General features: G+C 39.7%; 1 protein-coding gene and 1 long non-coding RNA gene across 4 annotated transcripts in view; one reads left to right on the forward strand and one right to left on the reverse strand.

The window, feature by feature from the left end:
- Positions 1–5,188: 5,188 nt before the first annotated feature.
- LOC116585194 (growth-regulated protein homolog gamma-like) lies at positions 5,189–30,655 on the forward strand. Of its 3 annotated transcripts, none has more exons than XM_032334572.1 (5): positions 5,189–5,584; positions 5,682–5,805; positions 5,902–5,985; positions 22,390–22,473; positions 30,502–30,655. In XM_032334572.1, the coding sequence occupies exons 1-5, from the start codon at positions 5,491–5,493 to the stop codon at positions 30,587–30,589; spliced, it is 474 nt and encodes a 157-aa protein (XP_032190463.1). In that variant the 5' UTR covers positions 5,189–5,490; the 3' UTR covers positions 30,590–30,655. The 3 variants fall into 3 exon arrangements, with proteins under 3 accessions (XP_032190463.1, XP_032190464.1, XP_032190465.1); XM_032334573.1 differs by lacking the exon at positions 30,502–30,655 and adding an exon at positions 23,814–23,959 and having other exon boundaries at positions 5,196–5,584; XM_032334574.1 differs by lacking the exons at positions 22,390–22,473; positions 30,502–30,655 and adding an exon at positions 6,779–7,550 and having other exon boundaries at positions 5,208–5,584.
- Positions 30,656–52,950: 22,295 nt separating this feature from the next.
- The window catches only part of LOC116585196, a 21,266-nt gene continuing 2,127 nt past the window's right edge, over positions 52,951–72,089 (reverse strand). Inside the window, exons 2-5 of the long non-coding RNA XR_004283497.1 lie at positions 71,777–71,857; positions 64,151–64,217; positions 61,810–61,914; positions 52,951–53,290 (exon numbers count right to left, since the gene is read on the reverse strand). This is a non-coding gene — a long non-coding RNA (uncharacterized LOC116585196). The remainder of the gene's footprint in view (positions 53,291–61,809; positions 61,915–64,150; positions 64,218–71,776; positions 71,858–72,089) is intronic.

The following is a 72,089-nucleotide window of genomic DNA, read 5'->3' on the forward strand; positions in this document are numbered from 1 at the left end:
CTTCTGCCCATTCCTGCTTGCCAACAGCATGGGTGGTTCTCAGGATGGAGCAGTGTCTCAGCTTCTGTGCCCCCCAAAAAGGCAGAACCTGAGTCATCAGCCTGCCATACAGGCAGATTTATTTGGGGAAACGTTCCCAAGTTTGGGGCTGGAGAACTGGGAAGAGTGAAACCGAGTGTAGGCACCTTTGGGGTTTAGTCCTCCTGGGGATCTTGTGAGAATATCTGCCTAAACCGTGACATAGGAGGAAATAGTTACCATTGCCTCCTCTTCCTTATTGGCAAGAGATTTTCCATGTCAGTGACAGAGAAACTTTGGGGCAGAAAGTTACCTGGTGTGGCCAAGATAAGAGGTGTAAGTTTATAATGGTTTGCTTTGGGCTGCTGCAGCCATGACCAGGGCAAAGCAGTGAGCCCAGAGGGTGTGAACATTCTGGATTTTATTAACTGTCAATCCCAAAAGATTTGTAATAATTACAGGGGGCAAATGGAACTTAACCACCAGAGCATGTCTCTTAAAGACTCTTCCATTCCTTAAGAGTTGTTGCTTGTCCTGGCTTAAAGAGTGTTCATTAAAAACTTGGTGTTTAGGGGCATCTGGGTGGCTCAGTTGGTTGAGCCTTTGGTTCAGGTCATGATCCCAGAGTCCCAGGATCAAGTCCTGCATCAGGCTCCTTGCAACGTGGAGTCTTCTTCTCTCCCTGACCCTCTCCCCTCTCAAGTTCTCTCTCCCTCAAATAAACAAATAAAATCTAAAAAAGCAAACCAAAAAAACCCCCAAAAAACAAAAAACAAAACAAACAAAAATCCCAACACACAACTTGGTATTTAACTCTAGCAGAAGTAATTGGCTTAGAGAGGCACATATTCAAATAAGAGAATGGACTTGTTTGTTGTAGTAGGTTACAGCAGTCCTGTGCTTATAAGCATATCTGCATTTCAGATGAGAAAGATTCATGGATTTAAGTGGCATATTAAAGAACATATAACAAACAACCCTTTCCTTTTTACCTCATTTCCAAAAACAGGTGATGCGAGATTATTCCTGGAAGTTAAACTCCACAAAATCTTCAAGTGTTACTGCTTCTTGATATGCTTCATTTACTCCCATTTTTTGGCAGCTTCTGTAGATAAATAAGAGTTCTGATCTCCCTGAACACCCTCATTGACGTCAGTCTTGGGTTGGGTCTGGAGATCATGTCTGTTTTTCTTTAGTTACATGAAATTGAGAGATTCATGCAGCATGATTAGTGCTGAAGTCAAACTCTTTAAGCCTCTAACACATGACGAAGTGTCCGATCTGGAGCAGTGGGTATTTCAGCTTTTCATAGCTGAGCAAATATGAACTCAACAAATCTGAGCAAATATGAACTCAACAAAAATTCTTTTTTCCCCCAGGAAGCTAGCAGTAAAGCACGCATATCCACTGATTTCATTTGGGTGATACTCTAAATAGATTTTAAAAGAGGAAGTTAAAAAAAAAAAACACCTTTTTTTGTGTGTTTTGAAATAATTTTAAATTGACAAAATTGGTTAAAATAGTAGTTTTCTGTACTCTTTACTCAGTTTCTCCTTTTGCAAACCTTAGTAAGGTGACATTGCCAAAGCTACGAAACCAACATTGGTACATTTTTACTAATGAAAACTCCATACTCTCCTGGACTTCGCCAGGTTCTCCCCTCACTGTCCTCTTTCTTGTCCAGACCCAACCCAGGAGACCACATTGAAGTTCACTGTCACCTCTCATACTTCCCTCTGAACTGTGACTCTTTCTGAGTCTTTCCTTATTTTTCATGACCTTGACATTTTTGAAGAGCTCTAGTCAGCCATTTGATATTCCTCAATTTGGGTTGGAAAGACTTTTTTTCCTGGTGAGACTGGAGTTATGAACTTTTGAGGAAAATACCAAAGAGTTGAAGTGCCCCTTTCATCATATTGTATCAGAAGGCACATGATATCCACTTCACACTGCATTACACCATTAACCTTCTTCCTTTAGTTAAGGGGATGTTTGCCAGATTTCTGCATGGTCGAGTGACTAGTTTCTCAAAATTGGACAATTTAAGAAAATAAAACAAGCTATGTGAAAGAGTTGTAACAGGAGAGTTATGTAGAGTGAAACAAAATGATGCAGGTGCATGATCATTCTGTTATGTCTGTTTTGTAGAAAAAGTAAATTTGAACTATTCAGCTAAGGGAATAACAGTTTTTTTATTTTTTAAAATTTTTATTATTTTTGTTTATTATTATTTTTAAGATCTTATTTATTTATTTATTTGACAGAGGGAGAAATAGAGCACAAGCGAGTGGCAGGCAGAGGGAGAGGGAGAAGCAGGCTCGCCACAGAGCAGGGGGAGGACAATGTGGGACTCCATCCCAGGACCCTGGAATCATGACATCAGCCAAAGGCAGTTGCTTAACCAACCGGGCTGCCCAGGTGCCCTTTTTTTTTTAATTTTTGTTTTCAGAGAGAGTAAATACATGGGACAGAGAAAGGGCAGAGGGAAGGGGAGGAAAGAATCAAGCTCAATGAACCACATAGAGCCCGATGAGGGCCTTGATCTTACCACCCTGAAATCCTGACCTGAGCAGAAACCAAGAGTCCTATGCTTAAACGACTGAGTCACTCAGGGGTCCAAAAGCAGCTCTTTTTTTTTAAATCACTCCTCTCTAGAAATTCTTAACCACTATCAGAGAGCATCTTAATCATAGCATAATGGTTCAAGGCCATTCTCTCGGAGTTTGAGTCCCGGGCTCAACATCCTGGGATGTAGGGAAAGTTACTTCATCTCTCTTCACCTTAGTTTCTCTATTTGTAAACTTAAAGCCCCATAAAGATAACTTTAAAGTCTCATATCTACTTCACAGCGTTGTTTGGAAGATTGAATGAGTCAATATTTGTAAAACTCTTAGAAAAGCTCCTGCAGTTTGCACAAAACAAACATGCTATGCTTTGGGGTGGGTGCAGGGGCTTAGTAATTTGTTCATGGTATGTGGCAACTAAATAAAGGAAGTGGCCTCTTTCATATTTACTCAAAATCCTGTAAACGCTTCTTTGTTCGCCACTATGTTCATTGACGGAAAAAGCAATTTTTTGGTGATTTTCTTAAAGTTTGTTCTGTAGAACAAAAGAGATTATAGGGAAAAAGAAACTCTTCATGTCTCTCTGATTCTATAAACTTCATAAAATGAAACTGTTTTACAAGTACAAGTAAAAAATACATTTTTCAACTTTTAAAAAATATTTTTGGGATTCTGAGCCAGTTTCCCATCAAATCCCAAAAAACAATTTATAACAAGAGAAGAACCACAGCTTTAATTATTCATAAGCTAGTAACATATTGACAACTTTTTTCTCACTTCTTACTGCTTAAGACAAATTTTAATCTTTTAATATTCTAATTTCCCTCATTTTCCCTCTCAGAAGCATACTGATCAAGGCTAGAATGTCTTTGAAGGTGGGCATTCATTTTATGAATCTTTTCCAACCAATGACATGGAGAGTAAGTCAAACTCCTTTTATAGATGAAGTGATTGAAAACAGTGTTGCCTTTGGCTCAGGTCCTGGGATAGAGACCTGCATGGGCTCCCAGATCAGCAGGGAGTCATCTTCTCCCTCTCTCTCTCTGCTTCTCCCTCTGGTAGTACTCCCTCTCTGTCAAATAAATAAATAAAATCTTAATTAAAAAAAAAAAAGAAAAGAAAAAGGAAATAGGACTACAAAATAAATCAGTCATAGATCTCAACAGTAAATTTTTTTTTTTTTTAATCCTGTGTATCGCTTATAGAGTACAGATGTGCCTTCTTTTCAGGAATCCTAGTACAGAAAATTTTAAATGTGAAGAGAAAAATTAGGGAGTGAACCTTTCCATTACTTTTTTTTTTTTTTTTTTCCTTTATGGAAGGATTTACAACAGGTTGAGTTTCTGTTTAGGCAATGCTGGGAAACACTATCTCACTTAACGAACATTTATAAAGTGCTTAATCTGTGCTGGCTCCCACAAATGTTGACTCATTTCTCATAATTACCTTGGGGTAGACAAAGAAATGTTTAATAACTCCAAGTGATAGGTGGCAACCGGAGGTAAGCAGTTTCGCTGCGCGCCCAGTGGCGGGCTACTTTGTGCAGGCGTGTTCCCTACACGGGGCTGCCTGGAGCCTGGTTCTTAGAGACCCACACCCCGGCCAGATGCCATTCCTGTCTGCTCCCGGCGCCCCCCACCCACCCCAAACCCCCGCCACGCTTCCCATCGGATTCCACGCCTCCAAGAATTCTGAGTGTACCCTGGAGAATTATTACACTCCAGACCTCTATACCTCATATTGAATTAGTAAGAGTTCTCTAACACTTCTGGTGCAAAAGTAGTCAAGGTGTCAGGTTCAAAGACTGAAATCCCTAGTCAGAAGAGAGAGACACGTCATCCCTGCTAGAGAAAGGGGGACCAACACCGAAGGTCCCCTAGTACAAGGAAAGGGATTCTGAGCGTGATCTGGCGGTTCGCGCCTGATCCGCACGCAGCGGGACCAAGGGAGCTACACAGCAGGCGCCCACTCCCTGGGAACTGGGTGCCGTCTTGTCCAGAGATGGACCAGAGGGGGCGAATCCCGCCAGCCTGCCCGACTAGCCCCTCTCCAGCTTTGCCGGCCAGTCCCCTATTTCGTAGATCAAATCTGAGCCCTTCTTGCGTTTGGAAAAGGAGATGTCCCCGGAACCTGGGGAGCGCCCGCCTCTCCCAGGGAAGAGGGACGCTCAGCAGGGTACAGAAAAGAGGTCACGTCAGCCCTCACCTCTGAAAAAAATCAACACTGGAATCAAGTTTAGACCCTGATCCCTCTTCCCACCAAGTGGAAAACGTGAGCAACATGATCTGTGCGTGGTTTGAAAATACACCAGAGCCGGCTCGGACGCCCCCTCCGGGATCCGAGACCGCGGTCGCTTCGGGCGCGCGGAATTCGCAGAACGAAATCGAGAGACAGTACGTAGAGATAAAGGATCGTTAAGCAAATTTGCCCCTCACTGTCCTTAATTCCCCCGAAACTGATAACTAAAGAGGGAGAACCCTCGCTCTAACGCAGTGGTGCAGCCCTTGTCCGGGGCGCTGAGATCCTCTCCGGCCCGGCGCCCCGGGACCGCTGGGCGCCCACGGTGCCCCCTGCGGGCGGCAGCCGCACGCGACGGCCACTCACGACCCCTCTGGGGATTCCGGAGGGAGGAGAAGGTCTCCGACTCGCGGGGACACGCGGGAGGCCCGGCAGGCGGGTGGCCGGGCGGGTCCCCCTCCACCGCGGGGCGGGGCCGCCACGGCCTTTCCGACCCCGGAGCGACCTGCGCTGCCGGGAATTTCCCTGGCCCCGGGCTCGCTCACCTCCCCGCGCCGACCGGGCATAAAAGCGGTTCTCCCGGCTCCGGGAGCCACAGAGCCCGCTCGGCCCGCGCCCGCTCCCGCTCCGCAGCGCCCGCACCGCCGCCCCGACTCTCCGAGCTGAGCCCATGGCCCGCGCCGCCGCCGCCCCCCGCGCCCTCCGGCTCCTCGGCGCTGCGCTGCTGCTGCTGCTGCTGCTCCCCGCCGGCCGCCGCGCCGCAGGTGACACTCGGGGCCGCAGCCCCCGGGCGGGGCGGGGGGCGGGGGCGGGGGGCGCCCACCCGGGACGCCGCGCTCACCCCGTGCGCTCTCCCCGCAGGGGCGCCCGTGGCCGCCGAGCTGCGCTGCCAGTGCCTGCAGACCGTGCAGGGGATTCACCTCAAGAATATCCAGAACGTCGTGGTAACGCCCTCGGGACCCCACTGCGAGCAGACGGAAGTCATGTAAGTGACCCCCCGCCCCGCTGAGCCCCGGCCGCCGCCCCCGCCCGGCCGCCCGGCCGCACCCCCGCCGACGCGGACTCTGCCTTCTCTCCGCAGAGCCACTCTCAAGAATGGGCAGGAGGTTTGTCTCAACCCCGAAGCCCCCCTGGTCAAGAGACTCATCAACAAGATGCTGAACAAGTGAGTTGTGCCTTTTACTCACACGTGGGACGAGAGCCATAGGTCACCACGCCTGCAAGTGCCCCAGGGAGTTTTTATCAAGGATTTAGCTGAAGGACTGAAAATTGTTATTATTTCACAGTGGAATTTGCTAGTAAGATCATTCATTTGCTCTAGTGCCAGAAGGATATTTCTAGTGCCTTCAGTCCCCATGCAAATGAGTGTGGGTATACCTGCTTTCAGTAAATTCTGATTGGTGTTAGTTATATTAAAAAGTTTCCACCTGTTGAAAAACCCAGGCCTATTCCTCTCCCCACCCCTCCACACCTCCCCCCCCCCCACACCAATTCCTTCTAGGCTTCACATCTGAAAAGCAGAACTCTTTTGTCTTTTCTGCACCTTAGGCCCTAAAGCTTAGAGGTGAAGAGCAGACACTTTGTAGTGACCCTGCACTGGGAACAAATCTGGATTCTACCATCTATTAGCCACGTGACTCAAGAACAATTACTATTGTCCTTTCTGTCCATTCTGAGCCACGTGACTCAAGGACAATTGCTATTATTACGATGATGATGATGATGATGATCTAAAGCTTCAGTTAGGCCCCACAGGTCCCCACCTGCGTTCCTAAATAAAAGCATCCAAGAACTTAGAGGCCTCTGCTGCACAGCGGAATAGCCTTTGGATGCTAGGCTGGGGAGACTAGATTTAGAAAACTCTGGAACCTCAGGGTCAGGACAGGAGAAGAGGGCTGCGCTGGTGATATCTTTCCTTAGCAGCTACAAAGGATGACATTTCTCTCGTTATTGGGCAGCTCCAACCCACCAGAGGAAGGAGGAAGCTGATTGGTGGCTAGACCCGGATCAGGCCCGCCCTAACAGGAATCCAAGAAGGAAGGTGGAATCCTCAGCTCCCAGTTCCCAGTTCCCAGTTCCAGCTCCACCTGGACTCGGCTTAATATGTTTGAGCATCTCCTAGGAGAGTTCTCCTATTTATTTATTTATTGGTTGGTTGGTTTAAAAGATTTCCATGTTAATATTTTACACATAAAATAATTAGGATGTAATTGAATCTATTTGTGTACTGTACCGCTATTTTTATCTATTTTATGTTAAACCCAATTTAGCTCGACCTGGATTCTTATTTAATTTGAAGGTAAAAGGCTTGCAAATATTCTCCAATCATTAAATTAATACTTCTGGTGGGCCCACGGAATGCCAGCCACTGTGAGGGAGGCTGGGGAGAGAGGGGGATCCCAGCAAATAGACGGCGAGTTCATTGTCAATTTGGGGAATATATGTGTATATCTACTTTTGTAATGGTTTAAAAGAATGTCAGCTATTATTTATTGAAATAATTTCACAGTATGTGGTCAACATTTCTCATGTTGAAGCTTTAGGAACTACAATGTTCTAAATATCCTTTGGACATTTTATGTCTTTCTTGTAAGGCATAATGCCTTGTTTAGTCTTAATTATACATTGTTTTTCTATGTCTTCTAACAGAGAAGTTCAAATATTTATTGCTGTTTTTGCAAAAGAACTTGAAAATAAAGTATCTCAAAGTAAAAAAAAAAAAATGCTTGTTTCATTTAGTGGAAAAAGGCTATCTTTACTGGATAAGCTAATGATTTACACCAATATTTCTCAACCTTCTAAAAAAATTTTTCCTCCTGGACATTCAATATGCTACATAGAGAAAAGGAAATAATTTAAGCTTAACTTTATCTGATGGTAGATATCACTCACCTTGAGTTTCCCATACCCAAGAATGTGCTTTTTCAAAATGCGGGTTTCCCTTTGACCCTCAGTGTGAGAGTTACTGGTATATATTACCGGTTTTTGTTGTTGTTGTTGTCGTTATTTAGAGAGACAGTGAGACAGCAAGAGAGCAAACACAAGCAGGGGGAGAGGGAGAGGGAGAAGCAGGCTTCCTGCTAAGAAGCAAGCCTGAGGCCATGGTCTCAAAGCTTTATTTGAAGACACTGGGATCATGACCTGAGCTAAAGGTAGATGCTTATCCACTGAGCCACCCAGGTGCCCCTATTGCTGTTTAGTTTTGTTTTTTAATAAGGAGCTCCTTTCTACTCTACTACCTAATCTTCTCTCCTCAAAAACATTTACATTCTTGTAGCACTCTTAATAAGGACCCTTATTTCATTGCTTTTGCTAAATGATTTTTCAATTATTGACAAGTTAGTGAAACTGGCTGTGAAATGGTGATAAAGTGCATTTTTTCCTTCAAAATTCAAATAATTTGTGTCACCCATAGAAGCACAAAGAGTGAATGGTTGAGTACTTCACCTATGAAAAGATCTAACTTACTTTGGGGTTCAATTTTCTAACTTTCATTTATAAGTAACACCACTGAGTTTAATGTTATTCCAATTCTTTATACCAATTTGTCAACTAGAACAATTTTGAGATTTGAGTCCCTTGGATCCCATCCGTCTTAGTGCAATTTTTATGGAACTTATTAGATTGTCTAACCTGAGAAAGTTTTCTGGTCTTGGTATTCAAAACTGTCCCCTGGAAGATACCAACACTCCAGTATTCCAAGACAAAAAGGAAATTTATATGTAAAGAGAAGAATGATCCCTATAATCTGAAACCACACTCCAGACCTGAAAAGGAAGAATATTTGTGGATGTGCAGAGTGTGCTTGTCCCTGAGTAGAGACTTATTCAGGAAATGGTGAGCCTTACTTCAGCAGAGGCAAGAAGACAGGGCTTGGTCCCCTCAACATCTGAGATCAGGTTCTAGTTTGCCAAGCAGCTGGGTAAATAAGGATTTTAAGTAGCAAGAAACAACCTCTGTGAGCTTTTTCTCTTTGAGGTTAAAAATGGCAACCTCTTTATAACTCCAATGTTATTAGTTATCAATGAGATCAGAAGGAAGAAAATTTGTGAATGGTGCAGAAGTAAATAAATGTCAACCATTCTAGGGGGCTCTACCAATGCTAGCCTTCCCTAACCCCAAGTGAAGGGACATTGGAAATTATTTATAAGGGGAACCCCCGAAGGCTTCAATAAAGCCCTCACTCCTAGGACTAGCCCTTATATTCAAACATTGGCTTGAGCTTGTCGTACTGGCCACTGAGCTCTTTCTTGTCAATAAGGAACATGCAGCATGGAAAAGAGAAAAGAGATATTCTCTTCCTATGGTGGTTAAGGACATAGTTTTCAAAGAATCAGATAGACTTTGGATAAATCCCAGCTGTATCGGTTGACCATGTGCTCTTGGGTACATTTCTTGACTTTACCCAGCCTTGTTTCCCCTATGATAGAATGGAGATAATAACATAATACAATTTCCGAAGTTATTTTAGGGACTAAACATGATCGGTGGCTCCAGAAATCTGCCATTGGTCTTCAGGCCAGTTCCATGAACATCATCTTAATGTCTGTCCTGGGTCAAGAGGATATGCGCTATGCTTTTCACACCATACTGCCCTGAGACTTTGCAGGTAGGTACAAGGCAGTCTCCCATTGAGGGTGTTACGGCAGGAAATGGGACACAAGGGTGTGTGAGGTGGTGGTCATGAAGTGAAGTAGGGAAAGGATATGGGGTGATACAGCATAGTTTCCAAAGGTCATCAGCAGAAAACAGCAGTGACAACATTGACTCAAGTTTCTTGAACAATGTTGCCTAAGGAGGTAAACCCAGAAAGAAGGAAATATGGCTGATCCTACTATGTCATTATGAGTCCTTCTTTTGAATGCTATTGAGATATCCTCTCAGGACTTCCAGACATGACTGGAAAGACAGTGGGGGATGGTGAGGTAGCACACCTCAGTAGTACAATGGCCAATCCAGAATAACAGGTGATCTGTTTCTCTTTCTTTTTCTGACTACCCCCACAAATAATGAGAGGAAGATCTTATCCTACCTTCACCGTTGATGCCCCACTCCATATTTCCTTCACTTACCAATGACTTCCACAGTTGCAATGGGCAGCATCTGTTCTTGCTGACAGCTTCCCAACTCAAGCTCCCCTATCCTTCTGTTCCACTTGTTGAGGGTTCTCTCCATTTGGGTTTGGGGAGGCGGGAATGAGGGAGAGAGTTTGCTTAGCTCAGAGACAAAATGGCCTCTGATGTATGTTTGTTTATTTATTTATTTATTTATTTTTAAGATGGCCTCTGCTTTACTGCCTTCAGAGGCCAGTCTCATTGAGGTGCAGGAGTTAGTGGATGAATATTCTATTCTCCAGTCCCTTGACTGGACAATTCCAGAAGTTACAGTGTAAGTGTGTGTGTATGCATGCATGTGTGTTTGTGTGTATGTGTATGTTTTATGAGGATTTCTTTCTATCTTGCTACTCAAATTTATCTCCTCAAAAACATTTACATTCTTATAGCTACCTTGACAAGGACTCTTCATTTCATTGCTTTGCTAAATGATTTATTTATAAATATATTTATTTTATATATGCTTTCCACCTCTCTCTTCATTATGTTCACATTTTCTCTTAAGTCCTTCTTTCTCTTAAATCCTTAAATCCTTCTCTTAAATCCTTGAGCATATTGGGTGCCAGGGTGACTCAGTTGGTTAAGCATCCAACTCTTGATTTCAATCTCAAGGTCATGGGATTCAGTCCCTGTTGGGCTCTGCACTCAGTGAAGAGTCAGTTTGAGATTCTCTCTCCCTTTCCTGACCCCCCACCAAACGCTCTTTCTCTCTTTCTGTAAAATAAATAAATAAATCTTAAAAAAAAAAATCCTTGAGCATGTTTATAATGGCTAGTTTAAAATCCTTGTCTACTAATTCTATCATTCTGTCATTTTTATTTCTATTGACTGAACTCCATCCCCCCCCCCATCCCATTACAGATCATGGTTTTCAACCTGGCATGTGTAGCATTTTTTATTGGATGCAGGAAATTTTGAATCTTATGTTGTTGCATGTCAAGATTTTTTTTTTTTCCTTTAGAATCTTGGCTTCTGTTTTGGCAGGCTGTTAAGTTACCTGAGAATCAGCTTGATCTTTTGTAGGCTTGTTTGGAAGCTTGATGAGGATGATCTAGAGAGAGTTCTCTACAAAATCATGCCCCTTCTGTGTCTCTGCTGAATGCCCTGAGTACTTACAACATCCCTCCACTCTAACAAGTCCAACCTCAAATATCTCCCCACTCCATGTGGTCAAAGAGTGGCTCAGCTCACAGATTTCTGGCCACTCTCTGCCTGACCATATACATGAGACTTAGTGTTGATCAGAGAGACCCAGTGGAACCTCAGTGCAGATTTCCAGAGCTCTAGTTTCCTCCATGGATCTCTCCTTTCTACAACCCTACTCCATAACTTGTAGTCATCTCAGTTCCCCTGAATTCAAATCTCTGTCTCCTCAACTCAGCAAAGGATTGCTGAGTTCTGCTTGGGATCTCCCTCCCTGTGCAATTTGCTCCAGCAAAAAAACCAGGGGGATCATGAACCTGATCTCCTTTGTTTCCCTTTCTCAGGGATCCTAGTCTTCTGCTGCTTGTTATTCCAATGTCTAAAAGCCGTTGTTCAGTTTTCTAGTTGTTTATGGCAGGAGGTGAGGACTGTTCCCTTTGATTTTAATATGGCTGGAAATAAAAGTCTCAGTGAGACAATTCTGAGGAACATTTTACAAGATCTCTCAGAGTTCCATAGCAATAAGTGACTCTTAATCTCACAAAACAAACTGAGGGTTGCCGGGGGGAGGGGGTTTGGGAGAAGGGGGTGGGATTATGGACATTGGGGAGGGTATGTGCTTTGGTGAGTGCTGTGAAGTGTGTAAACCTGGTGATTCACAGACCTGTACCCCTGGGGATAAAAATATATGTTTATAAAAAATAAAAAAAAATTTAAAAAAAAAAGATTAATCTCTAGTTACTTATAGTGGTAACACATTTATTACATGGATTTTATTAGTGTTTTTCCCTTCCCTACCCCACATTCCCCCATTCCCTCACTTGCTCTTCTATGATTCTTCCCAAGCTAAACTGCGACACACAAGTCTCAGTATCAGTATCTGCTTTCAGGGGAACTTGGTCACTTGGATTCCCCGGAAGTTCGATCTCAGTGCTAGGACTTGTGTACAACTATTTTATTAGGGAGTATGATACCAGAGGACCAGGAAAGAGGAAAATGTGAAGTGGGACAAGGAAAATGTCAAAACCGGAAAGTTGGATCCATAAGGTCCTAAAATGGATCCGTGGAGAAAACAGTCTACCAAACCCACATTCAGAACCTTATTTTCCCCTGTGAAGAGGACGGTGCGCATATTAACATTCTGTCCTCAAAATTAAAATTGATAATTGTTTTCTTTTTAAAGTGAGAATTAGTTGGGATTGTTTCTTTGGCTTTCAGTAGTTCCCTGGGGGGAGGACGAACACATAATTTGGAAAGGAATAGACAAGTCACGTACTAAAACTGGAAACTTTTTTTTTTTTTTTTAAGCAACCAAGCAGGAGATTAATTCAAAACCTGAGAGATCACACAAAAAAACAATTCTCTCATTTTACAGATGGCACTGCAGAAGCTCAGAGACCACCAAGAAATTACCAAATGTCACAGAACTGTCTTATTTCAAAATGGACTAGGAATTAGCTTTCTGATATTCAGTACAGGACTGAATTTAATCAAATTTCATTAATTAAATTAAATTTAATGAATTTTTATTAATTAGATCATTATCAAATTAAATTTCTTTACTTTTGGTTCTAGGGTTGGCTTTCTAAAATTTGTAGAACCAGTCTCAGATTACTAATTAATAAGTAGTAGTCCATCCATACCACAGCTTCTGTGGGGTGTTCTAAAGGAAATACGATGAATATTGTAGCCAAACAATCTGAAGTAAAAGCCACATTGTGTGATCTGCAAAGTTACTCTCTGTTATCTATCACCTCCCTGAAATGTAGTGGCTTAAAGCGACAACCATTTTATCCTGGTTCATGATCCTGTAGGTCATCAGTCTGGCCTAAATGGTTCTTCTGATTGTCTCTGCAGTCATCTGTGCCTTGAGCAGCACTGCTTGCTCGCTTCTCTGGTCCTTGGTGCTGGCTGTTGGCAGGGCTTCATGTCTCTAGTAGATGAGCTCTGTCTTCTTATAATGGCAGCAGCTTTCCAGGAGGGCAGGATTAGAAGCTCCTAAGTGTCTCATGTTTTCTTTCCATTTTATTTTTTTATTCAAATATAATTAACATAGGGTGTTACATTAGTTTTGGATATACAATAAAGTCATAAAGTGATTCAAAAATTCTATACATTCCTTAATGCTCATCGAAAGTGTACTTTTTTTTTTTTAAAGTAGGCTCCACATCTAGCATGGAGCCCAACACGAGGCTTGAACTTTATCCTGAGATCAAGAACCAAGCTGAGATCAAGAGTCGAATGCTTAACTGACTGAGCCATCCCAGTGTGCCATGATAAGTGTACTCTTAATCTCCATTATCTATTTTGCCCTTCCCCCCACCCACAATCCCTCAAGTGTACTGGCATTTTTGCTTCGAAATATTCATATCACTTCTACTACATCCTACTGCCCAAAGCAGTATCAGCGTAGGGTCAAGAGGTTTGGGAAATGAATTCCACATTTGAAGTGAGGAGCTGTTAAAAATTTGTAGCTCTTTTTAATTTTTCATAATTATTTAATCTCTCTGGGGTATTCGATTTTCTCATCTGTAAGATAGAAACGTCTCTGGTAAAGTTTCCAGATAATGTCATAGAGTTATGCTGACACAAAGCAGAACTCGATAAATGGTTGTTACTACCATTACATTATGTTGTTGTATTTCTGTTAGGCTGGGTAAATATTTTGAAGAAAGAAACATAAGATTATGGTTAAAAATGGGATTTTTTTCTTGGTGACTTGCATGTATATATAAGTGTCAGGTTTGTGGGAAAATTTAACTAATGAAATAGATGTCTATAAAACTTAAGCTGACAATCTGAATATTTTAAACAATCTAGGTCCAACTGTACATTAATTCTGCTCCATATCTGGCAGAGATTTTAGTAGGTCTAGAATGAGAGACCCACATTTGATAAGGAAGTTCTCCGGATCTTTTATCACTCTCTTTAACAAACTTCTTAACAGCCATGATGTCTTAAGCCTGTTTTTGAAATTTTGGAAAGCTAAATTATTTTGAATCTTTCAATAGTTTATTATCTTTGTATTATCTTATCTTGTTCTCATCATAATATCTAGGTATAGCATTTCACTTGGTGATAGAAAATGAAACTCAAAGAAATTAAGATTGCATCTCAATGGTTTTTCTAACTGATGTGCAGTTTTTTGGTTTCTATAAAAGCCAATATCTGATCAGTCCATTGAATGCTGTCAAGATAGTAAAACTTAGCTGATTTTGAGATTGGAATCACTTTTTTCTCTTCCTTAACTGTGCCAAGATCCTTGTCTTGGTGTGTCCAGGCTGTTGTTACAAAATACCATGGACTTGTGGCTTATAAACAACAGAAATTTATTTCTCACAATTCTGGAAACTGGAAATCTGAGTTCAAGGTGCCAACATGGGTTAAGCAAGGGCCTCTTTTGGGTCCCAGACTCGTCTTGTCTCACCTGGCAGAAGGGACAGGGGGAGTTTGGGTCCCTTTCACAAGGTCACTCATCTCATTCATGAGGATTTCATCCTCGTGCCTTAATTACCACACCTTCGAACACCACCACCTTGGGGCTTAGGATTCAAACACACAAATTTTGAGGAGAAGCCAACATTCAGACATAGCAAACCTTTGTGAACCTGTGCTCTGGTGCACTTCTCTGTCTAGAATATTTGCCAGTCTTTTGCTGTGATGAACTTTCTTTCATCTGGAACAACTCCAGTGTGACTTCTCCAGTGAATTCTCCCAGCTGCCCCACCCTCCCCTCCAAGTCCCCCTTCTGCCTGAGAGGGCCTCAGGTTTACATCAGACTAATAGTAGTTTCCTCTACTTACATGTTTGTCTCCAAACAGGCTGTGAATTCCTCAAGAACAGAAACTCAGTTTTTATTCTTTGAATGTTTAATGGCCAGCAAAGGTCTTGGCAGGTAACAGATGTTCAATTATAACTGCCAAAAGAAAAGACCTTTTTATTTAAGTTTGCTTTACCTTCAGACTATATCAGCCTTTAAAGAAGTACTGATTCTTCAGTTAAATGCTATTATGAGTTGAACTGTGTGCCCCACAGCTACTCCTCAAATTCGTAGGTTAAAGTCCGAACCCCCAGTACCTTGTTGTGAGGTAAGGTCTTTATAGAGGTCACCAAACTAAAGTGAGATCATTAGATCCTCACTCAACATGACTGGTGTCCTTACAATAAGGGGAAATTTGGAGGCAGACGAGCACACAGGGAGAACACTGTGTGAAGATGAAAACAACCATCTATAAGCCAAAGAGGAAGGCTTGGAGCAGCTCCTTCTTTCCCTGCTCCCAGTAAGAACCAACTCTACCAACACCATGACTGTGGGCTTCTAGTCTCCAGAATCTTCAGAACTCCAAGACAATTTTTTGTTGTTGTTTAAGCCACCCAGTCTGTGGTTCATTGTTATAACAGCATGAGGAGAGCAATGCCAATGCCTTGATATTTGATTTGTTAATGCAAATAAAAAAAAAAATGTGGCCACTATGAAATAATAATTAAGGTCATTTATAAAATTGTTTAAGGAAAAAGTTCATGGTTCACTGTTGCTTATTATAGCTTCAAGCCCATTAAAACTGCTGCCTTCAAACCACAAGTAAACTGTAATTTGCTCTTTTTGAAAGGATAAGGGTTATCGTAGTCCGAACTTCGGTTTCTTTGTAGGTTACTTAGAGGTGTAGTTGGAGCTTGGCATTCTATTAACACCTTGAGTGGGATTATGCAAAGAGGAACAAACGCTAAAAGCAAATACTTGCGGGGGAAAACACATTTTAATTACTTACTTTGTACAAACATGACCTTTAGAAAGTGTATAGACATTCCTGACTCCATTCTGTAAGTTACTATTAACTAACTGGCACTGAACTCTTCAGGATTATGCAGTTTCCCTCCCCAGGAAATAATAGGTTCATTTCTCCTTTCAATAAATTCATATCCTGACCCTAACCCTCAGCGCTCCTCCAACTAAAACAACACTTGAAAAACAAACCCCATTTCCTTATCAGCTTGTGACAAGCACACTACTTTAGAAGCTGCTCCTTTCATTCTTTAGTGGGAAGAGAGTGCATGAACAACAAATAATTTTCAGAGATACAGAAGACACATAAAAGAGGGCTGCTGTGTTGATTCCACCATTCAGACCAAGGTCAAGACTGACCACAGACCTGGCTGCCAAGAGCCCACAGACACTCCTCCTGCTGTCTGTCCGTGGCCTGAGCATCTTTGGTAAAGCAGCTATAGCTTTTATAGTCTCCTTTGCAAAATTTAGAAAAGATTCCAGATCTAATGTAGCAAATGTAGAAGCTGTAAGATTAAAACCTAAACAGAACGTATGTTTACAGTGTGGAGTGTCAAAGAATTTCTTGTTAAATTAATTTAAAAAATTTTAACTTCCTAGAAAATGTTTAACTGTAAGGGTCTGTGCTTGTCTTTCTAAAGACAACAGCAGGAGCATTACTGCAAATAGGTGTAGGGTATTTATTCTAATGATGGTAGGCAGATGGGAATGACCGCTTTCAATAGAAAGATAGAATTCTCCTAAAATATTTATGTTCCCAACTTTTCATAGGAGGAAATAAAGTTGATTTTGCCACAAAATAAGTTATTTTATTGACCAGGCATAATTTGAAACAATGAATTATTGGTCTAGTGTACTTAACCATTCCTCAAACATAGTAGATGCTCCTTAAATGTGTACTGATCTTAAATAGAGCAGATGATTAGATTTGTATGATTATCTCTCTAAATAACCCAATTGGTACTTATTTTGTGAATTGAGGCTCCTGCTGCATGGATAAATAAAGGATAAGCATTGGGGGATAAGGCAGGATAAGTTGTGGGGGAGAATGGAAGCCACTAGTACTGGGCTTCTCAAAGCTGATGACATTTGCATTAAAAGTGTGCTAGATGGGGGATGCCTGGGTGGCTCAGTTGGTTAAGCAGCTGCCTTCAGCTCAGGTCATGATCCCGGTGTCCTGGGATCGAGTCCCACATCGGGCTCCTTGCTCCGCAGGGAGCCTGCTTCTCTCTCTGACTCTGCCTGCCTCTCTGTCTGCCTGTGCTCGCTCTCGCTCTCTCTCTCTGACAAATAAATAAATAAAATCTTAAAAAAAAAAAAAAAAGTGTGCTAGATGGAGAGTAGAGGAGACCAGGGCTCTGAAGATTATTCATGTGCAGCAGGGGAAGATCATTGTCCAGTGTTTGTGTTCTCCTTTCTGAAAACATCATGTACCCTTTCCAGAAAGAAAAGGCACTCGAATGGGAACATGATTAGGATATGAAGACTTTTGAGTGGCCTTTGATGTCAATGAACATGTACAACAAGCAAAGATACATGGTCTTCAGTAAGAATACATGGGTGAACCTTGATTGCCTAGAGAGCTCTCTATTAGGTCCTTGGGTAACACCATAAATCCAGTATGGCCTAATGGGTTTCCAAGCTAACTTGACAGCTTTTCTGAACCATCAGCCTACAAATATAGCACTTAGTGGCTGTGGGGAACACTTCTGCATTTTACGGAAACTTTTTAAAATTTGGAACTGTATGATGCATACTGTTTCGGTTCATTGCTAAGTAACAAGTCAACCGCAACTTAGTTGCATAAAATAAACCCATTTGTCATCTCAACAATACTACTGTAAGTCTGTAGTCCAATGGCTTGACTAAGGTTCTTTGCTTAGAGTTTCATAAGACTTAAATTAGGGTTGTCAGCGGGGTTGAAGTCTCCTCTGGAGGCTCTAGGGGGAAACCACTTCTAAGATTATTTGTGTTGATGGCTGAATTCAGTTCTTTGCAGTTGTAGCATTGAGGTACTCATATTCTTTCTGGCCATTGGTTGATGGTCACCTGCAGCTCCTAGAGGCTACTCTCAGTTCCTTCCACATAGCTCCTTCTGTATCAGCAGCTGAGAATCTGCCCCACACTGAACCAGTCTCAGGCTTCAAATCTCTCTTTCTCTATTGCTACCAGCCAGAGATAACTCTCTGCTTTTAGGACCCATGTGATTACATTGGGCCCACCTGAATCACCTTTATTTGGATTAATGTATGCAACTCATCAGTAACCTTAACTGTATCTGCAAATCCCTTTGCCTCGTCCTGTGACATAATCATCATGGAGTATCTCATCATATTCCTAGAGACCAAGGAGGAAAACTTGGTGGTTCTTCTTAGTATTCTGCCTAACAAGTATACAAAAGAGTATATGAATATATACACAGTTTAAAGATCAGTAATAAAACAAACACCCATTCTCTTGGCACGCAGGCCAAAATCTGGAACGTAATTAGTACCTCAGAGGCCTGCACATGCAAAACACCTATTATGGGCTGAATCGTATCCTCTCTAAATATTTATGTTGAAGTTCTAACACCCAAAAGCTTGGAGGGTGATCATAATTGGAGACAGGACCTTTAAAGAAGTACTTAAAGTTATATGAGGTCACAAGCCTGGGCCCTAATCCAATGTGACTGGTGTCCTTAAAGAGGAAAAGACACCAGAAAAGCATACACATAAGGACACAGCAGGGAGATGGCCATCTGCAAGCTGAGGTGAGAGGTCTTAGAAGAAACCAAACAATACCTTGACCTTGAACTTCTAGCCTTTATAGGGAGGTAGTAGGTTTCTGTTTTTAGGCTACCCTGTCTGTGGTATATGTTATGGCAGACCTAGCAAACTAATCAAACTAATACATTCCCCCATCATATACCCGTCCCAAACTAAGAAATAACTACTATTTGAGCTGTGGTTTCTTGCTTTTTAAAAATAGTTTTACCATCTATGTTTGAAATCTAAAACAATTACAATTGTGCCTGTGTTGTGAATTGAATGTGTGTCCCTGCTCCCCAATTCATATGTTGAAATCCTAAGCCCCAATGTTACCACATTAGGAGATGGGGCTTATGGGAGGTGGTTAGATCATGAGGGTGGGGCCCTTATCACTCATCAATGGGATTATTTTCCTTGAGAAAGAGACCATAGAGGGGCGCCTGGGTGGCTCAGTGGGTTAAGCCTCTGCCTTCGGCTCAAGTCACAATCCCAGGGTCCTGGGATCAAGCCCTGCATCAGGCTCTCTGCTCAGCAGGGAGCCTGCTTCCCCCCTCTCACTGCCTGCCTCTCTGCCTACTTGTGATCTCTCTCTCTCAAATAAAAACTAAATAAAAATTTTTAAAAAAAGAGTAGTTAAAAAGAAAAGAAAAGAAAGAGACCATGGAGAGCTCCCTAACCTTCCAACATGTGACCACAGAGTTAGAAAGTGGCCTTCAATGAGCCAGGAAGTAGGTTGTCCCCAGACACCAGATCTGTGGCACTTTGATCATGGACTTCCCAATCTCCAGAAATAATGTTTGTTGTTTAAACCACCCAGTCGATGGGGGTTTCTGTTGTGTTTTTTTGCTTGTTTGTTTGTTTGTTTATAGCAGCCCAAATGAACTAAGACAGCCTGCTTTTTTAAAATTTAAATTCAAGTTAGTTAATATATAGTTTATTATTAGTTTCTGAGTAGAGCTCAATGATTCATCAGTTGCATATAACACCCAGTGCTCAGCACATCAAGGGCCTTCCTTAATGTCCATCACCCAATTTTTCCATCCCCCCATCCCCTTCCTCTCCATCAACCTTCAATTTGTTCCCTAGAGTTAAGAGCCTCTAATGGTTTACTGCTCTCTATAAGACAGCCTGCTTTTGAACTTCAGGATGCCATGCTGAATATATTCTTCTGTGACTTGCTTCTTTTATCCAACATTTTATTCTGCAGTACATGCACTCTGATATCTGTGGCTGTAGTTTATTCAATTCAAATGACTTTTAACATCCCATCATAGGAATACTAAATCAATATATATCAAATTTGTTGATCCATATCTCTATTGGTGCACATCTGGGTTCTTTCCAGATTTGTGCTATTATCAACATTCTCTATATAAGATTCCATGTATATGAGAGTTTCTCTAGGAATTACTTGCCAGGTTTAAGGTTTGCATACCTTTGACCTTACGAGATTATGCCACACTGTATTAATGTATTAAGATACCATAGAACATTCCATCCTACATAAAACCATCTGCTGCTCCACATATTGGCCAATATCTGGTGGTGGTAACATGATGGGTTTAAAATGGTATCTTTTAATTGTTCTTTTCATTTTCATTTTTCCATATTAATGAGGTTGAATATTTTTTCACATGTTTATAAGCATCTGTGTTCTTCCTTTAGTGAAATTTCTGTTCCTTTCTTTGGTTCTTTTCCTACTTGGATACTATCTTTTCCCTATTGGTTCATAGGTATTCTTTATATATTCTGGATATTGATCTCTCATTTTATATATATATATATATATAAAATATGCACATGTTATATAATATATATTATATATAAATATAAATTTACAGATAGCAAAGCCCATTTTACAATTTGTGGCTCAGATTTTCCTTCTTTCTAGTGTGTCAATTAGCATAAATTTGCGAATTTAATATATTGAGTTAGGCGATATGCTTTTTTCGTCTTCTGATTAGCACATTCGGTGTCTTGTTTCAAAACACTTTCTTCCACAGACTTCACAGAAATATTTTATATTGGCTTTTATATGGTCTTCTAAAGTTTTTACAGTTTTTTCTTTTGTATTTAAGACCTTAACCCAAGTAGAGCTGATTTTGTATGCAATGTGATGGAATTATACAATTTTATTTTATTTTTCTATACAGTTCATCAATTATTCCAGCACTGCTACTTGTATCATAAACTGAGTTCCCATCGATGTGCAAGGATACTTCTGACTTCTCTATTCTATCCCATAAATCAAATTGTCTATACTTGTACACCATCTTCATTAACATTTTATTCTAATTTCTTGACATCAAGAAAGGAAAATTCTCCCATTGTCTTCAGATTTTCTTGGATTTCTGCTTGCTCTTCTATATAAATATTAGAAGCAGCTTGCAAATTTGCACTAATTTAACTATAATTTTGAGTGAATTTCTTTGATATTTTAGATTGGTTTGTGAATTATTAACATCTTTATAGTTCTGAGTTATTTCAAGACTATAAAATAGCTCTCAATTTATCAAGGGCTTCTCTAATTTTATTTTAAAAGATTTTATTTATTTATTTGACAGAGATCACAGGTAGGCAGAGAGGCAGGCAGAGAGAGAGGGGGAAGCAGGCTCTCAGCTGAGCAGAGAGCCCGATACGGGGCTCGATTCCAGGACCCTGGGATCATGACCTGAGCCGAAGGCAGAGGCTTTAATCCGCTCAGCACCCAGGCGCCCTTTCTTTAATGTTTTTAAACAAAGTTTCATAATTTCCCCAAAAATTCCATGTCTTTTTATTACTTTAAAAAAACCACATTTCCAGTCACTTTATATTTTTTTATGTTTCCCTTCCATGTCCTTTTTATTAGTAAAAAAAAAAAAAAGCACATTTCAAGTCACTTTATATTTTTGGATGTTATTATAAAGAATAGCTTTATAAAATTTTATGTTCCACTCATTATTAGGATTTAAACATAAAATTTTGCATTGGCTTTGTGACTGTCAGTTCCTTACTTGGGTGGTCCCGTCGTCTGACAATAATGTCCATTTAGAATCCTTTGGAATTTTATGCCTTTTATCTCTCTAGCTTTGTGGAGATGGCAGGCCCTCTAATCTTCTTTCTGCACACAGAGGAAACACTTTCAAGTTTCCACTATAATGCTTGCTGTTTTGTGGCTATCTTTGTATTGGTAATTTGTTCAAGGGTTATTATTACATATTATCATTATCATTTTTATTATGATCTGGTCTTCATGTAATGAACTTCAAAGAGGTAGAGATTTGTGGTTCTGTGAAGTACAGTTGAAAACTAAAGAAACAATTTAAACTACAGAATTACTTTAAATAAGCAATTTATGTTCTCCTTCCCTCTCCCTATAATAAATGAGGTTTCACTGAGGTCCTAAAAGCTAACACAATTAGCACAGGTATGATGATAAAGAATGTATAGGAAGTGGTTGATAACTCTCAGATTGGAAGATATGACTTTTATGTAGATTTTCCAGAGTCTACCACCTGTGTAGCATAAGCCCCCAAAATGCTAACACCTGTGTAATAGAAGTCCAAATAAGAAAAAAATTATTTTAGTTGATTTTTAAAATTCCATTATGTACACTGGTATGACTGATAGTCATATTCCAATAATATGATTAATGTACTTTGAGAAATAAATCCATATGTTCATTTTAAGCATAAAATTTCATGTTGCTGAAATTTTAATCAACAAACTTAAAGCATTATCGAATTACATACCATTATCATTTAAGCAAATGCTCCTTTTTTTTTTTTTTTTTTTTTCAGAGTCCCATTGAAAGATGGGGCATTAATTTGTTTGGATCCTGAGGCTGAATGGGTGATGATTGTTATCATAAAGATTATCAACAGGTAAAATTAATGCCATGGATTCTTGTATTCATACTCTCTTTTTTCTTTTAATTAAAGATATTTTTGAATGTATAAAAACTCTGCTATATGTTAGAATAAAATTACAATAAGATCCGAATGAGTCTACACCAGAAAATCCAAAAGTGTTGTTCCCAAGACCAGCTAGGAACTTGTTAGAAATCTAAATTCTTAGGCCTTAGCCCAGAGTTACTGGATCAGAAATTCTGGGGATGGAGCCCAACAGTCTGTGTTTTAACAAGCATCCCAGATGATTCTGATGCATGACCAAGTCTGAGAACAATTGGTCCATGCATTGTATTTAACATACTATCCGACTGACCTGTGTTATAAACATCCCCAATAAATACAAAAATGATCTAAAAGTCCTAGAAACTGCCTTATGCAGACCAGCTAGCCAGGCATTTGATGAGAGAAATTTTCAGAAAAAATAATTCCCCTTTGAAAAAAATTTATCTCCAGCACAACATTTCTAGAAACTAGACTCCAAATAGAATTTGCAAATTGGGGCGCCTGGGTGGCTCAGTGGGTTAAGCCGCTGCCTTCGGCTCAGGTCATGATCTCAGGGTCCTGGGATCGAGTCCCGCATCGGGCTCTCTGCTCGGCAGGGAGCCTGCTTCCTCCTCTCTCTCTCTCTCTGCCTGCCTCTGCCTACTTGTGATCTCTGTCTGTCAAATAAATAAATAAAATCTTTAAAAAAAAAAAAAAGAATTTGCAAATTGATGAATGGAGAAGATACACTAAGTATAGGCAGGTGATAATGGGAGTATATCTGGATTAACTTCTGGAAAAAAAAAATCAAAGTAGGATTTTGTGGAGGATATTTTTAAGACATAGCAGTATATAAGAAGAGAGTGGTGACCAGTCATATGGAAAAATTAAATTTTCTGGGTATTTTAGTTAAAAAATCAACAGGAAAACAAATTAAGGGTATGTGGAGCTATGACTCACCAGAGAATCACCTTGGCAGTTGAGTGGTATAATGTGGTGGGAAGAACCTGGGTTTGCGAATCCTATAGCTATGGCTTAGGGTTCCAGATCCACAGCTAAAAGTTATGCCATTTTGGTTAATTCACTTAACATTGGGATTTACATGATTTCATTTGTTCTTACTTTGCTCTGTCATGGAAGAATTAGAGATAAAGTAGTTAGTTATGGCTGTTATTAATTTTCAGCTGACCAAATACATAGGCTTTGTCTTTATTTGTCAAGGTCTTTTCTTTTTTCTTGCAAGGCACCACACATGGGTAATCCTGCATATCTGTATAGTTACATGTGGCTCTGATTGTATTGTGGTACTTTTTTTTTTTTTTTTTTTGTAGTGCTCCTAACTGATGGCCACACAGGGTAAGTCACATCCTATGGGTGTCGAGAGCCCTTGGTATCATGGTGAGCTTGGACATCCTCCAGAATTTTCTTTGAGACTAGCACCAGTTGGGGCACCTGGGTGACTCAGATGGTTAAACATCTGTCTTCGGCTCAGGTCATGATCCCAGGATCCTGGGATCTAGCCCCACATTGGGCTCTCGGCTCAGCAGGGAGTCTGCTTCTCCCTCTCCCTCTACTACTCCCACTGTTTGTGCTCTCTCGCTCTCTCTGTCAAATAATCTTTTTTTTTTAATAAAATAACACCAACTTATGTTAATTTATGACTACAATGAACTTCCTCCTTTGCTCATTCTAACAACCTAAATATTGTTTTCAGGCAGGTGATTGACTACTTGTGTGGGAATAATGGAAGGAGAAGTAATGCAATTTCTATTATGTTGGGAGAATAAGCTCCCAAATCCATATAGTGGGTGAGATGTTTCCTTCTTATGCTCAATATACCATAACAGAGTCTACCTGTTCCATGTTGTACCCAACCACTTAACTTCCCTTGGTTCCCCTTGCCCTGCCTCCTTCCCCTGCACCTGACCTAACATACAAAGGAACTAAGATTTGAGGAATGGTCTTTGTATATCACCTCCTTCAGGAGGCCTTCCCATACATACCTCTCCAGTCTGGGTTATTGGCTCCACATCTATATAAACTGTCAAAACTACATTTACTTCTCATTTTATCTCATTTCACAGGGGAAGCTTTTAAATCAACATAAACAACTAACTTGCCAAAGATTATAAAACCAGATAGTGGCAGAGAAAAGGTGGGATGCCAGGAATCGTGATTTTTATCCTCCATTACTCTTATCTCCATTACTTTTGCTTTAGTTAGCAGAACCGGCTCCACCCTGGTTACACCCAGACTACAGGATGCTGAGACATAAAACCTCTAGAAAGAGACCCTCTGTGGGTTTCTGGGTGAGGTGCATTTCTTCCCCATGACACAGTAACTCATCAAGGTGCTTAAGACATCCTCTTGGCTACTCCCTCCAGCAATACCAGCCTTTCCCCACTGGATCGTCAAATGCTATCATCTTGGTCGGGACTGATGATACCTGCTTCCGCATTTTCTTCTTGGTGCCAACAAAAATATATTGTTTTAATTTAGCCAAACCTCCTTCCAGAACTTCAAGCTTTCCACAGTTTCCCTGAAATAGCCTTCTAACTAGTATCCATGACTATTCCTATTCCAATCAGTCTGATTCACCACAAAGTGACTGTTCTAAAACACGAATATCAGCATTTAAGAAGAATCCCTCATCTATGAGGCAGGCCAATCATTCAGAACAACCATTAATCAGATCCTTCCTGAAAATTATCCATCATTCTTAAGATTTGCCTCAAAATGCATTTGATGGACCCAATTCTGACCCATTTTTCCTGGAGTCATTCAAATTTTGATAACCCTGGGTCAAATATGGGTCAAAAAGGACCCATATTTCTACTGTCACTTCATTTTATTTAATTTTCTATTTTTTACCCATGGGCCGAAGTTTACATCAGCAAATAGGTAAAAGTGTTAGAGCTATTGAAAGAAAACATGGATGGTAAAAATGTAAATGGTGTAAGGGATTATATCCTTTTTTTTAAAGGAAAAAATAAATTTTCCCCCCACCCTAAATCCTGAGTTGTCTGGTTTCCATCCCTAGGAGTGATAATAATTTTTTTTAATTTTATTGCATGTAAATTACGCTAATAACTTTATTTTATTTTATTTTTTATAAATTTATTTATTTATTTTCAGAAAAACAGTATTCATTATTTTTTCACCACACCCAGTGCTCCATGCAATCTGTGCCCTCCATAATACCCACCACCCGGTACCCCGACCTCCCACCCCCCCGCCACTTCAAACCCCTCAGATTGTTTTTCGGAGTCCATAGTCTCTCATGGTTCACCTAGTGATAATAATTTTTACCAACTCTGGTGGGTATATATTCCCAGAAATGTTCTCTAGATGAACCAGTATATTTGATGACATGAATGAGAGCATTGTCTCATTCCAGTACATTTATTTACTTATTTACTTGCTCAGGATGGGGAGTGGTGATAGAATATTTTATTGCAGGTATGTACCATTGTTCAGTTTACCTGTCGATTCTGATGGACACTTAGATCTTTTTTTTTTTTAAGATTTTATTTATTTATGAGACAGAGAGTGCACCAGAGAAAGAGAGCATGAGCAGAGGTAGGAGCAGATGGAGAGGCAGAAGCAGGCTCCCCACCGAGCACAAAGCCCAGTGGCGAGGGGTGCTCCGGAATCATGGACTTGAGCCTAACGCACTTAACCGACTGAGCCACCTAGATGCCCCCATTTAGGTCTTCCCAGACTCTCTTTTATGTGAGAAATAATCCCTTAGTGAATATTTATATATTCATTTTTTGTGTATTCAAGTTATGCAAGTACACTTGTAGTATAAATTTATAGAATAGGAACATCTGAATCAAAGGGCCCATGCATTTTACATTTTACTAACATTGCCCAAACAGTTCCAAACAATTTGCACTCATTTAAACTCCCTCTATTAGACTATGAAAACAAAAGGCACTGGTGATGGTGCTTTGTCCTACTTTTTGATCTTTGCCAAACTGATTGGTAAAAACTACCATCCCATTGTTTGAGTCTGTATTTCTCTAATAATGAGTAATGTTGGGCTTCCTTTCTTTTCTTTTTTGCAGCCATTTATATTTTGCTCTCTAGGAAATTTTTCTCCTTATTATTGGTCTTATCATTTATTTGTAAGCTACATGTACACATTAAGAAAATAAATATTTTTCTGGAAATAAACCCCAAAATGTTTATTTTTTATTTTCCATTTGTGTTTTCATTTTATTTTGGCTTTTCCTCATGGAAAAACGTATTACTTTAGTGTAGTTAATTCACTAAATTTGTTTTTAATGGCTTGTGTTTTGCCACTGCAGCACTTCTCTGTCTTGAAACTCAGTTTGTTCAAATTGAGAGGTTTGAACCAACCACTCTCCAAGATAAATATTCTAAATTAGGAAAATAGGCTTCTTAATGAGTGGGTCACATACATCATATAAGAATAATAACTTTTATTTAAAAAATCTTTTCAATCTAGAATACTTAAAAGTAGGTCATGTCTTAAATTGAATTGCTACATTACAGCAATGTCATCTTTTGGAAAGAACAAAGGTAAGTTTAAGCTTTAAACATAGAAATGTGTGTGTGTGTGTGTTGATGGACACACACAGCACAGAAATATATGTGCATGTACATGTATAAATATTCAATAAAACTATATATGTAGTATTTTTATATTGAATGTATGTACATAAACATTTTGTATATTATACAAAAATACTATACATACTTATATACAAAATATACTAATATTTACTTGCATACAAAAATTATATATACATATATTGTTTTTTTACTGAAAAAGAAATTTAACCACATTACAACATATTTTGGATAATAGATGAGAAAGTTATTACCCAAGTCCCCCTATATCAATGTAATCACTGCCATTATTTTAATACATCTCCTTTCAGTCTGTTTTCTCATGTGTGTATAGTTATAAATATAATGACTAAGTCATCTTTAAGAGACTCTATAAAGGACAGTTCTGTTAGATCTAAGAAACACCAGCAGAAAGAAACTAGAGGTATAGTGCCTTAGAAGCAGAAGTTAAGGGGAGGTGTTCATAAGAAGTTGGGTGAACCGGCATCCCATCCTTGCCCACACCCCGAATCAGGGAGCAGAAAGATGCAGGATACCTCATGTAAGAACAGCTGGAGAACTAAGCCACATGTCCATAAAAAGGCAGCATGTGTAGCCTGCTATAAAATAGTGCATAGCCAGCCAGTCACCCAAGGAAGAACCACAAACAGTACCAATTAAATTAGAAAAAAAATCACCCTGTATCCTTCAACACTTGTTCTGTCCTTGGAAAATGCAGAAGCAGTACAAAATGAGTAGGGAAGGAGAGAAAGAATTTCAAAGTAGAGAAGTAGAAAAGAACAGACCCTGGTGATCTCATCCAGTCTTATGACTACACATCATCTCTGTGTCAATGATTCCCAGGCTTCAGGCTCGACACTTGAACCCTCCCTGAACTCCAGACTTGTGCATCTTCCTACGGAACATGACCACTTCAGACTCCAACAGCCATTTCACAGTTACTAGACCCAAAATGGAACTCTTTCTTGGCCATCCCCAACAATCTGGTCTACCCGCAAGTCTCTGTTATAGTGGATGGCAACTTTACCTTCCCAATGGTCCAGACCAAAAAACTTGGGGTTTTCTTGATTTGTTTTAACTTACATGTTAGATATTATTTTGGTCAGAAAATCCTATTGAATCCACCTGAAAAGTATATCTAGACCTTGACCATTTTTTACCACCTCGGCTACTACCACCTTAGTTTGAGCCAGCCTTCTGTCTCACCCGGGGATGCTGTCATGTCCAAATTGACTTTTGTTCTATACTTGCCACCCTCACATTCCCCGTCTGTTTCAAAACAGTAGCCACAGCAGCGTTTTTAAAACATGAATCGGGAGGGAGACAAACCACAAGAGACTCTAAGTCTCAGGAAACAAACTGAGGCCTGCTGGGGAGTGGACGGGTAGGGTTAGAGTTGCTGGGTTATGGACACTGGGGAGGGTATGTGATATGGTGAGTGTTGTGAGTTGTGTAAGACTGATGATTCACAGACCTGTACCCCTGGGGCTAATATTACATTACATATTAATAAAACAAAACTTAGATCAGATAGTGTCATTCTTTTATTCAAAACTTTCATTTCGATCACTTCCCATCTCACTCACAGAAAAGCCCTAGTTCTTGGAATAGCCAACAAAGCCTTATGTCTGCCAAACCACCCCTCCACCTCACCCCCTGGTTCATTCTGCTTGAGCTTCTATAACAAAACATAGACTAGGCGGCTTAAACAATAAGCATGTCTTCTCACCCTTCAGGAGGCTGGAGCATAGGCCAGCATGGTCAGCTTCTGGTGAGAACTCTTTCTGGCTTATAGACAAACATCTTCACACTGTGTGCTCACATGGCAGAGAGAGAAAGAGAGAGAGAAAATGAGCTGTCTGATGTCTCTTCTTATAAAGACCCTAATCCTTTTGGATCAGGGTGCCACCGTTATGTCTTCATTTAACCCTAATTACTTCCATAAAGATCTTATTTCCAAATACACATTGAAGGTTACGAGGTTACATCTTCAGCATTCGAGCATCGAGAAGATACATTCCAAATATACATTGAAGGTTACGTCTTCAACATTTGAGCATTGAAAAGATACATTCAGTCCATAATACCATCACTCGCAATAGGACCTCACTTCCTACCAGGTCTCCTTGCTCCTCTCTTCCTGCACGTTGACCTGCTTAATGAGCCTTGAACAACTCATACATATGCCTGCCTTAGCATGCATATATATATTATGCATGCATATATAATATATATAATGCTAATATTAATTACATATATGTTATGCTAATTTCTCTGCTTGGAATATGTTATTTCCAGATACCCCTGTGGATAACTTTCTCACTTCTTCAAATCTTTGTTCAAGTATCAGCTTCTCAATTAAGCCCACCCCAATCAACTTACTTATAATTGCTGCCTACCCTCCCCACCTCCCTTGGGCCTCCTTATCCTGCTGTCTCTTTTGCTGTTGCATCAAACCTTCTAAGACCCATTACAAGACGCTGGTCATATCATGGCAACTCAGACAGGTGGAGCAGGGCAGTGAGAGCCTGGTTGGCTTTCTCTTCTGGTCAGAGTGGCTGCTATTGCCCTGGGGACGGGGTAGGGAGTGGGTTTTAGAGAACAGGCCATACAGAAGCTAACACTAAAGGCAACTGGGAGCTTGATAAAGTAGGTGTTTAGTAGTGAATGGGAAAAAACTAAATAAACCTTAGCTCACCCGGAAATGAATGCAATAGTAGAAACTCGAGCATTATGATAGAGCAATGAGGCAGAAAATTTAGGGGCAGGTGGAGAATTAAGCAGAAGAAATGAAGGAAAATTTGGCCTTACTCTATATTTGGGCAGAGAATTCTGGCTGACTGGAGGATTATATTTCATGAAGGTAAGTCCCCAGCCTGTTAGTTTAAAGAATGGAATGTCACCTCATCCGACTTTGCTATTGCTAAGTTCTCTCTTTTATGTGGGCATTGTTTTAAGAAATATATCCTAAATATCTACCCTTTAACAACTATGAACAGACCTGTTTCTAATCTTGCTGATGGATAAATGAAGGGGTGCTCTATTGAATCCAACGGGGATCTAGAAAATGACCAGCTTTCTCCACATTTAAGAGGTAAGCACTATTCAAACCATGGTCATCCCAAGGCAAGTCACGTTTGCTCTCTGACTCCATTTCTTCTCCAACCCTTATCTTATACTCAAAATGGGTGACTGTCAACACTCTACACCACTATTTCTTACATTTAGGGATTCTGTTTTCAGGTGAGTATGTGCAATGTTGTCATGTTTCTGGGAAAAACTCGTCTTCCATCCATTAGGTAGCTAGTCAAGTCAAGGCCAAGCTGGAATTTAAAGTCTGGGAGGCTATTTGTATGGTCATTAAGCTGACAATTTTCACCTTGCATTAATTGATTATGGATATCTTTTTCTAGGTGGTAGAAGGGGATGGCCGAGAAGGAGAGAAGATAGAAAACAAAGCCAGCAGAGAAGATTAATGTCCTCTGTCTCTTGCTTGAGATGTTGTTGAGGACCCCAGTGGAGAGAGGTGAGGGAGCCAGAAAACAGCCTGAGAGACCTGGGAAGACTCAGTACAAACAATACCTAATGAGCTCATCTCTCTGTTATTAAAGAAAAAAAAAAAAAGACTATATTTACCTCTATTGACATGATTAACTTAGACAATTTTGTTGTATGGCAGAATTTTTTGTAACAAATCTAAAAAAAATGGCACAGAAAAATAGTTATGTTCAAAGATTAAGAATGAAGACTTGATTCAGGATTGGCCAATTATGAAAGATCACCTTTCTGGGATTTTCTTTTATTCTTCATCCTTTAGGATAATTTCCAAGAAAATTATATAAACCAGTTTTCAACAAAAAACTAATCTCAGGAAGTGGTCGGTGAGGACAGTGAATGTAACAAAGAAGTATATTTGTATGCAAAATGGTAAAAAGCTGATATTCTTAATTTTTTTATATTTAGACAGTAAAATATATGTCTAAGGAAAAATATTAAAAACATAGGTAAGGCAGAAGTAATATATAGATATATAAATATATACAAATCACAAAGGAAGATACATAAAAAGATGTATGCTTAAAGATAATTTATTAGGGGCGCCTGGGTGGCTCAGTGGGTTAAGCCGCTGCCTTCGGCTCAGGTCATGATCTCAGGGTCCTGGGATCGAGTCCCGCATTGGGCTCTCTGCTCAGCAGGGAGCCTGCTTCCCTCTCTCTCTCTCTCTCTCTGCCTGCCTCTCTGCCTACTTGTGATTTCTCTCTGTCAAATAAATAAATAAAATCTTTAAAAAAAAAGATAATTTATTATTATGATAAAACAGCAAATACAACTATTGACTTTGACATTGATAATGTTTATAGTGAATAAAAAAAAATGTTGCCCTCAAAAAATGTATTTATTCTGGTGCCCTGTTTTTCAAAATGTGTTCTCTACTTGTGAAAATACCACATTTGATATGTTGTCCTCGAAATTCATTCAGATTCTTAGTGTGGAAGGGGGTATCCAGGGTTCATATGATATGCAAATACCTAAGATGTTTCCTAGGCACGGTAATGTTTGAGAACTAGAGATCCAGTAGGCCATTGTTTCATCTAATCCTTCTTTCAAGGTAGATTGAGGTTAGGCATACTGGATGACTCATGACCTCTGAGATTTGAGACTGTAGGTTTAGAAATCCAAAACTGGACAGGAAACCCACCAGCACACACACACACATACACACACACACACACACTCAGAGGGGAAAGGTGGATAATGTTCTAGAGATAGAAAGAAAGAAGCGAGTATTACCGTATCAGCCACTGTTTGCTATCTGGACATGTCACTGCAGAACAACAGTTCTCTGTGTCTTATAACATCGATTCCATCCTCAGTCCACAAAAGTGTTTGGTACATAGGAAGCACTTTATGAATACCTAATAAACAGACAGAGAGATCAATTGATCAATCATGCTCTGCTTTCTCTCAATCCAAGAACAACAAAATCCTTTTCTATCCCTTATATTAGGAAATGTTTCCCCAGACCAGCTTAGATGGAAATTTATGCAACTCTCTCTTAAATCACCTACTTTCTTTGGCTAAAGTTTACATTTCTTTCTAATGACAACTGAGTATACAACCTGGAGTTACATTAAAATTTGCATCCGCAGTGAGAGTGATATTGTCCCTAATGAGACTAGGAACGTAGATTAATCTTAGAAATTACACTTGTTCATGACCTTCCAAAGGGCCACATTACGTGAACAGATACATGGTATGTTCATGATTTTCAAATTTTATGGAAGAGGAGTGACTGATCAGAAGAATCATGTATAAAAAAGGTCTTTGCAGATCATAATAACCAGTAATAAACAGCAATAATAACCATATGAATACTAATATTGAGAACCACTGCTTCAAAACATGGAGAATCAATGCCCAATACCCAACTCTTCCACAACTGATTTACATTTTACAAAAACCCAGTGCTGAACCTACTGATGGGATATTCCCAAAGAGTTCATGGGGAACTAGACAGGTTCACAGAGAATAACACAAGTGGGTTGCCTCTCTACAATTCCACTGTGAGATTGTTTAATGAAACTAAAAGCAGGTTCTTTAAAAACATAAACAAAATTGGAGGTGGTGGGGGATGGACTAAATCGTGATGGCGGTTAAGGAGGGCACTTGTTGTGATGAACACTGGGTGTTGTATGTTAGTGATGAATCACTAAAAATTCTACTCCTGAAACAAATATCACATGATATGTTAGGTAACTAGAACTTAAATAAAAATTTGGAAAAAAAAAAATAGTAAATTTTATTTTTATTAAAAAATAAAAGGAATGTAAACATTAAAAAATTACATAAACAAAACAGATAAACCTTCAGCCAGACTCATCAAGAAAAAAAGAGAAACCAAATAAATAAAATCAGAAATGAAAGAGAAGTAACAAGATTATTTTATCTTTTGGTAATATAGCAAAGACAAAAAAAGAACAGCCACCATAAAAAGCTCTTTCTTTTTTTTAGTTAAAGATTTTATTTGTTTATTTGTTAGAGAAAGAGAGAGAGCACAAGCAGGGGGAGTGGCAGATGCTTAACCGACGCAGCCACGCAGGGGTCCCCATAAAAAGCCCTTTCGTAGTTATACTGACACAAAGAAAAGTCAACATTTACACAATGAAGAGTAAAATGGGTACAGCACAGAAATATATTCTTTTGATTCACAATTCTGGAAAAAAAAATGCTAACACAGTATTAGCCTAAAATACTGGCAGCTCTTGCTTTGCATGATTCTGGTTCCAGTAGGCACAAACTTTTTTTTTTTTTAAATTTCTTTTCAGCGTAACAGTATTCATTATTTTTGCACCACACCCAGTGCTCCATGCAATCTGTGCCCTCTCTAATACCCACCACCTGGTTCCCCCAACCTCCCACCCCCTGTCCCTTCAAACCCCTCAGATTGTTTTTCAGAGTCCATAGTCTCTCATGGTTCACCTCCTTTTCCAATCTCCCCCAACTCCCTTCTCCTCTCCATCTCCCCTTGTCCTCCATGCTATTTGTTATGCTCCACAAATAAGTGAAACCATATGATAATTGACTCTCTCTGCTTGACTTATTTCACTCAGCATAATCTCTTCCAGTCCCATCCATGTTGCTACAAAAGTTGGGTATTTGTCCTTTCTGATGGAGGCATCATACTCCATAGTGTATATGGACGACATCTTCCTTATCCATTCGCCCGCTGAAGGGCATCTTGGTTCTTTCCACAGTTTGGTGACCGTGGCCATTGCTGCTATAAACATTGGGGTACAGATGGCCCTTCTTTTCACTACATCTGTATCTTTGGGGTAAACACCCAGTAGTAGGCACAAACTTCTTAAAAAGTCATTTGGCGCCCTACATCTCTGTGCAAAGTGAAGACAGAGCAGCCTGTATCAGATACAGTAAATATTACAGTAACATTTAATGAATGTTTCCATATGCAAGATATGGAGAGTAAGAGTAATCTATTACTGGTTAAGAAGGAAACTCTAAATTTAAAGTAACAACAACAATCTTAATGGCAACAGATAATACTTATTAAGTACTTACTATATATGTCGGTCCCCTTAAAACACTTTTTTGGCTTTAAGTTATTTAATTTCCACTCAATCTTATGATGTAAGCACTGTTACTATCCCCAGAAGCAGATATAATGGGATAAGGGATTTAATAATCTTATTATGTAAGGAGACCTGGGTAACTCAGTCAGTTAAGTGTCCAACTCTCGATTTCAGTTCAGGTCACATGATCTTAGGGTCATGAGATGGAGCCCAGCATTGAGTCCCATACTGGGCTCATTAAGCATCAGGCTCTGCACTGAGCTTGGAGTCTGCTTAAGATTCTCTCTCTCCCTTTCCCTCTGCCCCTTCTCCACAACACGTACTCTCCTTAAGAAAAAAAAAAAAAAAGTCATATGGAATGAACAAAGAACCTTTTACTTAAGTTTAACCAGTTTCCAAGTCCAGATTCTAGAAAACGGAGAGTAAAGAGGATCTTTCATTTTCTTGGACTAAGCCATCTTTAGCCCGTTAGTAAATGTAAATTCCTTTCCAGGTCATTGAAGAGCCTGGAATACTGGTATTCATCCATTTATGTGATAAGTGTCTCCATATTCTGGCTTATTTTCCAAAAACCAAAGATACGGTAAAGCTCTGGCCTCATGGAGCTTGTATCATTGTGTAGCACACAAGGCAATCAGAAATAAATATATCACATAATATCAGGTTATATTATTATATATCCTGAGACTTATATCAGAAAAATTAGATCGGGCAAGGAAGAAACATAAATGGGCAAGGGAATTGCTAGGATGGTCCAGAAAGTTTTTTTCTGAGAAGAGGACATTTCAACAAGAAACCAAGTAAAATGCAAGAGCAAGGCCTTTGAGTGGTGGGAGAATATTCCTGGCAAGTGAAAGAGGAAGAGCAAAGTTCCCAAAATGAAATTACGAATGGCACACTCCAGAAAGAATCAGGAAAAAGGAAAGGTTGACATTGTGGTGTGAATGAGAGGAACGGTCTCAAAGATGAAGCTCAAGAGGTAGCCAGGGACTGTGATAAAGGGCTTTGCAGGCAAGGAAAAGATTTTAGATTTTCTTCTTGGTGTAATGAGGAGACATTGAAGCACTGAGAGCCAAAGAATGAAATGTTTTGTTTCACTTTAAATATCACTCTGGCTGGAGTGTCGAGAACAGTGAGGGTTCCCCTGTTTACCCCAGAAGAGGCAAGTTCAGTGGCTTTCATGGTGGTTCCCATGAGACTGTGATGGTGGCTTGGTCTAAGGAGGTAACCATAGGGAGAGTGAGAAATATCAAATGGGTGATATATTCTGAAGATTTGCTGATGGATTTGAGGCAGGGTATGAAAAAAGAAAGTGAGGAATCAGAGCCTTCAATGCAGTTTTGGTCTTAGCAATTGAGTGAATGATGGTGGCTTTTACCGAATAAAGACAAGGAATAAGTAAGTTGGTTTCGGAGGGTAACTAGAGTTCTCTTCTGGACATGCAAGATTGGAGAGGTGTGTTGGACATCTAAGTGGAGACACTGAACCGTTGCAACATCTGTCTCGATGCTCAGAGGAAAGGTGAGAGGTGGAGACATCAGTGGAAACGACCTCAGGGTACAAGGGATAAGGAAAGCTTAGGTAATGAAAGCCCAAGTAAGTTAACCTAGGTCTCGGCTGTAGATAAAATTGAGAAGGGGTCACAGGACGGACTTGGACACACATGAACTCTCAGGAGTCAGAAAATTGTGAACACGATCCAACAATGGAGACTGGGGAAAAAAAAATACTTTGTGTTTTATACTCATATTTCAAATGACTAATGATGCTGGCTACAATATGCATATCTCAGATATGTTACGCCTTACAATAACCCAAACTACTGAAGGAAATTGTCTGTCACACCTATTGAGAAAAATTAGCTTTCTTATTATAAGTTCCCAAAGGACATTGATCCATGATTCGCATATTTTGAAGACAGAAATTCCTTGAAAGGACTCACTATACTTACTACGATTAGAATAAGAAACCATTTCATGCAAGAAAGATATGAAATACAGGGAAAATATTGAGCTGGATATTCTTGACTTAAATATTCACCAGTAACTTAATTTGAGAAAATCACAAATGCAGGCAGATTCTTTGTCTTTAAGGATGCCAGTTTCAAAATGTGGTAATTTATAGTGTAATCACCCCCCCACACACCACACACACACACACACACACACACACACACACTTACACAAAGTTAGTAATGTCCGTGTCTGTATGGATGTGGTGATATCCTTACCAGCAGCAAAGTATTTTGACCTTGAAGATAGTGTATGCCCACTTGCTGGTCATTGCCTATCCCCAAGTTGATTTGTATTCCAAATCTCTATCAGGCCAGGACCACCTTAAATCTTTAAGTCTGAAGTTTAATATTCCTGGACTTAGCCATTCAGTGCGAAATATGGTTGAGGGCTGGCTTACACCTGGGTCTTCTTTGGCCTGTGTGTGCAGTGTCCTAGGTTATGAACTCACCGACAGCTGTTTTCTATTAGACTGGCCATTATATGTGGGTCAGCAAAACTAAAGTTCAGATTTGGGGGAATGAGCAAGTCACCTTATAAAAGTGTCTTTTATACTCCACTTATTTGTCTGATTTCCTGATTTTCTTCAAATCTTGATCTAATGATTCTTTATTGCTTTGGTTGTTTAACTTTTAAAAGGGGTTTTAAAAATATTTTACCTACTTTTTTAATTTGTTTTCTGTGAGAGCGGAGCTCCAGATAACCAAGACTGCCATTATTAGAAACCAGAAGTCTCAGTCACATCTCAAGTTGAAAAAATGTCACCTAAGTTTTTGAAGCTCTGCCATTGCTTAAATGATGTTTCTCTTGATTCTCTCAGACATACATAATTTCTTCTTTCTTCAAAACCCTGTATTACCACCTCTCATTCTTCTATTGGTCTTGACTGCAGTCCCTGTTTTTGTCATATTAGGTTCTCAGTGGCAGGTGGCATGTCCTATCTCCTGAAGCAACCAGTTCACACTTTGCACAAAGGAGACACTTACGATTTATTTAACTGAAAAAATTCAAAGCCTTGCTTGAGAAACCAACTACGAAATAATCCCTTGTTATTTCCCACATTTCTTGATTGCAAAAGGGAATAGTCTTAAGCAATAAGAAAAGTTCCCTAGCCTTTTCCCTCACATTCCGCTTGAGTTGACATCAAGTGTCAGCCCTACAGTTTGTTCTTCTAACAAGGCCCAGCTGCTGAAACATTTCAATCACCATCAGTCCAACTTGTGATAATGATATGTTTCATCAGTCCACTTCATAAAACTCATTGAGAAGCCTTGGTTCACAAAAGAAGGAATTTGGCTCCCACAGAGCATAATTCTGTACAGATGTGGTCAAGCAAGACTGAATGCCAAACGGCATGACAATATGTGAAATGCTGTGGGGAAGGGAGGAAATCATTTGCATAGAACATGAAACACACGTGTTGCCTTAATTGCCTGAATATTTTAAGGGAAAAGGGTTGTGGGTCAAAAAATAGTCTGAAGTTTGAAATCACACAACCCAAGTGACAAATTTGAGGCTCGTCATTTATTAACTACTTGTTCATTCTTAGACACTATAGATTGCAAGTCATCATTCTTTTACATGCCATTTAGAAGAAATATCAGTCAGCTAATCTGTGTTTCCCATTAGTGGTAAGCATATCATGACTGTGGAGGTGTTAAAATGTGATCAAATATGAATCTTAGAATCATTGAAATAGTATATATCTTATTATCTTTGAAGCTTTCTTTCTCCATTCAGTAAACAAATGGGTATAAAAAAACTTTCTTCAAAAGTTTTAGTTTCCTTGTCATCCTTTCCTTATCAGTCTCAATACTGACCCAGGAAAGTCAAAATCTAGAGTGACAGAGCGAGCCAGAGTGTGAAGGTAAGGTATCCCGCAACAAGCCTACCCACAACAAAGAGATGATGGGTTGACCTGCAGGTTGTACAGCTCAGAAAAAGAAGGTCTTTTACTTGTAAACTTGCTTTTACTCCCTCTTGATGTATCTGCTTATGGAAAAGAAGGTGTATTAAAAAGTGAATTAATCTGGTCTGTGCTTCTGAGAGGAAAATTAAGATTATTTAGATGGAGGAGCACCATTGTGGAGCTTAAGATTCTCTATATCCCTCTCCCTCTGTCCTTCCTCCCTCCATTCACATGCACGTTCTCTCTCTCTCTCTTTCTCAAAGAAGAAGAAGGAGAAGAAGGAGAAGAAGGAGGAGGAGGAGATGATGAAGATGAAGATGATTATTTGGATGGATGAGTTTGCAGTGAACCAAGTAGATCTGCATAACATAACATCTCCCTCTTACCTTTCTCCTGGGAGCCACCTGGGCACCTACAGTGAGTGATCTGCTCTGTTCTCTGTCATGTGGGAAAGCAGCTTACCCCACAGGGATGTCTGCGATTTTTCGACCCAACTTGTTGCGAGGTATATAAATCTAACTAATTCTGAGTTTCAGTATTAAGGAGTACATCGACCGATAGATGTAAATTGTGATCTTTAATACGAGCTTTATTAGTAGCAAGGGTGGTATTTTGGTCTTTTATCTAACTTACTTTTTCTTGTCTTAGTTGAATCAACACTCATAATTCAGGAAGTTGTAAGGAGCACTATCTGTAGGTTCCTGAAGAACACCTAGCATTCCTGACCTTGACTCTGATGAACAGCAGGCCTCTGTACTAGAACACAAAACTATGATAAAGGTTGTCCAATCCAGGTGCCATTGGGAGATCCTGCTCATCATGTAACCGCCCCTTCCTCATCCTGTTTGACAGTCAGGATTAGAACCCAGGTGACATCTGAATGTGTTCTTTCTTGTCTGCCAAGGAAGAGGACGACTCCTTTCTCCTTCCCTTTCTCTGGGTTCTCTTTGTTTCCTTCCAGCAACAGTGTTGTCTAAGGCTTTATTTCTGACCCATGACGGACTTGGCTGACCTCCCTTTACCACTAGCGAGCAGAAGAGCCCCCTAGGCACTGATCCAAACCAGCCAAAGGGCAGGCAGCTGCAGTCTATTGGAATGGCAGTGACATTACCTAAAGCCCCAGCCAAAGCATATATTGACTCACTCTGAGCCATCAGATTAGGAGAATAAGGAACTTTATCAGTAAAACGACAACTTACTTTGCTTGGCCACATTCTTAGAGACCAACAAACTGGGAACAAAGGGATACCAAGTTGTTCAGGGATACCAAGAAGTAGGATACAAGAACTGTCAGCACATTGGACTGGAGGAATCTTGCCTAGCTCTATGCTCAATTTATTTCCTTGGATATTTGTCTGTATCCAGACAAATAAATCACATTTTTCCCAGAAAAATTCATCCAGAATGCTTAGTTTTGTTTTCTGCACCAAGAGAACACATTCCCACACATAGATTTTGTATTACTTCCTATTATTTGTAATTATTGTATTGGGTTGTGCCCTGCCTCACATCCTCCAGACTCACCCTCTACCCAGCCATTCGTGCAGTAAGCCACTCTGAGGCCACACCTGGCCTTAGCTACACAGCATGTCTCTTGCTTTATGCCCTGGAACTTCTGTGACATGCGAGCACCCACAAGGTAGAGGCAGTTGACTCTCTTGTTGCCACCAGTGGATACTGGAGGATGCTAGGGGTGAATTCACCCTGCGCTTTTTCCCTAGGGCAGACAGTTGTGAGGTAACTCTACATTGGATACTGTCACTGTCTCTACCCCTGGGATAAGTTGTAAATGTCCCATCCCTGAAGATCAGAAGGAGCATGATAAAGCATGGAGCTCCCCAAAAGGATAGAACAACATTTGGGGGTAGTGAATTTGGAACGACACAGCAGGAAATGGTCAAAGGAGTTTGTACTAACTTTGATCTGACATCTTTGCAGAGAAAGGCACTTGGCTCTGGTGGGAGGATGTTTATGTAACTCTTTAAAATAAGAGGATGTTATCATCCTCAACCAGAAAGAGAGACAGAATGCAGTTGGGAAGCAAAAGCAAGATTCAGTGCACACTGAAAACAAAATTCAGCCTACGGCAGACTCCGCTTGCAATGATTTTTTAAAATACTAGCTTTGAGTTTTTTTAGAAGGTTTACAGCACTATTGGATTTAATCCATTACTACATCCTCTCTAGATATCATAATTTGCAGTGATATGATTGTTCAATAAGCAGCTTAATTCACAAAGCCTCACCTCTTTCTTTTCAAATCAAGATGGTCACACTATCCTATGATGCGGAGCACAATAACATATTATATATATATTTGTGAAGTTTTTGTAAGTGATACATTTCCAAAGCAAAGTTGGGGCAGTAACTAGATGAGGTCCAGATCAATGACAGAATAATTATGTCTATTCCTGGTCCTATCTGAAGTTGGGTTAGAGTGAAGAAGGGGTTCAGAAGGCTGTTCTGAATCACAGAGGTGATTCTTTCCCTTCAGGTTATATGTGAGGAAGGGCCCCCTCAGAGTGCTGCCCTCACTGGTAGCTCTGGCTCAAGCACTGAAAGGAGCTGTACATGATTCCCAATCAACCCAGCAGCCCATCCAAGCAGCATCACTCAAGAAACTTGCCTTGGTGGCCTCAAGAGTCCGACTTGTTCAGAATACACACTTGGCTTACTTAGAAAAAGACTTTGAAAATTTTGAAGCTGGTTCTATCTAGAAAGGAGAGGAAGAAAACAGGACTCAGTCACTGACAAGAGTAAGAAACTATTTGTGAGTAACTTCTCTTGTCAAGAACTAGCAGAGAATCATCAGAGGACAAGGGGCAACAACTTCACTGGATGATGCGCTTCACCAGCCTGGCTCTACCCTTTACCACTGCAGGGGGATTTCCTCCTTTCCTGTTTCCTCTACTTACATATCTCAGACATCATGTGCTTACATAAAGAGACAACTTAGCAAGGGGCAACTTGGGTCACAGATACTCATAAAACCCATGGAACCTTTCATAGGTTGTTATACTTAAAATCATCCAAATTCAGATCGTTACCAGAATGGAGATTAACAAATTCCCAGAAAAGATCCTGTTTTTATTAAAGACATTTTTGCAAAGTCTGTTATGGTTAGCCTCTTACAAGGTGCTTTGTCAGCCACTCCATTTTACTCTTGGGAATAGTACACTGGCAGAGAAGTTGTTCACTCTGAAAGTTTAGGATGATTATTGCATTGTGTAACATTTTGACATGTTTAGAACCAATAAGTAAAGACTTGTGACTACTTAGTTTAAAACCAGACATTCTGGAACCATTTTTTTTTTTAATTTTTTATTTTTTATAAACATATGTTTTTATCCCCAGGGGTACAGGTCTGTGAATCACCAGGTTTACACACTTCACAGCACTCACCAAAGCACATACCCTCCCCAATGTCCATAATCCCACCCCCTTCTCCCAAACCCCCTCCCCCCAGCAACCCTCAGTTTGTTTTGTGAGATTAAGAGTCACTTATGTGGAACCATTTTAATGGTGCTTATACTTAGGTCAGATTCAGGACTTTGAGATACAGATAGATATAGATAGATATCTCTATATGAACTTACCATTTGTGCTATATAATGACCTTTCAAGAGGTACTTACTAATATGGCAATATGATGGCAAACACAAATTACATTGGGGAGAATTCGAAGTATAAGTATCAAGCTGCTGTCTGAGGTTATTCAGCCTGGGCCACTGTGAGTCTGACGTCTGTTTAGGAAAATTTACTGAGGTCAAAGCAGAGAAATCACTAAAACCCACTTAATCCAAACTATAGCTAATCCACTCATTGGAGTAGCTGCTAAGCCTCCATTCGGTTAAATGTATTCCCACGGTGAGAGAGCCTTTATTTTCTCCCCCTCAAAGAAGTCTGACTTTGATTAAAAAAACATTTTTTTACTTCGCCCAACATTTAAAATCATCATGACGTTGATTTTTGTTTGGGCAAAATAAACACCAGAGCATTTGGAAGAAAAAGGGAAAAAAAGAACTAGGTAGGGGTGCCTGGGTGGCTCAGTGGGTTAAAGCCTCTGCCTTCGGCTCAGGTCATTATCTCAGGGTCGTGGGATCAAGTCCCGCATTGGGCTCTCTGCTTGGCAGGGAAGCCTGCTTCCTCCTCTCTCTCTGCTTGCCTCTCTTCCTACTTGTGATCTCTCTGCCAAATAAATAAATAAATAATCTTAAAAAAAAAGAAAAAGAAAAAGAACTAGGTAGTCACAGAGTTATATCTAGTTAGTGGTTTTCGAAGTGTGATCTGGGACTCTTAGGAGACCCTGAGATCATTTCAGGGTGTCCGTCAGGTCAAAACAATTTTACCTTAGGATGTTCTTTGCTTTTCCCCTCTGCAACCCTCTCACAAGTGTACAATGGGGTTTTCCGGGGACTATATGATATGTGGTAGTGTCATTACTCTGATGGCTAATGGAATGTAAGTTGGTTTAAATTTTCTCAGTTTTAATTCTAATACACTAAACATCTATGGTTATAATTCATATTTTAAGGGAAGCTCTTTGGGATCCTCAATAATTTTTAAGAGTTTGAAAGTGTCTTAAGGCATTTAAAAAATGAAATCATGTCATTTGCAACAACATGAAGGGACTTCGAGGGCATTGTGCTAAATGAAATAAATCAGAGAGAGAAATACTGTATGACCTTACTTTTCTTTGGAATCAGAAAACAGAAAACAAAAACAAAGAAACGAGCTCATAAATAGAACAGACTGGTGGTTGCCAGAGGCCAAGGGGTAGGAGGTAGAAGAAATGGGTGAAGGGGGTCAAAAGGTAAAACTTTCAATTATAAAATACGTCCTGGGGATATAATGTACAGCATAGTGACTGTAATTAATAATACTGTATTGCATATTTGGAGTTTCTCAGAGAATAGGTCTTTAAAAAGTTCTTATCACAAGAAAAAATTTGTAATTACATGTGATGATGAATGTTAACTAAACTTATTATGGTGATTATTTTGCATTATATACAAATATTTAATTATTATACTGTATACCTGAAAACAATATAATGTTGTATGTCAGTTACATTTTAATCTAAAAATAATATAGAAGTTAAGAAAGTGAAACACTAAAAAAAAAAAAAATGTTTAAAGGGTTTAAAAGTGTCTTGAGACCAAAAAATTCCTGGTCTAGAACAATACTGTTCAGTAGAATTTATTACAATGATGGACATTGTCTGTGAATTTGCACTGTCTCATATTAGACACATGTGACTGTGAAGCATCTAAAATGTGGCTAGTGTGACTGAGGAACTGAGTCTTTTTAAATTTATATTTAAATGCAAATAGCTACCATCCTGGGCAGTGCAGACCTAGATCCTGGGCACCCTGACTCCTGATTTACTACCATTCTCAATCTTCTACACCAGACTTTACAGCTAGAGATTTTTCTTGTGCTAACTACTAAAGTCTTGGCTTGGCTGGTGTGTGGAGGCTTTACCGCAAATACGCAATAAGAAAATAACATGCATAACTCTAAAATATTAATCAACCCCTGATCTAATCCTGGACTCAAACAAAGAAAAAAATAATAAAAAAATCTTGTAGTTGCTTCTTTGGGAGTTCCAAAGACTGTTTCTTTGTGCCCTAGTTTGATTTAACCACCCAGGCTTTAGAGAGTATCTTTAAATTATGAACAGCTTTTAGGCTTTGATCCTTTTGTAGTTACATAGAGATAAGAATGTAAGTGTTGCAGTTGCACAGAAAGTCCACTGGGTGTTCACACCAAAACCAGTCTGCTTTGGTGTGGTCATAATTCATTAGGATCTAAATTTCAATTAGTGGAAGTCTTGGATTTCTCAGTTAGCAGAACTGTCTGAATATTACGCACACAGCTCTTGCTAACCATACTCTCAAGAGATATAGGACCACAGGAGAAAATCTCAACTTGAAAATATAAGCTTTGAACTAAGTTAAACTGTATGGTTATTGAAACTCCCTAAACCTCTGTTTTTCTAGTAAACTGGGATTCTGATATTTTCAATGGCTTCTCTGTGTGTTGTTGGGAAGACTGAATAAGATAATGTGTGTAAAACACTTAGTACAATTTTTGAAAATAGTAACTATTTAATAAGTGACCATTAATGCCCAAATTATTACTATTAGCTGTATTTTACTTCACAAATCTCTTTTGGGAGCCCCCTATGTGCCTGACAGTGCATTAGCGCCGGTGAATGAGCAAATGCAGTCCTTGTGCTCCTAGAGCTTACGATCCAGCAAGAGGGAGAGATCAACAACCACATCAATAAAAAGAGTTCCAGACGGCCGTGATCTTCCTAAGAGAAAAGAGCTGGATCGAAGGATCCACATGTCAGGGAAGACTGTTTAGACTGAGAGGCTGGGGAAGACTTCTTCGAGAATGGAATAGTTAAGCTGAGAGCGAAATACCAGTAGGATTTACTACTGATAGAAGGTGTTCTGGGGCGTATTAGTTGGGGTTAATGGTTAATAAATAGATTCGAAAATTTAATGACTAAACAAAAACGAAAGTTTATTTCTCTTTCACATCACAGGCCAGAGTTGGCCGTCAAGCTGTGTTCTATAAAGTCATCTAGGGATCTTGGCTGAGAAGGGCAGTTCTGTCATCCTTCACCGTGACTTCTACAGTTGCTTCCAGCCAGCAGGAAGGAAGGAGAGATGGTCATCTTGGAAGAACTTCTTTAAACAGATGACTGGAACATTGCACTTTTACAGGAAGTTTGGCTGGATGTTCAGGTATTTGGAGTATTTGGATAGGCTACCATGGAACTAACTGGCTTGCCTGGGTGAGGTCGTCATTCACTAGGGCTTGGATGCCAATTACAGATACCCCACAACTGTCTGGATTTTGTGCACCTGACTCTTGCAAACCAAACACCTCAGATACATGAGGGTAGAAGTGTCTCAACTTGAAAGTATAAGCTTTTAATTAATGGAATTATGGAACCTCTGTAAGCCTATATCTTCCCTGTGATGTTGGATAATGATAGTATTAGTGCCATCTCTATATGTTGGAGATAATTACTTACACTCATATCCTGTTGGTGTCATATCGTTTTGCAATATGGCTACACCTAGGTGAAAGTCCAGGTAAGAAATGTAGTCTCTTGCTCGGTAGTCATATTAAAAGAGAAAAGAGAAGAAAAGTTGCAGTTTCTCCTAGGCGTCTAACACACAGGCAGAGAAAACCAAAACTTTAAAGCCCTAACATTGGAAAGGAGCTGGAGGGAGGCTAGGATAGCTTGGAGAAAGTGGTATAACAGGACACCAAATGCGAGAACCCCCACCTACAATTACCGTATAAGCCACTAGGAGAGAGACAGGAGTAAGCAAACATGATTAATGTTATTATAATTGCAAAAAACACCATGTTTTCATAAGAGAGAATAAGAGTAGATTAATTTTCCTCTAGAAAGTTTATGGCGAATGAACATATTAGATGGACCTCTGTGACTATGAATTTGGGCATGATGTGATGGGTGGGAGCATGGTGAGGAAGATGAACATTTGGACAGAGAAAAGGCAAGAAGCCAAGAAATTTATAGGGTGTTTCCCAAGAGGGGGAAAAGCTATCGCTTAAAGCATTATCAGAAAGAGTTTGCCTCTGCTACACTTAAATCATCCCCAAAGATAAATCCTATACCAGTAGTAAGATAGCTAGAAAAGTAGTACAACCAAAAATCATGGGGTTAAAATATAATATCAACTTCTTGAGTTATATTTTGAAAAGGCTACCTCCACCTAACATCAGAGGACAAACTCTATTCATCCTTCCAACTAAGGAACAACTCCTTTCATCAAAGTCTTATTGAGCACGTTAGCTGTGCTAATTCTATCAAAACCAGAAAATATTGCTATACTCTTGTCCTAAAAATGCATGCAATGCAGAAATAATTTTTATTAACTATGAAAGTTAATCTAGTTCCACAGCACTCAGAGATTCTACTGTTTTTTTTTTTCCCCCTCAAAGTTTAAAACGTGTTCAACACTTTCATTCACTTACAAATATACTTGTTCACTCGGCAGTATTCATGAAGGCCAGCGATCTGCACTAAATACGAGGCACAGTTATGGGCATGGTAATAAGACAGTGCTTGACCTAGAGAGATCCAGGGTCTCATATGAATGGGAGAAGAACAAATACCACAATATGACAGAAAGATAGTGTGAAGACTGTTATGTAAGTATACACAAATCCAGAAGGCAGCAAGTGTAACTATGTGAAGAGGAAAAAAGGAAAGATTAGTGGGGAAGAGAGTTATTAAGAGAATATGAACATTGATTTGGGTTTTGAAAACCAAAGAAATTCCCAATCTGAGAAGAAAATCGTGAGTAACTGAGTATGACTGGTTAGGCGAGTTTAAGGGTGGCCGCTGGTCTAAGGTAGACAGAGCAAGTGAATCAAAAACAGAAATGAAAGTGGAATGGCAAGAGAGAGCAGAATTGTAAAGAGCTTTGTATGACGAGTAAAATATTTTAAAATTTGTCTCATAAATAATGGGAAATTGCCAGTCTCTAAGGGGATAGCAAGACTGGATCCAAGAGTTAGGAACAGAGCTCCGGCAGCAGTATGCATAAGAGGCAGCTGAGCTCAGTGAGCGTAGAAGCCTGATCTCTGAGCAGAGTCCTGACCCTCAATGGCTGTGTGACAGGCAAATGAGTTACCCACATCGTGCCTTATTTTCCGCATCTGTAAAACAGAGATGATAATGATAGCTACTTTCCAGGATTTTTGTAAAGATTAAATTAAGGACTTCCCACCCAGAGTTTAGAACAGTGCCTGGCATTTAATAAGCACTACCTAAGTATTTATATGCACACAACAACATATACCTCTGAGAGAAACGGTGACAGGGTGGTAAACAAAAACATCTAGTTTGTGCTATGCCTATAAAGGGCCCTTGGGAGATGGGAGTAAGATATTTGGGATCAGATTACCTGGTGTCTAATCCCAGGTAAAAACTACTTTTTAATCTTGCTAAGGCTCCTTTCCCTTCTCTGTAAATTAGAAATAACAACAGCATCCATTTCATAGAGTTGTGAGGAATTCGTTTAGACAACGCATGGAAGATGCTCAGCAAAGAGCCCGGCACTAGTGATCACTCCCAAGAGAATAGTTTCGTTATCAAAAAGTATGTGCAAGGAGTTTGTAATCTCATAACTCCTTACTTGGGGCAACTCCCAGCCCTTGGGTTACAACTGACACAGAGCAGAAAGCAAACTTTAGAATCAGGTGAACCTGAAATGAATTCTTATTCTGTCATTTACAGCAATGTGAATGTGGGCATTTTTCTACAACTAAAGCCACCTGGTTTCCTCCTGAAATAATCAGAATGCTTCCCATCTCAAAAGATTATTGTGAAGATCAGAAATAATTTATGTAAAGTAGTTAGACTGGTACACACTAGGCACATACCAGCTGTTGCGTCTCTCCCTCCGCTACCTCCTCTTTCTGGAGCTCCCTCCCACATCTGCCCTGAAAAAGGAAAAGCCACACTACCTGACCTCAGCCTCTTGCTTGGCCTCAAAGACAACCATGGCGACAAGCCAGGCCAAGGATAAGCCACGATTCTGGATCATGAATTATGGGTCTCAGAGAAATACAAAGTAGAACCAAACTAACCCAAGCTCTCCACTTGCCAGACCTCTTGCTATTTGACTCCTACTGATGCCTAACCAAAATTAACCACAGACCGCTAATGAGCCAATGAACCCTTGTGCAATGTTGTCAACTGGATACAGTGTGGAAAATTGGGAAAGAAGGAAGGACCAACAGACAGCTGGGGTTAAAAGTAGAAAGGATGATCATGATGGCACTGGGACAGAAGACCGCATATATGTTAGTTTGGAGGAAGAGGTATTTTTTTACTGTTGTTGTTTTGTTTTTGTTTTTTTCACATCAAAAGACACAGAATTAGACTACCCCAAGTGAATAAGCTTTCTTCATATTTGGGGGTATGATGGTTAAGAGGTATTAAATGGTTAAGAGAGCTGCTTAAGAAGAGTGATTGTTGAGTGTAACCCTTGGATCCACAACTTGTGAACAGTGTATGCCAGTGTAATTCAGTAATTCAGTGGGCAACTTGCTTAACACTTCCAAGTTGAAGTTTCTCCAGTAGTCCTAAATCATTACATTAATGCAATAATTAAATATGATAATCTACTTAAAGCAGGTGAGATAGATTTGGGATATAGTACACATTAAAAATATTTGCTATTTGTAGTTATCATTTAGTCTTTTAGCACAATCAGTACAATTCAAAATAAGGAAGGCAGAGGGGATTTTCTATTTATTGTCAGGAGTGCAAACGACAAGGTGAATTGGACACTTACCTGGCTGCCTGAACCATCTCATTCTTAGATTTATTTCGTACACCATTAACCTAAAATTATTCACCTGAAAGTGATTTTCCTGCTCAACTTCATCTTCTCCCATTTTTAAAAGATTCTCTTCTAAGCTTCTGACAAATGGCACTTCTTTGTTTCTTATGAAATTACTATTACTAAAATTTTGTATCCAGTGACTTGCTCCTCGAGTGCCTTCAGGCTGGACTACTGCTCATAGATGATCTTTGCTCTAGTTTGTTCCATTCCCCTCTGGAGTTTGCATCTTTTCTGCTTTTGCTTCTTTCTCAATGTGGTCATTATAATCTAGATAATACCCATTAAAGGCAACAAGGCCATTTACCTTCTGGCTTTATGATAGTGTTCTCGTCACCTGGAAAATCCCTCCTGCTCTTTACTTAGCATTTGCTAGGTATTAATTTTGTGTCTAGATTTGTGCTGGATACTCTGATCTGTAGATGAGAAGGTGGGTCTTTCTTCCAGTGGTTTAGAATGACCAAAGAAACAAACTTCATGTGCAGGGTATAACTAAAGAGTAGAGAGCTATGAAACTTTCATGACAGTTTTAAGGGAAGTTATGAAAATAAGGAGGATAATATGGTAAACACAGGCCCACCGAAGGAGGGAGTATAGACAGACATCGCTTTCTGGGAAGCAGCCATCACTACAGCTGGGAAAGGGAGGGGAGACAGTGAAGAAATATTTGTTGGCCAAATGGCTGGCTGGCAACACCACAGCTGAGGGAGTTAGTTTCCTGACGTACTACAGCCCATTTTAACACACTATGTACTTTCTTCTATAGAAACATTTTAAATAACATTTGTTTTCCACATCCTTTATGAAGGGTGATTTAATCCAGAGAGTAGCTGAACTACAGAGCACTAGAGTACATTAATAAGTTACATTTTGTAGGACATTGCAATGTAAAAAGAACGTTTGCTTACCTTACCTTACGTCATGCTTACAACCAACCACCCTGTGAGGAAGTTAACCATCCACCTGTATGAGGAATTTATAATTATTTTTCCTTCCCCTTCCTTTCTTCCTTCCTTCCTTTCTTCCTTTCTTCCTTTCTTTCTTTCTTTCTTTCTTTCTTCCTTCCTTCCTTCCTTCCTTCCTTCCTTCCTTCCTTCCTTTCCTTTTTTCTGAGAGAAAGAGAGAGCACGCATGAGTGAGAGGCAAGGTAGGGGAGAGGGAGAGAGAATCCTAAGCAGCCTCCACGCTCAGAACAGAGCTGGACTCGGGTCTCGATCCCATGACCCTGAGACCATGACTGGAGCCCAAATCAAGAGTCAGATGCTTAACGAATTGAGGCACCCAGGTGCCCCTGTTTTTATTTTCAAATGAATAAAACAAAAATGATAGAAATTAAGCAGTTTTTCTAAGGTCACTAATTCCTCCCATAATAACTCCTGGTAGGTTATTACCATGTCCCATTAATCAAAGCCTGTGCTGTGTCATGTTGCCTCATACTTGAAAGTGTGGATTTGTGTGTATGTGTGCCTGTGTATGTATGTATTGGGAATGTGTTGGGACAGGGGTTATTCAATGAAGTATAACCCACCATTCACAACATCATTTCTAGAGGAAAAGCATTTCAAATACTAACAAAACAACTTTGTTCAAAATTATTAGAACATAATCTAGGAGAGGGAGAAGCAGGCTCTCCACTGAGCAGGGAGCCTGGCTGGATGGCAGGACCCTGGGATGGTGTTCTTAGTCGAAGGCAGACACTTCACTGACTGAACCACCCAGGAGTCCCTGGTCTAGTTTGTCTTATCTAAGGTTGAGTGTTTGGTCCTAGACAATCAAGCCATGTTTGTCTCAGTGATTTTTAAGTCTTCCAAGCCCATGGCTATCTGTCCCTAAAATACTCCATCACCTCTCTGCTGTGTTTCCTGACCCCTCGGGAAGCTAAGATACTTTCTTTGCTAAGAAATTTCATTAACCATGAGAAATAAATATTAAAAAGTGTTTTGAAAAAGATGGACTCTCTTTTGTCCAGATTTCTAAAAACCCATCAACACGTAGTTGACAGAATGAGCCTGTACTTTTCTTCTTTTGGGAAATGAAAAAATCTAAGAGATGCAAAGTCACCAGGTCTTATTTTCACAAGGCTTTGATTTCCATCACTGCCTCTACCACTTGGCCAACATTTTAGGATGGTTTCAATGTTATATTCTAGTAGGTATTATTTAATTATTTCAAAATTGAAATATGTAAATATGTAAATATGAAAATTGTAAATATGAAAGCTGCAGCACACACACTTAGAAGATGGCATGGGCTGCAAGTTGAGCGGTGACTTCTCTCTAGTCCTTCTTCTCTAGATGAAGAATTGACTAGATGGATTGTTCCGTCGTTCCCCTTACAGTTCACACTTGGTATTGTAATGTCATCTCCCTCCTATTAGCACTTCCTGTTGAGAAACAAAAGTCAAAATAACTTGTCCAAATATGTGAAGTCATTGTCATGGCTGGGATTGGACCCCCAAATTTTCTGATTTCTACCTCCTAGTCCTCAGCTAAATATATGGGACTCGACTCACCTGATCTCTGTTTCTATAAGGCCAATACCAGTACTCATTGAAATAGTGAGCTGTCGTCTACGGCCATACCACCCTGAACGCGCCCGATCTCGTCTGATCTCGGAAGCTAAGCAGGGTCGGGCCTGGTTAGTACTTGGATGGGAGATAGTGAGCTGTCATGGACGGTAGAGTTCGCCTTTCATGGTCTTCTGCAGGCTCCCATTGTCGTCTTTGCAATTCACAGAACACTTCTTGATCCTCTCATTAAAAAGATGAGGTTTGTTTACCAGCTAACTTGTGTTAACCTGTCTTTTGTTTGCAATATGGGTTTAGCCCCAAGTGTGCAAATGAAAAGTGGAGCTTATTTCCTTCATAGTGAATTTGCTAAGTGTTGACTTACAGTGTTGAGAATAGTTAGTTCTACTTGTGTCCAGGATCTTCAATTCTTCTTAGGTCGTGCCTGAGAGACATTTTGTAGATTGGACGATTATTCCTTTCCCTCCTACCTAGAGATGATATGCTACGCAATCCCAAGTAAAAGCCTGGCCGCAAAGCCCAGCACCCAAAGGAAGTCAGGGACTTGGAAGGATGGGCAGCTGTCTTCAAATGCAAGATCTGGTGGCTCAAAAAAAGCACACAAAGTACAGAAAGCTTCCAGCTACCGGAGAAACTAGGAAAGCAATAGGTCTAGTTGAAATGGGGAAGTAGAGACCACCTTTGAATGATATGCTGAGGCAGAGTGAATATGAAAGCATGGAAGAGAGAGACTGGAAAGACTCCAAGAAGACGTGGACATTCTAGAGTAAGTGGCATCCCAGACAGAACTCTCTAGAACTTTCTGGAAAGCACTAAAGACTCCAAAGCCTGTGTTTAAGGAGTGAAATGGTTGACTTGGGAGAGAACACAGGGTAAGGGTTGCAAACACTATAGCAACTTGTTAAACTTATATCTGTTGAAGTGAGTAGCTGGCTCCTATCTGGAAAACAACTTGTCCTCTAAATGAGAAGAAAGTTGGAATTCTTCACAGGGTAAGAGCTGCTATAGAGAAGTAAATAAGGGGTTGACAGGTAAAGAGAATAGAAACTCTCGTGAGAAGTTCTAAATAAATTTTCGCTCAGTGGACTCCAGAGCTTTAATATAAAATCATGCCTTTGACATAGGAATTACACTTCTAGGAATATATCCCCAAAGACAGTCATAAATAATTGAATAAAAAACATTAAACACAAAGATATCAATAAAATGTTTTTATGGTTAAAAATGAGAGCTAGATGAATTCTTAAAAACAGTGAAATAATTAAATAAATAATATATACTATAGAAAATGAAGTCATAATATTCAAACAACTTAAAATACTTTAAGTTGTGCATTATGATACATCAAGTGAAAAAATGAAAACTTTGCACTGGCATAATATTTTATATGTGCACAAAAACATGAAAATATGGACAATGATTTGCTCTTAATGTAATTATAAGTGACATTTATTTCTTAATTATTCTCAAAATTTTCTAAAGACCATGGGAAGTGGTCTGACACAATGCATAAAAACTCAAGATCTGCATTTAGCTGTCTGACTTCTCATTTTTACTAGCTCTACAACCTCAGATACTCTACTAGCCTTGTGATCTTGGATGTTTTACTTAAAATTCTTGGACCCTCAGTTTCCTCGTCTGTGAAAATGGGATAAGAATAATATCTACCTCATAAGGCTGCTTTAAAGATTAGTGAAATAATGTAAATTATTAAATGAAATTAATTAAATGAACTAATGTACTGCATGAACAGTACTAGCAAATAGTTAACTGTTCAATCAATTTTAGCCATTCATTACCTTATAAAGAAAAAATACACGTGCGTGTGTATGTGTGTGTGTGTGTGTGAGTGTGTACACACCCACTCAAGCATACATATTCAAGTTTTAAAACAATAAAAATAAACACAGCTGGTCACCTAAAAAGGCAGTTGAGTATTGTTAAAAGCCTACTTTAATCATGCTTGGTTTGCTGAAGAAGGACCCAGGGAGGACCTGACACAGGGTAGGGTCCTCAGGGCAGCGAGTGTGGGCTCCGCCCCAGCAGAGCGCGCTTCTCCCCTGCAACCTTGTTCATCCCTGTTCCTCATGGATCACGTTTGCTTGGTCCTGTCTGGACTGCTCAGTGCTTTGGAATGAACGGGACACGATAGATGTTTTTCTTCTAGAAATAGACGTCTTTGTACAAACCATTGAAAGTGGGAGGTCTAATGCTCAAATACTTTTCCTTCATTCCATGAGGGCCACAAACTCCATCTTCTCTACAGGCCTGCTGTAGAAAGGGAGCAAATATTAGAACAATTCTTTGAATTCACTTTGTATATTTTTTCCAGTACCCTGCAAGTTATAGTAGATCTCTGTCTCAACATAAAGAGAGCAAAGGGTAGATGGAAAGGGCCAGCCCTCCAGACAGTAAAACTGCTGGAGACCTGAGCAGTCATCCCAGTTCTCCATTAATGATCTTCGTCCATGGTGTGGTTTAGAAGAAAAATATAGATCAAATTTTAGCTCTGGATTTATTAGAGCTGAGTCAAGCAAATTATTGAGTTTCTGAATGCTAAATTTCTCACCTATAAATTGGGATTATAAATAGTTACTTCAGAGAGTTATGGGAAAGACTAATAAAATATTATTTGGGGTAAGATATGTGAGATAGGGGGCTCCTGGGTGGCCTAGTTGATCAAACGTCTGCCTTCAGCTCCGGTGATGATCCCGGGGTCCTAAGACTGAACCCCATCAGGGCTCCCTGTTCAGTGAGGAATTTGCTTCTCCCTCTCCCTCTCTTCCCCTCTTGTTCTCTCTCTTTTTCTCTCTCTTAAACAAACAAACAAACAAACAAACAAAAAATCCTAAAAAGGATAAGATATGTGGTATACAATAAGCATCCATTAAATAGCAGCTACTACTACAGGAACTAAAGAAGAAAGGAAAGTGTGGAGGTTCCATGATGGTAACAAGTGCTAACAATTGCTAACATTTAATATGTGTGAAGCACTAGTTTGAACATTTTATCTACAATAATGCATTTAATCCTCACAACAGCCTTAAGACTTGGGTAATATTATTAATCTATTCAATATTAATTTGTACAATATTATTTCTCTCTGTTTTATATATATGGAGACTACTGAGTATACTGAGTATAAAATGTGGTTATACTGAGTATAAAATGTGGTTTGTAGATACTTTGGAGCTCCTTGCAACTCTGTTAATATCCATATTATAAAACTCTCTCCCTCTAGACTCTGAACTCTCTCTTTAATGACAGATCTCTGTATTCCCACATTTGTTTGGTTTATGGAAATTATACAATAAGTATATTTTAAAGAGAACCACTCTGCCTCCAAGGATGGAACTTAGTTCTACACTCAGTGCAGTAACTCAGTTCATTTAAGATTTCAGTGGCTACAAAGGAACAGACAAGTTGTCTTCTTCACCTACAATACATATTTTGAGATCAAAGTTTTATATTAATGATCAAGATCATTCATCAGTTGGCATTAAATAACAATTCACAGAGATCATATACTGGGTGTCAGGGATTATACTGCTACTTTGGCTCTCTGTTGCCCATTGTGTTTTGGGTACTATCTGCTATTTCCATGAGCCGACCAAATCAACCACAACGTGGTTCAGTCCATTTATCCGGTTTTGCTCAAAGCCTATGTCCACACAATTAATCAACTCACATGTGTAGAAATTTGAACCAGCCTTTAGATGATAGAAATAACCAGGGACCAGGCCACAATCTGAGGAATTTGGTTAAGTGACCACAAATAAGGCTGAAGTCAAAGACGTTGGGATGGGTACATCACTGAACTGCAAGCAATCCACTAAAATGTGTGCTAGCAAAAGATCCTGATCTGAAATTCTCCTCTGCATTAGGACATCAAAGGAAGCAAATGGCAAAGAATGTTTACTGTCATCAGAATAAATCTGTTGGAACTCTACAATGTTCTTCAGCGTTGCATTTTTTGAAATGAGTGAATTTCCTTGAGATATTTCAGGGAAGAGTGAGTGGTTAAATGACTTTTGCACAATTTATTTCTTCTCTAATTATACAAATATTTAAAAAAATAGGACTTTTACATAACTTTAAAACATTCATATGTAAGTGGTTTGTGGCTTGGGTATTTAACTTTCTGAGTCATCATTTTATTGGCTTATGGAAATGCTGTGGTTGTTCAGGAATGCGTTTTTATATTCCAACAGCGACATGAAGTAGTTAGAAAAGCCTTTAATTTCCTTTAGACTTTTGTTCTTCGGTGATACAAAACGACCCTCATTTAAAGACGCAGCTACCATGCTAACGGCTGCCAGAAAACATCTCCTTTGGAAGAAACATGCAATCTTTCTTTTAGAGAACGGTTTTAATTATTGTTTGCAAGCCCTGTTAATGTTTATATCACTTTCTTTTTGCCACTGTTTTATGGATCTTACATAACTTTGAAATAAACATTGGTCAAATGTTGATTCTGGAACCATAACAGAAAGATGGAGGGCAGGGAGAACAAGGCTCTATAAAATACGTTACACATTCTGTATCAGAATGCTCCGTAATTAATGTATCCATCTCCTGAGAACTTCAGAGGGAGATGCCATATAGGTAGGAGTATTATTCACTATAGGCCACCAATTCCACATTCTAAATTGAATGGTCAGAGATAATGGAATGTAGAAAGTCCTGCACATTTTAGCAAAGGACATGATTCTAGAGAAGTCAAGCTGACTGGTAAGGACGTAAATATATAAATAAAGACTGCTATCCTGAATATAAACACCAGTTTCCTGGCAGTCTAAAGATACATAACCAGGGGCGCCTGGGTAGCTTAGTAGGTTAAGCATCTGACACTTGATCTCAGCTCAGGTCTTGATCTCAGGGTCATGGGTTCAAGCCTCACATTGGGCTACACACTGGGCATGGAGCCTACTTGAAAAGCAAATTATTTATTTATTTAAATAAGGTGCCTGGGTGGCTCAGTTGATTAAGCATCGGTCTTAGGCTCAGGTCATGATCTCAGGGTCCTGAGATTGAGTCCGGTATTGGGTGAGGAGTCTGCTTCTCCCTCTCTCTCTACCCCTCCCCCTGCTCTCTCTCTAGCTCTCTCCCTCTCTCAAATAAATAAATAAATAATTTTTTAAAATTTTAAGGAATAGATAGATAAAGATACATACCCAACTAGTGAATAAAATACTGAGAGGTAAGGCAAAGGTAGGTTAATGACCTACTGTGGAAGGGGAGATGCCTGTATCTACACAATGAATTAAAAAATAGTGTAGGGTCTCAGCCAGACAGATGCATAAAGAGAAGTCATGTATTCTGCAATTTCCTTTTTTGGGAAATAAAATTCCCTTTTTTGGAAAATGTCCATCAGGTCCTTGAGGGATAAACTTGCACTTCCTAAAGCCAAGGGTGATCTGTGGCTTCCCGGGAGTTTTAATGCGCAGTCTCAACCCAACCTGGAGGTAATTGCATCACCTGCCGAGACTTCTGGGGTCAGCATGGATTTTGTAAAGACAGAGTTCACTTGGTTCCATGGTCAGATGAAATCGGGTAATAGAAGAGTCAAGGAAAATAGAATTTCCTCAAAGAAGGACTCCCACAGAACTGCTTGGGCCTCAGAGCTTCCACCCTCCATGTGTTACCTGAGGCGTGCACACCTCTCCACACAGGCAGAGAACGGCAAGACCTGGGTTGTCCGGAGCACTAACGAAGCGTGGGTAACGTTGGAGAGGATGGGCATCATTTAACCCTGGCTACGTTTTCAATTAAAATCCCAATTCAGTAACACAATTTATAGTGAAATGGGTAAAAACTTGAGTTCATAATCGTGGGTATCTAAGAAATGAGGAATAGATCTCTATTTTTCTGTAGTTCAGCTCAATTCTTATTTTGAATCTTATCCTACCTGGGTGGTAAACACACAATTGCACTTGGCATTCGGTTCTTTCCTTTTCTGAGAATTGTTTCTAAATTAGGAGTTACATACAGAACAGAAATCATAGGATGTGCTGTAAGTCCTGGCAGGTGGTTTTTCTTTTTTGTAATTCGAGTGCCTGACTTAAACTTTGATCACCCAGCAACCTTCAGTGAGGTGTCCTCTTCAAGGATGGCTGTTTCCAATAAACACGCTGCCCGCTGCAGAAATAGATAAAGAACTGGGCACCTCCCTTTGAGGCCTTATTTTATTTTATTTCATTTTAATTTAATTTAATTTACTTTTATTTTATTTTATTTTATTTGAGAGAAAGAGAGAGAGTTCAGGGTCAGGAGCAAGGCAGAGGGAGAGAGAGAATGTTAAGCAGCCTCTGCACCCAGCAAGGAGCCTGGAGCCAGGCTCCATCTCATGACCCTGAGATCATGACCTGAGCTGGAATCAAGAGCAGGTCGCTTAACCAACTGAGCCACCCAGGCGCCCCAAGTCTCCCTGTTTTAGGTTTCTTGGTTGATTTTGTTAACTGACCATTTGGGCTGCTTGTTTTTTTCTCTTCTCATGCTTTAAATTCCTGATCTTATGTTTAAAATTTACCAATACAGAGTGAGCCTACAAATCCCTAGGCTCTTACCCTTGACCTCAATAAAAATTCCAGTCCCATGTCCTCCGTGTGTGTACGTGTGTGTGTGTGTGTGTGTGTATAATAATATAATGCATCATTTTTGACAAATGTATGCCAATTTTTGCCATCTACCTAAAGGTTGTATAAAAGCTATTATGCATAGTAGGATTTATATGATAAATGTGTTATATATAAATGTATCAAAAATTATTATGAATAATATGATTTACATTATAAATGCTAGAGATCAAATTTCATTTATTGGATTGGAAGGCCCTGTTCAGATATAACTGAGTCACCTTATCTGCCAAGTTATCTCCCAAGGGACTAGCAGTATGTTGTGTGACCCCAAGTACACCACAGAGTTTCCAGGACTTATAAGTAATAAAACGTTTATTTTTTTTCCAAAGTTTCTTGATGATTGTTACTGAGGGCATCTTGCAACCATACTAAGAACCATAGAGCTGATCCGGCCACAGCATTAGTCACTGATAGGCTGAGACCAGCACACAACATAAGGTACCCCTCTGCATGTTAATGTTGTCTACTCAGCATCCACAGTTACGCATACATAAGAATAATATAAGGATTCACTGTGTACTTGAGATTTCATTCAATATAAATACAGATGATGAGAACAGGCATATATAGGAATACGTACTCTTTGTGTTTCTTCCTCTTCCTTCTGAGGGTAGAGCTAGCATGTCCCAGGATTTTTGTCCTATTGGTACGAGGGAGAACTACGAGGGAGGCTTAGAAGGAGATAAAACCCTACGTTTGTTCTCATTAGAACAGTGAACGTATCCAGGGAAAGCCCACTGAACCTCAAAAACTAAGAACGGGAAGGATCAAAGAATTGAGAAGAACGCTATGGGAGCCAGCTCTAAAGGCTTTTTAATAAGGTTGGGACTGACAGAGAGAAGAGATTGAGGGGAAGGGAGTATTAGGAGGGCTTTAGGGAGATGAATGAGTGGAATAGATAGATTTCTAGGTTTTGCTCTGACCCAGGCCCTGTGATTCTCCTCTGTGACTCTGTAAGCACATTTTGGTACAAACGAACATGATTCTCCAGCTGGAATGTGCCAGCTCGGGGCTGACACTCCAAGACTGGGGCGCTGGCCTTCAGGACCTGGCAAACACATACATGGACAGGGGAAACAGGGCAGAGGAGGAGCTCTGACCTCTCCCACCACCAGGCCCTGCTTCCCACTTGCAGATTTTGTCCTTCTGGAACTCATGAGGCTAACTGAACTCTGACGGCTCACTCTGGTCTCCGGCTCGGCAGTTCACAGATGAGCTGCCAGCATCCAAGGCCTTGTCCTGGGTTCTGATTTTAGGAGAGTGAAAATTACAACAATTCTTTCAAAGACGGAGTATGCAAAAAATTTCTTTGTCTATACAAATACTTGTCTTTCTAAGTATTCTACAGATAATAAAACCAGTTATCTGTTATTTAGTTTCTCACTTTAAAGGTCTTCGGTTTGCATTTTTTTGTTCCTATGTTGTCTTCTTTTTTGGAAAAAGCAAGTTAGCCCAAAACACTCATCTTCATTTAATCTCAGGACGGTGGTAGTGTAACCCCTGATGTTCTGCCCCCCATTTGCTCTAGTTCTCTCTTACGGTACACAGAGTTAACATAGCCCCGGAATTCTGGGATCTGTTTAACACTTGCTCAAGAGTTTACAGCATTTATACATTTTTCCCGAAGGGTCTGACTTCCTCACAGTCCCTGCGGTTGGTTTTGTTTGGAGATTTTTGGCTACAGATTTAAACATCTAAGTGTGGTCTGCCTTTAGAAAACACTGGACTGAGTCAGACACCCTTGATCCCTTTTTATGATCCTACTCAATATGTTGAGAAACCTCCCATCCTCTCCAGGCAAGTTTTTCCATCTGTAACAGAGTCACCCAGGACTTAACTGTATTCCAGACTAAAGGGAACAGAGTTAGGGGTGTCTGGGTGGCTCAATGGGTTAAACCTCTGCCTTCGGCTCAGGTCATCTCAGGGTCCTGAGATCGAGCCCCACATTGGTCTCTCTGCTCAGCAGGGAGCCTGCTTCCTCCTCTCTCTCTGCCTGCCTCTCTGCTTACTTGTGATCTCCATCTGTCAAATAAAATAAATAAAATCTTTAAAAAAATAAATAAATAAAAGGAGCAGAGTTAATTGACCTGGGAGCCTCTGGGATACTGAAATCAGGGATGCACCTAATTCTGCTATACTTCCTTGTGTTTGTAATCGAAAGTATTTCTATTAGTTACTTTTATTTTGATGCAGTTGGAAATATGCTTCAACTACAAAAGAAGAAAGAACGACCTTTCATACTTCCATTTAATAACTGAATTCTGATACAGGCAAATTAAACTGTAAGTGAGAGAAACAAAATCACTGGAAGTACTGAGTGATATATAAGTTCTTCACACCTCTTTCTGAACCTCATTCTGATCAAGTCAATACTATGTTGCCTTCTAATACCATTGCTTTGGATAAAGCAATGCATGAATCTACAGGACAGTTCCAAAAGAGAAGAATGGCACCTAGGAGCACTCACAAAGAGACACATAAACCCTTTCTACACTAAGGCTCTGGATATGAAAACGTAAATTGGTAGGAAGAGGAGTAGTGTGGGAAAAGGGGGTTGCATGGGACTGCAAAGCTCATTTTTTGCCATAACTTCACTTTTGGCGTGAGGAGGGGCTGGGGGGTGAGGGAGGCTCGTGTTTGTGTGTTGTTAGCGTGTTGTTAGGAGGCAGTCTGCAATGAAATATAACCATCACGTATTTTCCTTTTAGAGATGGCTTTTAGTTCTGCAGATACTTTTTAAGAAAAAGAAAAATTATTTAACAATTATGACTGCCGCTTTGCCTGGTGAATTCACAATAATATGTCCAGGTGTGTACAAAGATGACAAAATGTCTCCCTATTGATTCATCCCGGCTTTCCCAGTCATGTGAGGTCCCCAACTGGGAAAAGAAAAGGGTTCCTTTTAAAAAATTGTGAGGAAGTGTATATGTTTCTCTACCCTCTCACACACATGAGTGTTTGAGTCCGTTTTCCCCCTCATTTTTATTTACCAGTATATTAAAAAATTGGGATTTATTTCCCCAAATATTTATCTTTTATAATTATCACACAATATGTTAAGAAATGCATGAAAGAAATTGATGGTTCAGAGCAAGAGAAATGAGAGCTAGTGCAGAGTTATCTGAAGGATGGGATTAATTACAAGGAGGTATTTTTTTTTTCTCAAAGATTTTATTTATTTATTTGACAGAGCTCACAAGTAGACAGAGAAAGAGGAGGGAAGCAGGTTCCCTGCTGAGCAGAGAGCCCGATGCAGGGCTCGATCCCAGGACCCTGAGATCATGACCTGAGCTGAAAGCAGAGGCTTCAACCCACTGAGCCACCCAGGCGCCCCTACAAGGAGGTTTTTGATATAAAGTAAAAGGTTGTAAAAAAATATATATATTTCCTACACTGAGGAGTACATACCTTTAAAGTTAAAAGGATGGTTTAACCACCAGTTCTTATAAATTTTACACCTCAATAGCTTTTGGATCCATGCCAGTCACTCGAGCTGCCTTGTCCCTACCCATGTATCTGTCACCTGGAATATTATTAAAAGCCACCTTGGAAGTTATCCTCAGCTGTTCTTTTTTCCCCACGTTCCATATCCAATACAGCAGGATACCTTGGTTCACTTTCAAAGTTTAATCAAGTGCGCTGTCACCCTCTGGTCTGGGCCGCCATCTTCAGCCGCCTGAATGACTGCAGTGACCTCTTCCCTGATACCCTTAAGCTCACCCACGTCTACTCTTGATGCCCTTCCAGTAAGGTCCTTTCAGAACGCACCAGACCAGGACTCTCCTCTGTTTAAATCCACCATTAGCTCCCCTCTGTCGGAGTTAACACCCAAGTCCCTGGAGATGAGTCAGGAGGCTTTGCACGTTGTGTCTTTCGCTCTTTCTCTGACGGCGTTTTTTACCATTTTCCCTCTTGCTCACTCACTCAGCCACGCAGGGCTCCATACTCTTCCTTTAACCTAAAGCCGCCACACTTCTGTTTTGCGAATATTTATTCTGCCTGGAATTTTCTCCCACCAGATATCTGCTTGGCTTAATCCCTCACTTCCTTGAGATCTTTGTTCACACCTTCCCTTCCCCAGGAGGACAACTTCCTGAGCTAGCTACTTTGTCCTTTCAACAAATCCCTCTCCGTTTTTAAGCACTTCCTCACCTTCGTATGTAAGCAGCTCCTCCAGGCTCCCTCCGTACTGTTTCTTCAGCTGCTCTCAAGCCTTCATCAAAGTGCCACGCATCTGTGTAATTCAGTGTGTGGATCCTGTTGGCCACAAAGGATGACATGGGACGGGAGATGCCCAACATCCACCCTTCCACTGACACCTCCTCAAGGCCACAGCTGCCAGTCACAAAGCGTCATCATCCCGAATTTCAGATACGCACAGCACCTGCAGAAACTCCTTAAGACTCCATTACTTTCTGGATTCCATTTGTTGTTGCAAATGTTTTAGTAAATTAATTTAAACGTAAGCACATTCATTTATATCCTCTTGATATTGCGTGGGTTCCTGGCATCTTGGATCATACACCCTTGCACATTTGAAGCCCCAGATTTGGGTATAGTTTCCAGCACTTATTGGGTGTTTAACAAATATTTGATCAAGAAAAGGAGGGAAGGGCTATCTTATCCATTCTATCAACAATTCAGATAAAAAAAAAATAGGGAATGCTTCACTCTGCAGATCCTGTGGCCAGTGCCTGGCAAGTTGCTGGTATATTACAAGAGCAACTGAAGTAAAGTTAAAGAGTTTTTCACAATCTGCTCGTTCTGAGATAGAAGCAGTAGGATTTTTTTGTGTGGTGTATTGTCTTTTCAATATTCCCTTTGACAACACAATAAACCATTTAAAAAATTATGAGAAAGCATACGTGATGTTACTCCTGCCCAAACCCAAATTTTGGTGTTTCAAGAAAACTGTTTTATAAAGTATAATGCTAAATTGAATTTTCCTCATTGAATCAGTACAAAGTAAGTGGTGGTCAAGAAATAATGCATAAATATGAAATGAAAACCACAAAACCAACAGATGAATTCTGAACAGGAAGCACAAAATCCGAGAATTATGCTTACCATGTTTATATGAGTCAGTGACTACCAAAACATTGATGCACTTTTATGCAAACTAAAAAAAATTTAAATAAATTAATATCTAGACTGGGCTTTTGAAATAGCTCCACTTATAACTATAAGAAAAAAGCAACGTTTAGGATTGTAATTGACTCTGGAAACAGAAACAGAAGAGTGGAGGAACAGAGACATATTTGATTATACTGATAAAGCTCTAGATCCCAGACCCATGAGGTGTGATCATGAAAATCTGTTTTGATTATGCTTTTTATTGTGCTTGAAACCTTATATCTTTAGTAAATGGTTTTGTTTTGCATGTATTGGTTATTACATAATATAATAGTACATAGTCAATATTTTGAAAACTAGTGGTCTAGTATATTAAGTCTTTGGTTTTCTCATATGTTAAATGGGGACAATAATCCTCATTAGATTGTCTTTAAAATTATATGAAATAATATATAAAAAATCTGCAATGTGGTACCTGGCACATATGTATATATTATTAACCCTGCATGTATGTATATAAGTGATTTATGCTAATCTTTGTTCCAATTTTTAGCTTTTAAAAGTGTAACTTAGGGGAGGCCTGGGTGGCTCAGTTAGTTAAACCTCTGCCTTTGGCTCAGATCATGATCCCAGGGTCCTGAGATCAAGTCACGCATCGGGCTCCCTGCTCAGCGGGGAGCTTGCTTCTCCCTCTGCCTGCCTCTCTCCTGCTTGTGTTCTCTCTCTCTTGTTAATAAACAAATAAAATCTTTTTTAAAAAGTGCAGTTTAGTTTTTGGTAAGTTTCAAAACATCATGTAAAATAAACATTGCATTTGAATCCATCTTGAAATGTTTTAGACATATAACTACTTGATGAAAGTGACTACATCAGTAATATATTTATCTTAGAAAATAAACACTAAACAGCCTTCTCTAAAATGCGGGAAAAATATCAAAATATGCTCTGCATCTAGTGTTACTGCTGTCCTGATGGCTAGCTGCAAAAGTCCTTGCCACAAATTAACTGACAATTGAATATTAACAATTCATGTAAAACATTAAGCTGGAAATTTTGGACATAAGATGAATCACGTTTGATTATGAATTGTGATGTAGTCACACAACAATTAGACTGTCTACCTTCATACTTACAGGGCATTTGCAGGAAGGAAAGACTTTCTAGAGTAAGTTCTACAATTCTGTCTTATTTCTGCATCTGTTCCTGAGATAAAAATCAAATATGTAATAGAGTGGACACAATCAAATCAAGTCTCTCTCATTTACTTTGAAAAGTCTGTGAATTCACTCAAAATATAATTTGCTATATTTTAACCAAAATATATACTCAGATAAATAAGCTAAAAATAAAAACAAAACAAAACAAAATCAAATAAATAAACAAATAAATAAACGAGAGAAAAATATACATACACTCAGACCATCCAGTTGAGTTCTAGGCTACACTCTTTCAAACAATGTTGGGCTCTCCTCCCTTCTGACCCACTTCTCCCTCTGCAAAAACAAGGAAGATATTGCTCCTTTTAGGGCTGGTTTTGAGGCTCAGTTCAGAATCCATTGAGAAAAGTCAGCATGGATATGTTTAGGTCTTTCCATTGAAGATGAAATTAAGCATTGTCATCATCCCATGATATTGTGAGTAAAAGCAGTGATGTTAATGAAAGTCATTATTATGTCCTTACCACATATTCCAGGCAAAATGTTCAGCACTTTACGTATGATCTCATTGAATTCTCACAAAAACCTTCCTTCATTAAGCAAGTATGATTATCTGGAAATGACTTATCCAAGTTACACTGCTATTACGTTAAACTAGAATACCAGACTTCTGACTCTAGCCCTAAGACTCTTAACTGCTAATACTACAATATGGTGGTTCTTAGATGCTCTGTTCCACCATATTAATTCTTTTACCATTTATTCAAATATTATGTGTCAGTTGCAATCAATCACCAAGAATTTCTTCTAGCATTACATTACATAGCCTGGAAAGACTTTTTCATTGTCTGAAAGGAAATTTTGGAGGCTCCATCTGAAGACTTCAAGGATTCTGAGATAAGAGGAAGAAATAACGAATTAGTCATGATGGGACAAAAGCTTTAATCTGACAGGATCTTTCGACAGGATCTTTCCTGACAGGATCTTTGAGATTGTATAATCTGCAGTTTTGCTCTGTGTTTCAGGTGGAAGAAGAGGAGGAAAGGGTTCTGAAACGGGTTTGTAAGCGCTCAGGTAAAGCCAAAAAATGATTAATTGTTAACTAACCAATTTCTAAAAGCGAGAAAGAGTAGAGATCAGAGATCTTTCTCAGCCTAGCACGCTAGGCCATGTACTATTTGAAAAGTTCAACGTCAATAGGATGATTTATTGACCTTTTTCATTCAAACAAGTCTTGAAGAAAAATATCTTTCTTGCCCATTACAAACATATGACGCTTGCTTTTCTCTCTTCTAGCCAAAAGCACGCTGATTATTAAATGGACCATCTGCACTTTGGATTATTATCACCATGGATTTTTGCTGCAGAATTTCCTTGTTGTTTGATTTATTTTCCATGAGCGCAGAGCCATGAAGGCTGTGGGTGTGGGGCCACCTGGTGACAGATGAAGAGAAGTCCTGGAAACTGAACACTGAGATTAGAATTTGGGTTTCCATTTCTAAACTGTTCATTTTCAACAAACACCTTCTGCAAAAGGGTATCCTGTGGCAATAACTGGTTTCTGCTCATGAAGGGATGGTTACTATTATTACCATATACTCAGTTACATTGCTGGCCTGTTTCTACGTGCCAGCCACTGCCATAAGCAGTCTGCACATATTCTATCATTTAATGCTCAGAGAGATTCTAGTAAGTGCCATCATATCACCATTCTACAGATGAGGCAACTGAGACTTAGAAAAAATAAGTAATTCATTTAATTCATGAAGAGAGTAAGCGTGATCTGAGGAAGACTCAAAATATTCTGCTTGAAAATGTGGAAAGAAATGTCGTTCTATATGAAAGTGCAAAGTTACATGAAAATAATAAGAAGTAAGTCAACATATCTACCTTTTTGTAACATTTTAAAGCTTTAAATTGCAATTTGCTTTAAAGATTTATTTATTTATTTGACACAGAAAGAAAGAGAGCCGGAGCAGGGATAGAGGGGGTAACAGACTCCCCATTGAGCAGGAGCCCAACTCGGGACTGATTCCAGGAGCCTGAGATCATGACCTGAGCTGAAAGCAGATGCTTAACTGACTGAGCCACACATGTGCCCCTCAAATTGCATCTTATTAGTGTATTTTGGATTAGAGACTGTTTTTATAAAAATACAAATGATTAGGAAAACATTAAAAATGTTCAAAGAACCATAAGAACTGATAATATGAATAAATTCAATAGTATAGAAATTTAAAAAGCATAAATATATTACATTCCCCATACCCCTAGCCCTATGATCTTATTTTTTTACCTTTATCTATGTTATGTTACAAGAGGGTGTGTGTATATGTGTGTGTGCATGTGTGTGTGTGAAAGCAAAAAACAGATATTTTGTGGCTAAAATGAATACTAAGTACCCTTGGATTCTATTTTCAGTGTGCTGAAATTATTAGTGAATCATGTGCTCTGTTTCTGTATTTCTATAGAAATCCCTTCAGGGATTTCAGGTGATATCTTCAAAAGTAAAGTCATTACTTTCCCCTTATGTCGTTATCTGTATTTCCTGTCTCCAACGATAGCAGCAGACATGGAGCTCCCCTGCCCAGATGCCACTTCAAGGAAGAACTTGCTGTTTCAGCTGCAGACACCTGCCGTGACCAAAGTCAGACCCTCGCTGGAGAACACTGCCTCCAGTGACTCAGTGAGGGTATAAAGATGGATCATTTCAGCTCTAGGTGGGGGGACAGTATTTGCTCAGGGAGGGGGTGGGGGCTTAGCATGCTGGGTTGTCTAAGTCTTAAATAGGGTCTGCATCGCAATGCACCTATTCTTTTCAGCCCCATCCTGTTGCCTCCCCCTTCTTTTCATAAGTTTTGATCCTTAACATGTCTTCAAATTCAAAATCATTTCACAGTCAGCTTCCTATTTGTGTATGTGTGAGTGTGTGTGTGTGTGGTCACAAAACACATAAAATCTATTACCTTAACCACGTCTAAGTGGACAGCACAATAGTGTTAACTGTATGCACTTTGTTGTACACTAGATCTCTAGACCCTTTTCATCAGCATCTGTTTCTTGAGAAGCCAATCCGTGACAACACTTTAATGGTCTAAATCCTCCTCAGATGTTTTGGCATGCGGCTCTCATTTCTGGTCATACCCTGAAAGGTCTGCCACATGAAAATGTGGTGGTGAGAAACATGGCGGACAACATATCCTGCAGAGTGCTTGCAATGATCACATCCTTTTCTGTGGCATCTGTGAGAATTCCCCATACAAATTGAAGATTGGAGTGTTTCTTTTTCTAGCCCACATGAGAAATAGATAGGAACTGGAAGGCTTTGTCCTGGGAACCTCTAAGCAGCCTGCTAAAGGTTTTTGCTTGTTTGTTTATGTTTTTGTTTTTGTTTTTAATTAGAGAGAGGCCAAAAGCAACGTGGCAGCTACCAAAGTTTTTGACTTAAATCTTTCCTGAAGTCTTGAGCATGATATTTGGAGTTTTGGAGTAAATTATATTTATTCCAAAGTGAGGTCACATCAAAACTCCATGCTTTGGTATCTGTATCTCTAAAATGGGGAGTTTGGGCTATTATAATCATTTCAATTTCAGTGTGGTAATTTAAAGATGCTGAAAAATGTTTTGCTACTCCTTCTTGAGAAGAGGAATCTAATCCCCATCCTCTTGATTCTGAGTCGATAGTAGTGACTTGCTTAACAACTAGGATGAGACACAAGAAATGTGGCATGAATTCTGAGCTAGATCAGACAAAGCCTGAGGCTGCACCTTGATCTCTAGGACCATTCTCTGTCGGAGCCTCTGTGCAAACCAGCATTTTTGGAGGGAACAGATCAGCACTTTTCTGAGCAGCAGGGTTGGAGGGAGAAATTACAAAGGAACAGGAGGAAACTTTTGAGGGTAATGTGTATATATATATATATATATTCATTATCTTGACTCTGACGATGGCTTCAGGGATGAATACGTATATCAATGTTCATCAGATTATAAATTTTAAATACGCAAAGTTCTTGTAGGGAAATTATACCTTAATAAAGATATAAAATGAGAGACATTGGTGAGCTCAGAGAATTTCCCTAGGAACCAGAAAGTTGGACCCAGTAGATCCAATAGCTGGGGGTGGGGGGCACCTGAATTTTACAGTAGAATTAGGCTGACAAAGGTAACGCAACTATCCCTCGTTGGATGGCAACACCACGAATTGTGTAATTGACCTCTGGACTCCTGAAAAGTGGTTACTTTTATGAGGGTGATTTTTTTGGTACTGCCTCTGACAAGAGATGCCTCTGCGCTCACCCATTGCCAGGTTAATTCAGCTCTTCCAAGTGAGTCTCACCACAGACCACCTTGTTTATTGGTACTGAACCCTACTGGGACTTCTTAGATAAGTCCAGAAGCATCTATTTAATTTCATAAAAGCCTTATTGAGCAAGTAAAAGTGGTTTTCTCCTTATCTTCAGCTCTTAGAACCTGGCAATATCATCCCACCAGCCAACCGTGATACCCTGGCTTCAAAGAAAGCTGAACCAGTCATGAGAAAGCATGGAAGTTAAATATTTATCAGTCTGAGTTGATCAATAAGAGTAGGGAAACCCTCAGGCAACCACATTTTTTTTTTTCAGGACTTTTTGCACTATGACAATCTGAAAGATGCTCTGATAGTAAGTAGAATAACTGTACTGGCCAATGGTCTTTAATAGATGTTCTTAGGCTATTGGTTTCTAACAAAACAAGCCTCTAAGGTTATTGGCCTTGCGTTACTCAGTGTTATGGTTTCTTGCTTCCTTTGTACATATCAAGTGTCCTTTTTATCCAAAAAATATGCCTTGACTCTAGCACAAAGCTTCTCCTCTAATTTGTCCTTCTATTTCCCAGGTACTTAGGTTTCCCCTAAATAAAAGCTGTTTTGAATCCTACTCATGGGGCTTTCTATAATGATGACCAGGAGAGAAAAAGAGTGCGCTTTATTTTCTTTTCTCCCTATCTCTATCTTCTATTGAGATAATGAATTCTCACTGGTCTACTGTGGCACTATATGTCAGGACTTTAAAAAAAAATAGGAATATTCTTAGCTAATGCTCTTTCTTCCTGCCCTATTAGTCACACGACCAGAGTTACCAGCTCCATCCTAGTCTTTCTGAAAACAGAGATGATTCTCTTAACTCACTGATTTGTTCATTCATTCATTCATGCATGGGTCCAAGATTGTCGTCAAGTTGCTGGGACGAACCATGCTGACCAGGTTCAATCAGGTTATCTTTTACTTGCGCATATGCCTGGCTTCTTTTCTACCCATTTGCTACTCAGATAAACTTTAGCAAGTTATTAAGCTTCTTTGAGCATCAGTTTCCTTATTGACAAGATGAGGATACCAACTACTTTGTGACGTTATTGTCAATAGTTAGTAAGATGTAAACTATATGACACAAATTAGACATACAATAAAAGTGGGTAAATTTATCCTAGATCGTGTAGTCAGAGGATTTCCTCTGCTTCATTTAGGTAAATTTCATTTCCTTATCCAACTGATTAAATCATCAGTTGTATTTTTCTCCCTCCTTCCACTGAAAGCCTAGGAAGTCTAGTCTTGCTGTACACAACCACTGGTTGATGGGCAGTCAAAAGTCAGGCTCAGCAACAAGTACCTAAATGCTAAAGCACTAATGCTGAGGACTTGAGAAAGAAAAAATCCCAAACTAAGAGACTAAAATACATAAATCTTCCCTGAATTGGTTCTGTTCTGTATTTTGAAAACAAAGGTATAAAAGGTGTAAAAAATTCCATAGAAAATTTTCAACTTTCTAAGTCAAAATGTGATGGGTAAAATAAAAACCTTCTAGGAAAGTTTACATTTGCATGTTAAGAGACAAGGGAAGGCAGGAGAAAGGCAGGCTAGGAGAGAGCGAGGAAGGAAAGAAAAGGAGAGAATGGAGCAAGTTTGTGGAATTCCCAACTGCCAAAATAGTAGAGATAAAAGAATCCATCCTCGGAGCGTACAAAGAAGCATCTTTTTAATTAATTTATTTTTTAAAAGATTTTATTTATTTATTTGACAGACAGATCACAAGTAGGCAGAGAGGAAGGCACAGAGAGAGGGGGAAGCAGGCTCCCCGCTGAGCAGAGAGCCCGATGTGCGAGGCTCGATCCCAGGACCCGGGGACCACGACCTGAGCTGAAGGCAGAGGCTGTAACCCACTGAGCCACCCAGGTGCCCCAGAAGCATCTATTTTAAAGTTAAATAAATAAAACCTGGTGTTGACCAAACATTTCATTTAAATAAAATAACGACAGCCTATGGTACATAATAAATAATTTTGACCAACCAACAGTGGCACTGGGTACATTGTCAAGTGAATCCTTGCATTTTGTTTTTCAGATGTAATAAAGCCACAACAGGGATGCTTCTCTAGCATAAAATTCTCATGGTTAAGCTGTAATTGAGAAAAGATGAAAGGCAGGCTAAGCAGAGTACCAGGAAAGATGAGAGCAGTAGCAACAGAGCTCTGTAATATAACATCAGTGAGTCTAAAACAAATAAGAACATTCTACCAGACCCTCATATTATTGTCTTAATATTTTTTTCTTTGTCATTTGGTTATATTCAACATTTGGTTAATCTATTCATTACCAATATATGTATATTATATTACATTTGAACTAAATTACATTGGAAAGTAGTCTTTTATACGACTATTGAAAAGCTTTAAGCGTCTTACGTGGCCTCACAACTCGGTGTGATAGGAAGTGGCATATTTTTACCTCGCTTTCAAAATTCAAGACACTAAACCCACTGGTTCCTTTTCAGCCCCACAGAGTACTCCCAGCTCTTACTTTCGTTAGGGTCTTCCTAAGAGCTGTCACTCAGAGACAGATTCAAGTGTAAATAGTTTATTTTGAAAGTGATCCCTATGAGCACAGGAGGGATAGAGAGAAGGAAAGAGAAAGCACTTGGTCAAATGTTAGTTGTCAAACAAGTTATTGCTGTGAATTAACTGGAACTTCACTGGATCCATGTGAAACACGGCCATTGGGGTTATCCCACCTGAGGGGCGAGGGAGCTGGGGTATGTACGTTACTCTAGCAGGTCATTAGTTAGAGACTGCAGAAAGCATCCATTTTCCAGTATTTCCAGCCCTTGCTCTGCTGGCTTACTGGGCCCCGGTGGCCAGAGAAAGCCTCCTGAAGACGAACTACAGTGCAGGATGCAATAGTGAAGAGGAGACGATGTGGGGGAGGCGTGGGGGGACCCGTCAACATGGCCAGAGCTCGGACTTCATTTATTTGAAGTTTCATTAGCAGGATCACTAAGAAACTTGGGGAAACCATGGAGGAATTATCCTATACTTTTGGTATCTTTGATTTTTCTCATCCCAGAATCAATTAAAAACAAACAATGGATTAAGAAAGGGTAAAGAGGGCGCCTGGGTGGCTCAGTGGGTTAAGCCACTGCCTTCAGCTTAGGTCATGATCTCAGGGTCCTGGGATCAAGTCCCGCATCGGGCTCTCTGCTCGGCAGGGAACCTGCTTCCTCCTCTCTCTCTGCCTGCCTCTGCGTACTTGTGATCTCTGTCTGTCAAATAAATAAATAAAACCTTAAAAAAAAAAAAAAAAGAAAGGGCAAAGAACTTTCTGTTGTGTTTTTTTTTTTTCAGAGACATTAATACTCTTAGATTTACTGCTTTGCTCTACATTTTCAGTTATCAAAAAGGCAAAACTGCTATTGCTATTCTTTTTTTACCACTGAAGAGGCAAAGACATGAATGAAACCTTTTAAGGAGCAGGAAAAAAGGCTTAGTGCAATTCCAGCAAGTGATTGAGCTGACATCTGAAACCTCTTATTAGTTGCATGAGAAATGAAGAATTTTAATTGAGAAAAATCAACTCACCTCCTCAAAACTATCTAGAAACTTCTGGATCCATTTCCACTGTAGAGCCAGGTAGAGGTCTCTTCAAGAATAAGCTTCACACTAAAATAATGAGATTTTTGAGATGAATTATTTCTCTGCTTTTAGATAGTCCTTTGCCATGGTCCTTTGGGGTTCCCTGGTGAACCTAAATGATCCCAACAGGATTTCTTCACCATTTTCCAGAAGCCACGGGCATCTCACTTATATTGCCAAAGGCCGTTGGACCCAGTCGTCATGGTGAAAGGAACTCCCAGGTTATGTGGAGTCAGATTGCTGGGGGCCAGCCAACATG

The sequence above is a fragment of the Mustela erminea genome, chromosome 2 (assembly GCF_009829155.1).
Source record: "Mustela erminea isolate mMusErm1 chromosome 2, mMusErm1.Pri, whole genome shotgun sequence".
Classification (NCBI taxonomy): domain Eukaryota; kingdom Metazoa; phylum Chordata; class Mammalia; order Carnivora; family Mustelidae; genus Mustela; species Mustela erminea.

Bases quoted from the DNA above. Each gene is read 5' to 3' on its own strand.
- LOC116585194 (XM_032334572.1), top strand. From the start codon at position 5,491: ATGGCCCGCGCCGCCGCCGCCCCCCGCGCCCTCCGGCTCCTCGGCGCT. The intron at 5,806-5,901 runs GTAAGTGACCCC...TTCTCTCCGCAG, and splicing joins TGCGAGCAGACGGAAGTCAT to AGCCACTCTCAAGAATGGGC. The intron at 5,986-22,389 runs GTGAGTTGTGCC...TTTTTTTTTCAG, and splicing joins ATCAACAAGATGCTGAACAA to AGTCCCATTGAAAGATGGGG.